Source organism: Nicotiana tabacum, chromosome 1 (assembly GCF_000715075.1).
Source record: "Nicotiana tabacum cultivar K326 chromosome 1, ASM71507v2, whole genome shotgun sequence".
NCBI lineage: Eukaryota > Viridiplantae > Streptophyta > Magnoliopsida > Solanales > Solanaceae > Nicotiana > Nicotiana tabacum.
In genome coordinates this window covers 217,933,210-218,005,298 of record NC_134080.1, presented here as the reverse complement: position 1 = coordinate 218,005,298, position 72,089 = coordinate 217,933,210, and the positions used below count along the sequence as shown (strand labels likewise).

At 39.6% G+C, this 72,089-nt stretch overlaps 1 protein-coding gene across 1 annotated transcript; it reads right to left on the bottom strand.

Annotated features, from left to right (window-relative positions):
* Positions 1–47,238: 47,238 nt before the first annotated feature.
* Positions 47,239–48,080, bottom strand: LOC142164802 (secreted RxLR effector protein 161-like). The gene is made up of 2 exons (XM_075223475.1): positions 47,640–48,080; positions 47,239–47,283 (listed from the first exon to the last, which is right to left on the bottom strand). The coding sequence occupies exons 1-2, from the start codon at positions 48,078–48,080 to the stop codon at positions 47,239–47,241; spliced, it is 486 nt and encodes a 161-aa protein (XP_075079576.1).
* Between the last annotated feature and the right edge of the window lie 24,009 nt (positions 48,081–72,089).

Here is a 72,089-nt window from a genome sequence, read left to right as displayed (position 1 = left end):
ATCCAAAAATAACCTGCCCTGAGTATCTTCTTAGCCAAGACGAAACCATTCATGTGCGGACCACAGGTCCCAGCATGCACATCCTCAAGTAGCTTAGAAGCTTCCCTTACGTCAGCACATCTTAGTAAACCCAAATCAGGAGTTCTTCTGTACAAGTTCCCTCTACTGTGGAAGAAGTGATCTAACAATCTCTGGAGCGTGCGCTTCTGAGTGTGATATGTAGGCTCCGGGTATTTTCCTTTTGATAAGTATTCTTTGATGTCATGGAACCAAGGCTTTCCATCTGCTTCTTCCTCGACATGAGCACAATATGCCGGTTGATTATGGATCCTCACCGGAATGGGATCAATGTAGTTCTTATCTGGATGTTGTATCATGGATGGCAAAGTGGTCAATATGTCAGCAAACTCATTCTGAATTCTGGGCACATGTCGGAATTCTATCTTTGTAAACCTCTTTCTCAATTCCTGCACATGGTACAGATATGGCAATATCTTGGAATTTTTGTGGCCCACTCTCCTTATACCTGGTGCATGAGCAAATCTGAATCACTGATCACCAGCAACTCCTGAACGTTCATGTCGACTGCCATGTTGAGCCCTAGTATACCGGCTTCATATTATGCCATGTTGTTGCTACAAGGAAATCTGAGTTTAGCAGATACCAGATAGTATTGACCCATTTCTGATACCAAAACCACTCTGATGCCCACTCCTTTAAAATTTGCGGCCCCATCGAAGAACATCCTCCAACCATCATATGCTTTGGTAATGTCTTCTCCTATGAATGATACTTCTTCATCAGGAAAATATGTTTTTAAGGGTTTGTAGTCTCCTCCCATCAGATTTTCAGCAAGGTGATCTACCAGTGCTTGTACCTTTATCGCCTTTTGAGTTACATAGATGATATTGAACTCACTTAGTAGTATCTACCACTTAGACAACTTCCCAGTAGACATAGGTTTCTGGAATATATACTTCAGAGGATCCATCCTGGATATGAGGTATGTAGTGTAGGCACGGAAGTAATGCCTCAATTTCTGGGTTGTCCAAGTCAAAGCACAACAAGTGTGTTCAAGTAGAGAATACCGTGCTTCATAAGGTGTGAACTTGTTACTCAAGTAGTATATGTCTTGCTCCTTTCTTCTTGTCTCGTCATGTTGTACCAAAACACATCTGAAGGCTCCATCCAATACAGATAGACAGAGTAACAAATGTTATCCTGGTTCTGGTGGGACCAGAACTGGTGGTGTGGACAGGTACTCCTTGATCTTATCAAAAGCTTTCTGACAATCCTCTGTCCAGCTTGTTTCAGCGACTTTCCTCAGCATTTTGAAGATGAGTTCACATATGACTGTAGACTATGCTATGAATCAACTGATGTAGTTGAGCCATCCTACGAAGCTCATTACGTCCTTTTTGCTCTTAGGTGGTGGTAACTCTTAAATATCTTTGACTTTAGACAGATCCAATTCTATCCCTCGATGACCGACGATGAATCCCAGTAACTTTCCTGCTGGAATCTCGAATGCACACTTTGCAGTGTTCAATTTCAAATTATACCTCCTTAGCCTGTCGAAGAACTTCCTCAAGTCTGCTATGTGATCTGCAGCCCTCTTGGATTTGATAATGACATTGTCCATATACACCTCTATTTCTTTGCGTATTATATCATGGAATATGGTTGTCATGGCTCTTATGTAAGTGGCCCCAGCGTTCTTCAAACCGAATGACATCATCTTGTAACAATATACACCCCATGGTGTAATAAAAGCTGTCTGCTCTGCATCTTTTTCATCCATCCAAATCTGGTGATAACCCGCGAAGCAATCTACAAAGGATTGGAGTTCATTCTTGGCACAGTTATCGATCATGATGTGTATACTTGGTAGCGGGATATCGTCCTTGTAACTTGCTCTATTTAAATCTCAGTAGTCAACACATACTTACCTTCCCGTCCTTCTTCAGAACTAGCATGATGTTAGCTAACCAGGTTGGATATTAAACCACCCTAAGAACTTCGGCTTTGATCTGCTTAGTAACTTCCTCCTTGATTTTCAAGTTCATGTTTGGCTTGAACTTTCTGAGTTTCTATTTTACGGGCGAACACATGGGATTAGTATACAACTTGTGAGACACTATGGAAGTGCTCAAACCAGTCATGTCATCATATAACCATACGAAAATGTCCTCATATTCTTTTAGGAAACGAATGTACTCTTCCATCTCTATTGGTGACAAGTGAATGCTGATACGGGTCTCCTTGACGGTCTCGTGTCTCCCAAATTTATTGCTTCGATCTCGTCCAGATTTGACTTAGGCTTATTCTCAAAATTTCAACTTCCCTGACAATTTCCTCGGGTATCTCATCTTCTTCCCCTGAATCACTATCCTTATGTTGCGTTGCCTCATTACATGTCATAGTCACTGGTTCATCAGGAAAAGTAATAATAATGCTGTAGAAAGAAAAGTGTAAAAATAGTAATGAATAATAAAGAGAAAATGCATTTGATTAAAATGAAAAATCATCCAGACAAGTACGGCTCGATGAATCAAGCATTTATTTTGGAAACAAGTAAATCTTAAAACAAAATTATGGGAAATCTTAAATACCTAGAATGGCTATAAAAGTAGAATCTACCTAGGGACTCTGCGGGCTCGGGATGGTGTGGCGGGCCAGTTCCTATGAACAACTCCATTCGTCTCAGTCTGAATAATGAGGCCTTCTTCCTCCTCCTCCTCAATTATGGTACCGCAATCCATGTCCCCATCCTCCAAGAACAAATTCTTCAACCCAGCTAGTGATTCTTCCTTTCCAGTCCCCCATATTATGTCAGCCTGATGAAAAGTTTGTTCCAAATGTGGCACTGGTTGCTCAACAGGATAATACGGTCCGCGCCATAGAGGCGACCAATCATTATACACTTGCCATGTATATTGGTATTCGAGCCCAAAGGTGGTACTATAGTGTTTTAGCTGTATTGGTTTGGTGATGCCTTGGAGGTTCTTTCCCAACCCTTTGTTGGGTTCATATCCGGACCATGCTAGTATGCTTTCTATTTTGTTACTCCGCTACTTATCTTTCTCGACGACATTGAACCGTTTGATGTGATGATAGGTTTCCCCTCCTAGACTTCTTCAATGTCTGATGGTCATGATGGTTTGTCTAGTGCAGATGGAATACTTCCATCTCCGTGAATGATTATCTCCTGGAGGTTCCATTCAAATTTCACGGCTTGATGTAGTGTGTAAGGCACGGCTCCAGTAGCGTGAATCCACGCTTGGCCCAACAGAAGATTATATGAGGTTGATATGTCAAGCACTTGGAATTCAATGTCGCCTCATCTGCAAGCAAAGGTTAATTTCGCTGATCGTGGCCCTCTAGGACCTATCGAAAGCCTTCACATTCATGCTTCCTACCTATATCTCATGGAAACCTTTGTCCAACCTCTTCAGAGTGTCCAATGGACAAATATTTAGGCTCGAAACTCCATCAACCAGGACCCTGGCAATGAACTTATCTTCAAATTGCACTATGATATGCAGTGCTTGATTGTGATTCAAGCTCTCAGACGGTAGCTCATCTTCGTGGAAGATAATCTTATGGCTCTCCAGTACTTGCCCAACTATGTTGGCCATTTCTCCACCAGTGTTGTTGTTGGGTACATAAGCCTCGCTCAGTACTTTCATCAAAGCGTTCTTGTATGCCTCTGAATTCTGTAATAGTGACATAGATATCTGAGCAGGGACTTTGTTCAGATGGTCAATAACAGAGTACTCCTTTGCTTGCACTTTCCTCCATAGGTCACCTGGCCCGGTCTCAATGATAGGCTGCCTAGTAGTGGCCTCTTTACCTAAACCTCCTAGGTGTTCGGGTGTATAGACTCTTCCAGTTCTAGTCATTCCTTGTGTAGTGTTAGATTCCTCTACCTTGGCCTTCCTTTTTCACCGAGCCTCGGCAACATAATCCCAGGGTATTGCTTTTGAGTTGAATGGGGGTGTGGTTGATACTATCATAGTAAAAGGTGTGACCATTTCTACTTCAAATGGAGTGGGGGTGGCTGCGGGCGGAGTCATTTCCACCTCAAATGGAACTGATGCAGTTACCTCAACCTCGATTGGTGCCTGAGTCTGAACCACAATAGGAGTAAATGTGACTGCAACCTTAAAGTCATCGCCTTTTCGAATAAGCCCGATCTTTCGGGGTCCCATTCTTCATTTGTCTCTATCACATGTATACCATCACCTCTGTGATCAGGGAGGGGATTGTTGCGGATATTAGGTGTGACTTCCTTTGCTTGTATGACCTTGTTGTCAATTAGAGTCTGGATCTTATCCTTCAATGTTCGGCACTCAACAGTGGTGTGCCCTTTCATATCGGAATGGTACGCACAGGTTTTGTTCGGATTGACCCATTGGGATGGATTTTCTAATGCCATAGCAGGAACAGGAGTGACGTAACCTGTGGCTTTCAACCTTTCATACAATTGGTCGATGGGCTCAACAATGGCATTGTACTGTTTGGGTGGCTTGCAGTCAAAGTTGGGTCTTGGTCTTGGATGATTTTGGTGAGCTGGTGGTGATTCGAAGTGGGATGGTTGGGAATTATAGGTGTGATGGACAGTGGTTGGTTGGGAATATCTGGGAGATGAAGGTTGGTATGTAGGCAGTGATGCTTGGTATATGTGCAAATGAGCTTGATATGTGGGTGGAGGTGTTTGATATGTGGGTGGAGTTGTTTGATAGGTAAGTGGAGATTTTGGGCCCTGGGCCGCCATTACTGCCCCAACATCTCTCTTCTTCGATATGCCACCGGATTGTAGTGCCTTATTCATGGCTTGCAGTGCCGCAAAATTTGTTACCATCCCACTCTTGATTCCTTCTTCGATTCTTTCCCCAAGTTTGATGATGTCAGAGAATTTATGATTTTTGATAACCATTAACCTCTCATAGTATTGTGGATCCTGTGCCCCGACGAAGAATTTATTCATCTGTTCTTCGTCCAAAGAGGGCCTGACCTTGGCTGCTTCCAACCTCTAACGAGTAGCATATTCACGAAAAGTCTCTATAGGTTTCTTTTTAAGATTCTGAATGTAGAAGACACCCGATGCATTCTCTGTGTTGAACCTGAACCGGTCCATGAAATCCGATACCATGCTTACCCAATTGGACCATTTATTGGGATTCTGGCTGATATACCAAGACAAAGCATCCCCAGTAAGGCTCCTCATAAAGAGCTTCATCCGGATCTTTTTATCTTTCCCGACCCAGACAAGCTTATCATAATAAGTCCTTAGATGAACCTTGGGATCACCCGTACCATCAAACATTTCAAACTTGGGAGGTTTGTACCCCTCTGGCAGTTTGACATCCGGTTGTATGCACAAATCTTTATAGTTCAAACCTTCTATCCCTGTTTCGTCTTCAACCCCTTGAACTCGGCTTGTTAACTTCTTGAATTCTTCGGCCATGTTTTTAATGAGCAGGTCCTTCTAGGAGGATTCCGGTGCACATGAGATTGATTGTGTAGAATGAGGTATAGTTTCCACATATATAGGGTTGCTTTGATGGGTTCCAGGAACTTGGGTATAGTAATGGTCACTGGTGGAGTTTTGTGGATCGGGAATGAGTTATGGTGTGTTTTGGGGAGTATGGTAAGTGGTGGTCGGTGGGTACTAAGTTGGTTGATGATGATGTTGCAGTGGAGTTGGTATTGGCAACGGATTGATATTTTGGGGTGGAGTTGCGTATTGATTTGGTGTGGGAGGATTTTGGTTTTGTATATTCTGAGGAGTTGCTGGGTTCTTTGTGTTTTGTTGGTGGATTTCGAGGACATTGAGGGTGGGTGACAAGTTTTTCAAGTTGCGAACCTGCTCAAGTTCTCCTTGTAATTCCAGTATCTTTTGTTCCAGTCTTAAGACTAGATCATTTGGGGTCCGGAGTACTACGACTATCTGAAGTTTTGGCATTCTCAATATTCTCCTTTCGGATTCTACTTAAGTCGTCCATCTTTGCTTTTCCTTTGCTTTTCGTGTTTCTTGGAGGAGGAGGAGGTGGAGGGCCTCTAGATCTGGTGTGATACGCTGATGAGGCCAGTATGATTGAACCAACCTAAGGGATGTGAATAATCAAAAATAAAGAAAAACAAAAAGGTAACAAGTCAATGAGGATCCTGAAATGTTTGCAGTATTTAAATTCATATTGCGGAAATATAAATTCATGTCCTACTTTGGGAACCTTGTTGTACCCTAGGTAGGCCTAGCGACAAATAAATTTGGAGAACTTTAAATGCCAATCAATGCTTCATTTCATAATATTAAAATAGGCGAATCCCAAAATGACACTAAGATAATAATAAAATAAGTCATTACTGGCACTTGGCCTTATTACATTTTAGGAAAAAGCAAATAAATCTAGCCTATTTGGTCCTAGAAGGACCTTCCCCAGATTCGATCTTCCGGACCCCATCATATAGATCCCTCAGCTCGCGCAGTCCCAGCAGTAAGTAGGCTCTGTCCAGATGTCCTCCTTCAGCTCCTTCAGCGTTCTGGCAATTTTCAACCCTCTTTATGACTTTACCCTCCAACTCCACTATTCCTCGCTCCAAATATTCCAGTTTCCTGTTGAAGGTGACTGCCATTTCCTTCCATTCTTCGATCAACCTTGCATTCCTCTCATGTATCTCCCGTTGTTCATTTTCAGAGTCGTGGACCTTTTTGCGCAACCTGTTGTATTTGACTTGAACTTCAGCTTCCTCATCTATGATTCTGTTCCCTCGACCAGCCCCTGGTGTCACCATTCCTTTCAGATTTTCTTCCAACCATGCCAGGTAGAGAGGCTCGCACCCTGCATAGTACCTGTCTGGCTCAATAGTGTTCTTTTCCACAATAATTTTGCAGTGCCACATGTGCTGAGCTTGGCACTTGTAAGGGACATCGTCATCTTGGAAGTCCGCCCTGAAATGACTCATCTAGACAACCCTTGGTACAACCTGTTTTCTACCTGCTTGCCTCATAACTCACATAGGGATATATGGGTATATCCCTCTCAACCCGATCAGCACCAAGTGCGGAGCATCCCTGGATCTGATAATAAATTCGTTTGTTGGGAACTATTAAAACATCCACTGCACTTGTTCCTCGGTCAGATTGTCGAAGAACTCTACCCATTCTTTGGCTCTTTTCGGCTGAGCAAATTTGTCTGGAATGTAAGTCATCTACTTAGGGTGATGGAAGGCAATATGGTCGTTCCAAGACCTTCGCGGAAATTCTTGGCGATAGTGACCCATTTGGAAATGCTCCAGCAACCATAACTGCAGCAACACATTACAGCCCTCGAAATGCTTGACCCCTCTTTGACAGCGCTCTAGAGCTCTTTAGATGTCGGCTATGATCATGGGGACTATGGTATATGTCTGTCCATTAATCCCTTCCATCAGAGTCTTGGCGACCATGACCAACCTAGTGTGGATTCTTCCCCTTTTCATTGGGAACACTTTCAGGCCTAGGAAGCACACAATGAATACAAACACTCTGCGGTGGATGTGACCCAGAGAAGTGAGGGAGATCTCATCATGGTAAGTACGGAAAGACTTGCTATGTCCATACCTCTCGTACATGTATTCGAAAGGTATGTAAGATTCTTTTAAGCACACTATGTTGACATTCTTCTTCAGCCCCATCATCTTCAAAAATTCCCTGCCCGTACGGTTTTCTGGTACCAATAACCCGGGACTATCCCAAGTCAATACCGCAAGCCCTCCAATTTCCTCTATAAGCGGTGTCATTTCTATGTCGCCGAAACAAAACACAGCCCTTTCACTATCCCAGAATAAAGTGGCAGCTTCGATCAATTTGTTGTTCGGCTAAATATCTAGCAAGGAAGGCAGGTTACCCAGGTACTTTCTCACATGTTTCTTGTCACTTGAGGAAAGGTCCTCCCACCAATCTAGAAGCAATGGTGGGATGTTGCTAACCATACCGAATCTGGGGACCTCGTGCCTCATTTTCTATAAAACAAAATGGTTAGACCTTACCCCCACCGGACTCGACTATATATACATTTATGATCAACATATCGGCATTTAGTTCTCCAAATTAATGCACAGAACGTGGTTATGTCCGTTGGGATTATGGAAAACCCGATGGACTTTGAATAAGGCTTATCTTAAAGAATCATTATGTGAACAACATAACTGATCCGGCTAGGTTTGACCATGATGCATGCACAATTGTAACCAGAGTAAGGTTTTTATAGGGTTTTAAACTGGTACCCTCAAGCGGGCAACTCGAGGGGGAAGGCACGGAACCGTTGACTGCACTGCTGATCGACTGGTTTTACCGCAAATAAACCTTTTCAAATTTAAGGGTAGTAAATAGGAAGAACGCAACCACTCATTAAAGCGTTGCTATAGGATTTGATACGCACGAGTGGAATATGATGCGGAGCATGATTTATGCAACAATTAATAACATGTAGTCAAGTATTTTCACGTAGGAAAAATAAATACAACATTTAAATAATTGAAAGACAATTACAAGAAAAAGAAAATAAAAAGACAATTTAGTTTCAGGGATAAAGAACCATAATTGCTTAAAAGAAAATAGGCAGTTAAATTCAAATAAGGGGAAAGGGTACGGGATAAAGCATGCTTGGACTAATTCACAAAAGATAAGTTCATTATGGTAAGAGCCTAAAGGTATCCCCAGCAGAGTCGCCATGCTGTTGCACCCCCTTTTTCCCTCCGTGGAGAGAAGTCCGGGTTTCGACATTCATGGGGGTAATAACTCATTTCCTTTTGGGAATTAGGTATTTGAAGAGTCGCCACCTAACGAATTAAAGTGCATGAGGGCACCTAGAGTAATTAAATCATGTAGCTAGTTTGCATTACCAGAGATTAGGGTAAGGGCTCGAAATGACCTCGAGGGGAAGGTGTTAGGCACCCCTCTTGGTCCACAAATGTGGGTCCCTACCGAACTTATATTTACAAATTATTCCATTAAGAAATAAAGAGTTTGAATCAAGTAAAGCACGTTGGACGTTGTATAACTCAAACGATAAGACAAAGATTTTGAACAAGTTGTGTAAAGACAAAGTTTTAAACAAAAGGAATTTTTAGGAAAGGAGGAGTCCTAGGTTAGTTAGCCTATATGATCACCCCACACAATGTTCGGTAAACACTCCTCAATGAGGGGCTACACGTGACATTAGCACGTAGTCATCATATCCCATATCTACCCTTCCCATCCCCTTAGTGGTCATTAAAGCGAGTGTTGATCAGCGATCTCTATTGTGTTATATTATCCATCCCTTTTTAATGGTCCTGGAGGAAATTTAGTACCTCTACCTATAGGTAGTTCTAGACAAACCCCTATGGTTTAAAGGTGAAAATACTAAGGCGACATGCAAGAACAATTAAGACCTTAGCACATAAGATAAAAGGGAGCAATTAGAGGCTCAAGTTTACCTCCTCAAACAATACACATAGGCAGCACGACTCAAACACAAATAAGGGCCTTTTGTTTAAACAATATCCTAAGGCATGATGTCTAAGTGAATATCAAGACACAGAAGACATGCAGTTTATTTTATAAACTCAGAAGTAATGGCCTTATCAGTTGCCTACTGATTTTTTAAAGCCTGTTAAAATCAAAACGACATTAAGTCACAGAAATAGTTTCAGAGTTACAGGATTTGGAAACGCCCTATAGGCTTGCCTACGCATGGAATAATGATAATTACGTTTATATAGTAAAAACAGAATTTTTTTTAAAACAGACTCTTGAATCCCTATAGGCATGTTGTCTAATGATAGATTAAAACAGACTCTTGTGTACTAAAATGACTTAAAATAGATATTTAACATTTTAAAAATATAGAAGATCAATTTTATGCATATAAATGTAATTATACATTAATAAGGTTAATATTGCAATTATATGCAATTTAGCTTTAAAAATACAAAATGCAATTATAAAAATGCACTAAAAATATTTTAACAATATTTTGGCATAAATATAGAATTTAAATGACTAAATCACCCTAAAAATAATTTGAGGGATAATTATTGGGGATTTTATGAGTAAAAGGGAAGGAGATAAATCAATTTAAAATCTTTAAATTATAGGAAAAATATAAAAACCTTGTGCATGCTTATATATGCATATGTATGCTATTTTGAAAGTATTTATGCATATTAAAAATATATAGGGAAAAATTAGGTATCAACACTCAAACCTAATTGTACTTTTGAATTGATTTAATAATGCAGCTTCCTACTTTTCCTACTTTAGTATTTAGTATTAGTATATTTACTATAATAATATGAATTAGGTGATAAAGTCTTTTATCTTTCAAACAAATTAATTGAAAAATATCTTAAATGGATACGATATCTAAGCTTCTCTTATTCTGACTTTTATGGTCTTTAGAAACTGTATTTGTAACGACCTGGCCGGTCGTTTCATGAATTACCACTCCGTTTTCCCCATTTTGCTTCTTTATATGTTTTTCAGCTGTATTTCATTATATCGTATTGGTTAGTTTGAGTTCGGAGTAGTTTTGAAGAGAAATGAGACACTTAGTCTCTTAAGTAGGCCTTTTAGTTGGAAAAGTCAATCAAAAATTGACTGGTAAATAAACGATCTCGGAATTTAGTTTTTATGATTCAGATAGCTTCGTGAGGTGATTTGAGACTTAGGAGCGTGATCGAAATGAGTTTTGGAGGTCCGGGCTAGATTTAGGCTTGAATTGGCGAAATTGAAATTTTGGCATTTTTCGGGTTGGTAGTGGAAATTTTGATATAGGGGTCGGAATGGAATTCTAAAAATTGGAGTAGGTCCGTTGTGTCATTTGTGACATGTATGCAAAATTTCAGGTCATTCGGATGAGGTTTGATAGACATTTTTATCGAAAGCAGAATTTGGAAGTTTTGGAATTTCTTAGGGTTGAATCCGATGATGATTTGATGTTTTGATGTTGTTTTGGGCGTTCTGAAGGTTGAAACAAGTTTGAATGATGTTATGAGATGTGTTGGCATGTTTGGATGAGGTCCCAAGTGTCTCGGGTGAGTTTCGGGTGGTTAAACGAATCAATTTCTTGTTTTGAAAGTTGTAGATTTCTTCAATTCTGTGTTGTAGAGTTTTGCTTTTCGCGTTCGCGAGAGGGTCCTCGCGTTCGCAAAGAGATGTGAAGTGAGGCAGGAGAATTGCTCTTCGCGTTCACGATGTTGGTCCCGCATTCGCGAAGGGTGAGGCTGAGTGTGCATCATGAATGCGATGTAGGTCCCGCGTTCGCGTAGAGTAATTGGAGCAGCTGGAGCCCTGTTAGTTTGTTCTTCGCGTTCTCATTGGTGTGTCGCATTCGCAAAGGTTTGGGAAGCTGAAGCTCCACATTCGCAAGATGGAAGTCGTGTTAGTGTAAGAGGATTAATTGGTCAATGGAATTTTGTGCTTCGCGAACGCGAGGCTTTGACCGCGTTCGCGAAGAAGGAAAATCACACCTGGACAGAATGTTTAAATAGCCATTTTCGGTCTATCTTCCACCATTGTTGGGCGATTTTGAAGCTTTTTGAGAAGGATTGAAGAGGGAATCGAAGGGAAACACTTGGAGGTAATAGTTTTGAACTCAATACTCGATTCTATGATGATTTGTAGCTAATTAGACATGAAATTTGTGGAATCCAAAGCATAAAATTGGGGAATTAGAGCTTGAAATTGGAGACTTTGATTTGAGGATTTGAGGGAACATTTGTGGTCAGATTTTGATGTATTTGGTATGTATGAACTCGTGAGAGTGTAAGGATTCCAGTTTTGTAATTTTTATCGAAATCTGAGACGTTGGCACGGGGGACGGGTTTTGCCAATTTCGGAATTTTTAATGTAAATTGGTTATTTTTGCTTTGGCTTTGTTCCGTTAGTGCGTATTAATGGTATGGTATTGTTTTTGACTAGATTTGGAGAATCCAGAGGCCGAGTCGAGAGGCAAAGGCATTGCAGGCTAGAGTTTGGACCGGATTGAGGTAAGTAATAATTGTAAATATTATCCTGAGGGTATGAAACCCCGGATTCCACATCATTGTGCTACTTTGAGGTGACGCACACGCTAGATGAAGGGCGTGGGATTGTGCACCGTTGGGATTTGTGACTTAGTCCGTCCCGTATAATTGTTAAGTCGCATATTTGATTGAAAACTGTTTAATATCATTGTGTTTGGGAAAGTATTACCATATTTTGGGCTGAATGCCATATTTGGGCCTCGTGCCAACTATTTTGGACCCTTAGGGGATTTTTACTACTATTCCTCTCTGTTTTGACTTCATATTTGTACTCAGTCATGCTGTATTCTACTGTTTTCATAACTCATCCGTGTTTACTCCGTCTTGATATTTTAAGTGATATTTGGGCTGAGCATCATGTTTTACTGTTGCCCGAGTGGCTTGAGAGGTTTCTGACTGAGTGAGGTCGAGGGCCTGTGTTGTGGGGATTATTATGGGATCGGGACACATGAGCGTCGCAACATGTGTACTGATTTGTGATATATGAGAGGTTGAAGGCCTGATTTGTTATGTCACGAGATGACTTGTGATAGCGCTTGGGCTGTAGGAGCCCATCCGGAGTCTGAACACCCCCAGTGAGCACAGGTACCCAATGTGAGATTTGATATTGCCCGAAGGGCTGATTATGAGTGATCATGATGTAGCCCGAGGGGCTGGTTCTGTTGATATTTTGGCCGAGGGGCGGTTGTGGTACAATTTTTGCCTGAGGGGCTGTTTACGTTTCTACCTTTTTACTCACTGTTATCATCACTTGTTTGAAACTATTGAAAGATGTTTTAAATGGTTTTACTGAACTGAGTTGTCTTTACGAGTTTTATTGCTTTACTGCATTGTTCTGGACTTATACTGTTTTGCTGTAGCGTTATGACGTGGTTTACGTGTTTTCTTACTGCTCAGCTGCCTTTACTTTTATTACTTACTGAGTTGGCGTACTCACATTACTCCCTGTACCTTGTCTGCAGATCCAGAAGTCTCGGGGCGCGATAGTGAGTACTGATCAGTCTTCCAGCAAGTCTCCGGAGTTGACTAGGTAGTTGCTTGACTTTCGCAGCCCAGCGCTTCTCCTTCCTATCTTATTCAACTTTGTATCAGCATTTTGTTTTCAGATCATGTTGTCCTTTCTTATTCCTAGACGAGTTGTAGTTGCTCATGACTAGTGACACCCCGATGTCAGGTTGTGTTATGTTTCCGCACTGTTTATTTTAACTTATATTACAAGATTTTAGCTAATTAATGGCTTTAAATGACTTATTATCAATGTCTGGTTGGTTTTGGGGTTTTTATCGGCTGGCTTAGTTTCAGGATAGGCGTCATCACGATCGGGTCCGTTTAATTGATACATTTTTCATCCTTTATAATTAGGTCATGTAATTATGAATGGTCTATGTAATTATAATATTACTATTTCATATTTATTATATTAGTTGTTTGATATTTTATTACATTTTACGTTAAAGTAATTTACAATAGAGGCAAAATAGTAATCCAATTTTGCAGGAAGAAGCTTCCTACTTTTTGTATAATATGATATTGAAAGATGCCAATCTTTTAAAACATACTAATAAACAAATAATGTCAATTTGTTTTGAAAAAAAATTGGAAGTAGCATTAGATTTGTCTGAACCCGTAACTAATATTGTAGCTTCGCCCCTGGTTGCAGCATCAAAAGACATACTAAGTTTCCTCGATTAACATTGTTAACTACTGGAGTACTTCTTCACCCGATGCATATATAGTCAAACCTCTCTATAATAGTCTCATTTGTTTCGATGTTTTCTGATTGCTATAATGAAGTGCTGTTATAGAGGACATATATTACAACATAATATAAAAATCAATTCCGAAAAATACTTGGTTTTTGTAGTGAATGATTGTTATATAAATATGTTGTTATAGAGGAGTCCGAAACCTAAATGCCAACTTTATGGACTCAAAACACGTTTTTACAGTGTTAAAAAAAAGTTATTTTTCTATATAAAATGCGGTACAATACCGCATTTTACTTTAACGGTCGTTTGGACCGTTAAGGTAAAACGTGGTATCGATAAAACACAGTATTTTTCCACGATTTATGTAAAATGTCGTATTAAACCACGTTTTACTACCAGAATGTGAAAGCTTAAATAATAGGATTTCTTTTAACCTTTATTTGTCTTTTGCCTTCTTTAACTTTCGCAACTTATATATTTTAAGACAATGTAAAGTAGTATAAATATAAATTGTTATTCTTTTATTAAAAAAATTCTTAAAAAAGAAAGTATTTGACAATGGTTTTTCTTTAAACTAGTTGATTGCTTTATATACTTTTTCACATTGTAATTTTATTTTTGAAAATTTTAGGAACGGGTGTCTAAATTTATGGGGTCAATTGTTTTTTTGGCTCTTGACAAACTTCTTTTTAGTTTTTAGATCCTATCTATTTTTTTTTACACACATGAGATTTATTTTTACATGTAAGAGATCTCTCTTTTGTACATAAGAGATCTAAAAAGGTCATTTTCTTAAATTCAAAATTATAAAGGGGCATGATGTACAAATAGCACGAATTATTGGGTCAATTGATTTTGTAACTCTTTACAAATTTATTTTTATTTTTATGACCCTAACTCTTTATTTACACATGGGAAATTTAGTTTTACACGTAAGAGATTTATCTTTTATACATAAAAGATCTAAAAAATGTTATTTTCTTACATTATAAATTGTAAAGGAACGGATTCAGACGGGCCAATTGGTTTTGTAACTCTTTACAAATTTATTTTTATTTTTATGATCCTAACTCTTTTTGTTGCATATGGGAGATTTATTTTTACAAGTAAGAGATATGTCTTTTATACATAAGAGATCTAAAAAATATTATTTTCTTACTTTATAAATTGTAAAGGAACGGATTCAGACGGATCAGTTTGTTTTGTAATTCTTTACAAATTTATTTTTAGTTTTATGACCCTAACTCTTTTTTTACATATGGGAGATTTACTTTTACGCATAATAGATCTGTCTTTTACACATAAGAGATCTAAAAATATTATTTTCTTAAATTATAAGTTGTAAGGAAGCATGATGTACAAATAACACCTGAATTTATATTGGAAATTAAATTCATTCATCTTCGTAGTATAAACTTTGTCAGTTTCTTATAGATAGAACAGAGAAAAGTATTAATTTTTCAAAAAAGAAGTTACTGTTTTATTATTGAATTAAAAAAGAAGTTAATGTGAAAAAGTATATAAAGCAATCAACTAGTTTAAAAAAAAAAACTATTGTCAAATACTTTTCTTTGTTTAAGAATTTTTTTAATAAAAGAATAACAATTTTTATTTATACTACTTTACATAGTTTTAAAATATATAAATTACGAAAGTTAAAGAAGACAAAAGAAAAATAAAGGTTAGAAGAAACCCTATTATTTAGGCTTTCACAAATGACCAAACTGAAAAATCGTTGATTCCCTCAAATTCTTACATAAATCGTGGTAAAATACCGTGTTTTACATAAAATGCGGTACAATACTGCGTTTTACCTTAACGGTCCAAACGGCCGTTAAGGTAAAATATGGTATTGTATCGCGTTTTATATAGACAAGTAACTTTTCTTTACACTGTAAAAACGTATTTTGAGTCCAAAAAATTAGTATTTAGGTTTCGAACTATGAAATCCATTTTTTTGAGAAAATGGAAACATTAGATTAATACTAAACTGGTTCCACCGTATTACAATTCATAGTGATGTCACTTAGAACATTCAGATTACCTAGACTTGCTAGCATATTACATGCACTATTAGATAAGTGCTTAACAAAAACAACACCACCAAGTTTATCTTTTTCCAATGCATAGTTAACAAAAGTGGGAGGTCTTGCAAAGCGGGTGATCTTGTTCAACTTAGATTGATGGGAAACTGCCTTTGCTAATTTGTGCGCGGCTGCATTTCCTTGACGGAAAGTGTGCCTAATCGCCAGGAGTTTTAGTTGCAACATTAACTGTTGGGTTTTAAGCATTAATATGGCTTAAAAGAGGGTGATGAGAAATGGAGGAAAATGAAATTTTTGAGTGAAATTTTAAATTTTTCCCCTTGATGAAGGAACATTGTCCCATATTGGAAGAGGAAGAGGTTTTTAATGGGTATATAAGCAATTGCTCTTCTTCTAGCTCTTAAAGAGTTGAGAAGAAGGCAAGCCTCGCGTTGTTGTCGTCGTCGCTAGGCTCGACTTCGGCTTCAGATTTGGATTTGGTCAAATGATCGATTGATTGATTAACTTTTTGGACCAAATTTGTTTGTTAATAGTAAATATTAACAGAAATGTTATTAAATATCCATTTTAATAACAAAATATTAATATTAAATTCAAGAATATTAATATTAAAATCCAACCGTTTCTATTTTTCCGTTTTCTATTTTGGTAACAGAAAATTGACTACCCTCTTCAATTTTCCCTCTTTATTGTTGAGTAAATAGCCATTTATATTATGGCATTTATGTTGTTGCCGTTTTGCACAAACAATCATTCTGAAGAGTTGCACCTCTTTAGATTTCAGCCCAACATTGGCTATAAATACAAGTCAATTCTCTTAGATTTTCGATATGATTTTCTGAGTTTCTCCTCCTTCTGCATTGTTTTAACTTCAAAGAAAGCAACAATAAGCGTGATTTGCTACCGAACTTTGTGTTCACTGAAACACTGGGGTTTGAAGTACCACTACACCGGTGTGTAAATCGTTCTACCATGGGAGGAAATAATCCATAACCATCCATAACCGTAGGTACTAAGAGAGAATTAAATTCCTTAAGAAAACATTGTGAATTCAGTGGGCTAGGATTAATTTTTGTTTCTTTATATTTTCTATTTATATGTTATTCTGTGTTTTCCAGAATTAGTTTACAAATACAAATTACTAACAAGCTTAAGGAATTTAATTTTGTATTTTGTATTTGTGTTATATTCACTGTTTTGGAGTTTAAAACCTTTGTGGTTTTTACTCCGATGGAAATTAAAATTTATGTGATTTTATTGTGTCATTTTTTTTACAGAAATGACTAATGATAACGCGAACCAGGCTGTTCCAATGGTGACTGCCAATGCATCAACAAGCCGAACACCGGCGGAGAAACCCGAAAAAATTTTCGGGTTAGATTTCAAGCTATGGCAGCAGAAGATGTTCTTCTACTTGACTACTTTAAGTCTGTAGAAGTTCATCAAGGAAGATGTTCCTGTTCTGCCTGATGAAGCTCTAGAGAATGAACGCTTTCTCGTGATTGAGGCGTGGAAACATTCTGATTTTCTGTGCAAGAATTATGTTCTTAGCGGACTGGAGGTCGATATGTATAATGTCTACAATGGCGTGGAGATGTCAAAAGAGTTGTGGACTGCTCTTGAAAAGAAATACAAAACTAAAGATGCTGGGTTGAAGAAATTCGTTGCCGCTAAGTTTTTGGACTAGAAAATGGCAGATAGCAAGTCTGTTATTACCCAAGTCCAAGAATTGCAAGTGATTATTCACGATCTCCTTGTTAAAGGTATAAATCAAATTAATACTAATGTTGAAAGTAGTAATATTAGTATTTTTACTAATAGAATTTTCATTGAAGGTCTTGTCATCAGTGAAGAATTCTAAGTAGCAGCGATGATTGAGAAGTTTCCTCCTTTGTGGAAGGACTTCAAAAACTACTTGAAACACAAACGCAAGGAGATGTCCCTTGAATATCTCATTATTCGGTTGAGAATCAAAGAGGACAACAAAGCTGCTGAAAAGAGAGGCAGTGGAAACTCAACAATTATGGGAGCAAACATTATTGAGGATAATTCTTAAAATAAGAGAAAGAGGAAGCATGCTTCTAGACCGAAAAGCAACCCAAGCAAGAAGCGGTTCAATGGAAATTACTACAACTGTGGAAAAGCTGGTGTCACGATCCAAAATCCTTCCGAAGGAGTCGTGATGACACCTAGTCTCTAAACTAGGTAAGCCTAACATTAATTGAATTAACTTGCCATTTACTAATTTCAAATTAAACAACTCTGAATAAATCACAATTTTCAAAACCGGTGGTACAAGTCATAAGCCTTTCTAAGAGTAGTTATACAAAATAAATACAACACTGGTCCAGAACGAGAAGGAATCAATGGAACGTAAATACAAACGAAGGTGACTCCGAGGCCTGCGAACGCAGTAACAGGTTACCATGAGTCTCCACCGCGACGACCCGCACAGCTACTATCGATCAATACCTGGATCTGTACACAAAAATATACAGAAGTGTAGTATGAGCACACCACGGCGGTGCCCAGTAAGTATCAAGACTAACCTCGGTGGGGTAGTGACGAGGAACAATTAAGAGACCTACTGGTCAAATAAAATGAACAAGATATGATAATAAAATATCAAGATAATGATAACGAGGTAATATCAACAGCCAGAAATCAAAAACCAATAGTAGGGACAATAAAGGGAGAACATTGGTAGTAACAAACGATAACCAAGTAAATCAACACTGATATAACATGGACACATACAAGTAAGAATGTATTCAAATAAAGAAGGCAATGCCATGTTAATAAATCACATCATGTCTAACACACAATCCCGACCATCTCAATCCTCCATTTCTCATATCATAATCTCAACTTCCGAACCTTCAGCACACATGGCACCTTGTGTCCACATATTTTCCATCTCACTTTTAACAGCAGAATCCACATGCTATACAATACATATATCATTACAAATGCATTAAAGATGTTTAAAAAGTCTCATTTACATAATATAAAGTAAATTACAATTTCTAAACTAATTAGGAAAATCAGCGAGAAAAGGTGAAGTTGTTTTTAGAAATCATTTGAGTAAATTTCACGACAATTTTTCACTCTCGGGAGTCGTGATGACGCCTACTAGAGAAAGCTAGGCAAGCCGACCATTTGAACAAATTACCTTTTTCCCATTTAATTCTTTAACAAATGTGAATCAACATTCTATAAAGAGAGGAAATTTAAAACAAGCGAAATAAAAAATAAACCATTTAAATAATTCTAACATGATTTTTCACACAAAAACTACCCAAGGATGGTGTCACAACTCCACAGACGGTCTAAGAATTTTACAAACAAGGTCCGAAAAAATAAATGCAACACTGTTTCTGAATTACATGAGTGAAACAGGAAGAAAAGATAGAGGGAGACGCCAGGGCCTGCGGACGCCTACAGAACTACTTTGGAACTCCGTATGGACTAAAGGAAGCCACCCAAGCTAAGGCCCAAAAGCTACTGCTGCTCCGGGATCTGTACACAGCGCAGAGTGTAGTATCAGGACAACTGACCCCATGTGCTGGTAAGTGCCTAGCCTAACCTCGGCGAAGTAATGACGAGGCTAGGACAAGACTACCAAATAAACCTGTGCAGTTAAATCATATACAACGGTAAAATAAAGGCATAAATTTACAGTTAAGGATAGGAGGGGGAAACATGCTGCGGGGAACATCAAGTAACAACAGAAAACCAATGCTGTGGGGGAATATCTTTTGCCAATAGTAACTCAGGAGAAAAACATAAAGAACAATTTAAAATTCGCAGCAGAAGGAATAAGGAAACAGAAAAAATCAATATCCACTTTTATCCTTTATTGTTGTGACGCGCAACCCGATCCAAATCATAAGTCACTGTTGCGGCGCGCAACCCGATCCAAATATAATATTGTTGCGGCATGCAACCTGATCCAAATATAATATTGTTGCAGCGTGCAACCCGATCCAAATATAATATTATTGCTGCGTGCAACCCGATCCCAATATACAATTCAACACCAATCACAAAAGAGTCCCAGCAAGGGAGAAATAAGGAAACAACAATATCCCCGCAAAGTAATCGACAGTAAGAAGTAAATACGTCCTGGAAAGGGAATCAGCTATAACCAAACTTGTTCCAACTTTTAACTTTACAAAGAAACCTCATCTAGAACCGATACTCAACCATAAGCAATTTCCACGAGAATAGTCATAATTCTTTCCTAACACAGAGAATCAACAACTTAGGCATTTGTAGTACTTATTAAGAACACAACGATTTCAATTTAAGACTCACGGGCATGCTTGACAACGACGTATAAATACTCGTCACCATGCCTATACGTCGTACTCAACAAATAACACATAACAAATAGGACTCGACTCCTAATCCCTCAAGTTAAGGTTAGACCAAACACTTACCTCAAACTTCCACGACCAACTCAAGCCTCAAACACCGCTTTTCCTTTAAAATTCACCTCCAAATAACTCGTATCTAGTCCAAATTGATTTAACATCAATAAATGCTAAAGAATTCATACCCAACACTTAATTATAGGTTTTCTATCATTTTTCCCAAAAAGTCAAAAATTGACCCCATGCTCGCTTGGTCAAAACTCGAGGTTTGGACCAAAACCCGATCATTCATTCGTCCACGAGCCCGAATATAAAATTAGTTTCGCAATCCGACCCCAAAACGAGGTCTAAATCCCAATTAATCAAAAAGCCCTAACTCTACCCAAATTTCCTAATTTCTACCATAAAAACCTAGATTTTAGGATGAAAATTGATGAAATGCATTGGGAAATCGAAAGAAAAAGGTTTAGAATCATATACCAATATTTTTGGGGAAGAAATTGTTCTTTGAAAATTGCCTGAATGCTTATAAATTTTTAAAATATGAAGTAAATGGGTTATGCTCGGTTTGGTTCCGTTTTAAAAATAACTGGGCAGGCTTTCATCGTGTTCGCGATAGGCCTATCGCGTTTGCGATAGGCCTGCCGTGTTCGCAATGGGTTAGGCCCAGATGGCCATCACATGCGCGTTCAAGGGCTCACATTTGTGGTGCTTCAGCTCCTCGATCCTTCGCGTTCGGGGTCAGGTGGCCGCGTTCGCGTAGAGTAAAATCCCTCCCCCTACCCAGGCCTAAAGGCCTTCGCGTTCGCGATATCAGGTCCGCATTTGCGAAAGGAAAATTCCTTCAGCCTGACTTACCCTTCGCGTTCGCGAGAGTCCTTCCGCGAACGCGAAGAACAAAACTCCAAAACACCAGAAACTGAAAACCTGCAACTTTTTCTAATTTTAAAACCTTCCGAAACCTATCCGAAACTCACCCGAGCCCTCGGGGCTCCAAACCAAAATGCATACTAACTCAAAAACATCATATGAACTTATCCGTGTGTTCAAATCACCAAAATAACATCTTAAACAACGAATTTAGCATAGAAATCTAAGAAAATCTTCAAAACTTTCAAAGTATCAATTTTCACAACCACGGATCCGAATCACCTCAAACGACTTCCGTTTCTTACCAAATTTTACAGGCTCGACTTAAATCACATATAAGACCTGTACCGAGCTTTGGAACCAAAATACGGGCCCGATACCATCAACTTCCAAACATTTTTCATTTCTAAAAACTCATATATATTCCAAAAAATAATTTTCCTTAAAAAAATTCATTTCTCGGCTTGGGACCTCGGAATTCGATTTTGGGCATACGCCCAAGTCCCATAGTTTCCTACAGACCCTCCGGGACCGTCAAATCACGAGTCCGGGTTCGTTTACCCAAAATATTGACCGAAGTCAACTTAAATTCATTTTAAAGGCAAATTTTATCCTTTTTCACAGATTTTCACATAATGGCTTTCCGGCTATGCGCCCGGACCGCACACGCAAATCGAGGTGATGTAGAGAGAGGTTTTTTAAGTCCTCAAAACACAGAATTTATTTCTAAAATAACTGATGACCTTTTGGGTCATCATATTCTCCACCTTTAAAACAACCGTTCATCCTCGAACGAACATAAGAAGGAAGTACCTGAGTCGAGGAAAAGATGGGGATAACGTCTATGCATATCGGACTCGGACTCCAAGGTTAATGCCTCAGCAGGCTGACCTCTCCACTGAACACGAACAAAAGGGAAACTCTTCGATCTCAACTAACGAACCTGCCAGTCTAGGATAGCTACCAGCTCCTCCTCATATGACAAGTCCTTGTCCAACTGGAAAGTGCTGAAGTCTAATATGTGGAATGGATCGCCGTGATACTTCCGAAGTATGGACACATGAAACACTGGATGCACGACTGATAAACTTGGCGGCAACGTATGTCTATAAGCCACCTCTCCCACTCGATCAAGAATCTCAAATGGGCCAATAAACCTAGGGCTAAGCTTGCCCTTATTTCCAAATCTCATCAAGCCGTTCATAGGCGATACCTTAAGCAATACCCGCTCACCGACCATGAATGCCAAATCACGAATCTTACGGTCGGCATAACTCTTTTTCCTGGATTGAGCTGTACGAAGCCTATCCTGAATAATCCTGACCTTGTCCAAGGCATGCTGTACTAGATCCGTACCCAACAACCGAGCCTCTCCTGGCTCAAACCATCCAACCGATGACCAACACTGCCTACCATACAAAGCCTTATAAGGAGCCATTTGGATACTCAACTGGTAGTTGTTGTTGTAGGCAAACTCTGCTAAAGGCAAAAACTGATCCCACAAGCCTCCAAAGTCAATGACTCAAGCTCGTAGCATATCCTCCAAAATCTAAATAGTCCGCTCGGACTGCCCGTCTGTCTGAGGATGAAACACTGTGCTCAACCCAACCCATGTACCCAACTCTCGTTGAACTACTCTCTAGAAATGTGAGGTAAACTGCGTACCTCGATCCGAAATGATAGACACGGGCACACCATGAAGATGAACAATCTCCCAGATATAGATCTCAGCTAACCTCTTGGAAGAATAGGAAACTGCCATAAGAATTAAATGTGTTGACTTGGTCAGCCTATCAATAGTAACCCACACTGCATCGAACTTCCGCTGACTCCATGGGAGTCCAATAACGAAGTCCATAGTGATACACTCCCACTTCCACTCAGGAATCTCAATCTTCTGGAACAAACCACCGGACCTCTAATGCTCGTACTTAACCTGCTGACAATTCAAACATCGAGCCACATGTGCAACAATGTCCTTCTTCATTCTCCTTCACCAATAATGCAGCCGCAAATCCTGATACATCTTAGCTGCGCCTGGATGAATAGAGTACCGGGAACTATGGGCCTCCTCTAAAATCAACTCTCGGAGTCCATCCACATTAGGCACATAAACTCGACCCTGCAATCTCAAAACTCCATCATCTCCTAAGGTAACCTGCTTGGCACCTCCGTGCTACACCGTGTCTCTAAGGACACACAAATGAGGATCATCATACTACCAATCTCGGATATGCTACAATAAAGAAGAACGAGCGACTGTGGAAGCTAACACATGGCTGGGCTTAGAAACATCCACTCACAAACTGATTGGCCAAAGTCTGAACATCCAAAGCAAGCGGTCTCTCACCGACCGGAATATAAGCAAAACTGCCCATACTGACTGACTTCCTACTCAAAACATCGGCCACCACATTGGCCTTTCCTGGATGATATAATTATCATAGTCTTTCAACAGCTCTAACCACCTCCTGTGCCTCAAATTTAGCTCCTTCTGCTTGAACAAGAACTGCAGACTCTTGTGATCCGTGAACACCTCACATGCCACGACATATAGATAATGCCTCTAAATCATCAACGCGTGAACAATGGCTGCTAACTCCAAATCATAGACTGGATAGTTCTTCTCATGAATCTTCAACTGCCGTGAAGCATAGGCAATGACCTTGCCATCCTGCATCAATACCGCACCGAGCCCAATACGAGATGCATCATAATAAACTGTATATGGCCCTGAACCTGTGGGCAAAACCAACATTGGTGTCGTAGTCAAAGCTGTCTTGAGCTTTTGAAAGCTCTCCTTACACTCGTCTGACCACTTGAACTGGGCACCCTTTTGGGTCAACCTAGTCATCGGGGCTGCAATAGACGAAAACCCCTCCACAAACCGGCGATAGTAGCCAGCCAAACCCAAGAAACCTAGTTCTTGAATGCCTCTACCTTTTTCGGATCAACCTGAATACCCTCTGCTGATACAACATGAACCAGGAATGCAATTGAACTCAACTAGAACTCACACTTCAAAAACTTGGCATATAACTAACTGTCCCTCAAAGTCTGAAGAACCACTCTAAGATGCTGCTCGTGCTCCTCCCGGCTGCGGGAATAGATCAAAATATCATCAATGAAGACTATTACGAATGAATCCAAGTAAGGCCTGAATACTCGATTCATCAAATCCATAAAAGCTACTGGGGCATTTTTCAACCCGAATGACATCACCAAGAACTCATAATTTCCGTACTGAGTGCGGAAAGCTGTCTTAGGGACATTGGATGCCCTAATCCTCAACTAATGGTAGCCAGATCTCAAGTCAATCTTTGAAAATACCTTGGCACCCTAAAGCTGATCAAACAAATTATCAATTCTCGGCAATGGATACTTATTCTTGATTGTAACCTTGTTCAACTACCGGTAATCTATACACATTCACATCGATCCGTCCTTCTTCTTAAAAAACAACACTGGTGCACCCCAAGGTAAGACACTAGGTCTAATGAAACCTTATTCAAGCAAGTCTTGCAACTGCTCTTTCAACTCAGGCGGGGCCATATGATACAACAGAATAGAAATGAGCTGAGTTCTTAGAGCCAAATCAATGCAGAAGTCAATATCCCTGTCGGGTGGCATACCCGGCAAGTCAGAAGGAAATACCTCAGGAAACTTACGAACAACATGCAAAGAATCAATAGAAGGAACCTCGGCACTAGAATCACGAACATATGCCAAATAGGCCAGACACCCCTTCTCGACCATACGCCGAGCCTTCATATTAACACTACGGGTAAAATGACCAGGAGTACCTCTCCACTCTAAACGAGGTAAACCCAGCAAGGCTAATGTCACAGTCTTGGCATGATAGTCCAAGATAAAATGGTAAGGTGATAACCAGTCCATCCCCAATATGACATCAAAATCAACCATGTCCAGAAGTAACAAATCTACACGAGTCTCAAGGCCCCCAATCACAACTATACAAGAACAATGGACTTGATCTACCATAATATAATCACCTACCTGTGTAGACACATATACATGAGCACTCAAAGAATCACTAGGCATGATCAAATACGGTGCAAAATAAGACGACATATAGGAGTATGTAGACCCTAGATCAAATAGAACTGAAGCATCTCTACTACAAACCAAAACAGTACCTGCGATAACTACATCGGAAGCCTCGGCCTCAGGCCTTCCTGGAAGAGTATAACATCGGGGCTGAGCCCCTCCACCTTGAACTACATTTCTAGGACAGCCTGCTGCTGGCTGGCCTCCACCTCTAGCTGTCTGACCTCCACCTATAATACCTCTACCTCCACCTCTAGCACCTCTACCCCCACCCCTAGCTGGCGGAGCAGGCGGTTGTGATGACTCGGCCGATCGTCTTAAGAATTAATGCCCCGATACCCTATTAACTACTTTCCCAAGTTTATTTCTGCTATTTTAATTTGTCGGGATGTTCGGTTTTGAGTTTCGGAGAGTTTTGGGACACTTAGTCCCTAAATGAGAGCTTAAGTTTTGGAAAGTTGACCGTAGTTGAAACAGTGTGAAGATGGACTCGAAACGAAAATCTGATGGTTCCGTTAGCTCCGTTGGAAGATTTCAGGCTTAGGGGCATGTTCGGATTGTGTTTTGGAGGTCTGTAGCTAATTTAGGCTTGAAATGCCGAAAGGTTGAATTTTGAAGTTTCCGGTTCGATAGTGAGATTTTGATCTAAGGGTCAGAATGGAATTCCAGAAGTTGGAGTAGCTCTGTTGTGTTGAATGTGACATGTGTGCAAAATTTCAGGTCATTCGAACGAGGTTTGATAGAATTTTTGATTGAAATCGTATTTTTATAGTTTTTGGAATTCTTATACTTGAATCCAATGAAAAATAGGTGTTTGATGTTGTTTTGAGCGTTCCAAAGGTTGGAACAAGTTTAAATGATATTTTAGGATTGGTTGGCATGCTTGGTTGAGGTCCCTAGAGGCCTCGGGGTGATTTCGGATGGTTAACAGAAAGATTTTTGGATTTTAAAGTTTGCAGCTTCAGCTGTTATCTGTCATAATCGCACCTGCAGTTTGGGACCCGTAGGTGCGGTGTCGCAAAAGCGGCTCAGAGGTCGCAGAAGTGGAAATGAGGAAGGGGGCCTGGAACCGCAATTGCATGACCGCAGATGCAAAATTTGAGGTTGCAGGTGCGAGATTGGGTTTTTAACTGAGAACCGCAGAAGCGGTATCGCAGATGCGATTATGTGACTGCAGATGCGGAAACAGCTATGCAGAAATATGAAATTTCAAGGGTTTAGTTTCAAAAGTTTAAAATTCGATTTGGAACTCGAGAGAGGGCGATTTTAAGAGGAAATTGAAGAGGAGATCATTGGGTAACGATTCTTTAACCCTTTCTAGTTATATTCTATCAATCTATAGTTAGTTTCATCTTTTAAATACGGATTGGAGATGAAAATGGGAGAAAAGTTGGAAGAAAGTTCTTAGACCTAGAATTTAATTATTGGTTGGGAATTTGACCTTAGATTTGGATAATTTTGGTATGCATGAACTCGTAAGAGTATGAGGATTATGAAAACATAAATTTTACCCGATTCCGAGACATGGGGCCGAGGGGCATTTTGGATATTTTACCTATTTTCGCTTATTAACTTAGAATTTCTTTGTAGAATCAGTTACTTGAAGTATTATTTACATTATGCAATTGAGTTGAATAGATTTGGGTCATTTAGAGTCGAGTACTCGTGGCAAGAGCGTGGTTTCAAATTAATTTTTGAGCCGGTTCGAGGTAAGTGGCTTGTCTAACCATGTGTGGGGGACCTTCCCCTTATGATTGGTATATTTGGTAATTGAAATGCCTTGTACTTGAGGCAACGAGTGCGTACTTGTGCTAATTGTTGGAAATCCGATTTTCTTTAAGTAATTACTACTCCCTCCGCTCCAATTTTTGTGAACCTGTTTGACTGGGCACGGAGTTTAAGAAAAAAATGAAGACTTTTGGAATTTGTGGCCCTAAACAAGTCCAAATGGGCCCTAGAGTATTTGTGTGGTTATAAAAGCTTCTCATTAAGGGTAGAGTTGTAACTTTATATAAATTGTTACCAAATTTAGAAAGGGTTCATTCTTTTTGGAACGGACCAAAAAGGAAATAGGTTCACATAAACTGGAACAAAGGGAGTAGTATGTTTCCTTTCATGTTTCTATTACTTGCACTATTAAGCCTGTTGTTAGCTTAGGAAAGCATGTCTAAGTGACTTAACTGCTTTTCTTGCTCAAACCGCCTTACTTGAATTCTGTGTAGCATGCTAGGCTAGAATCACTTGTTGCCTTGATATGAAATTTTGCTATTTCTATATATTTTCCTGTTGCTGTTGTGTGTTTATTTTGGGACTACGGATGTGGGATTCCGGTAGCTCCCCCCCTTGTCTGTATATTTTGGGACTATGGATGTGGAATTCTGGTAGATCCCCCTGCACAATTAGATGGAACTACAAGAATGCACCCGGTATATTCCCCAGTACTAGGTATTTACATTTGGGACTACGGAACGGGATTCCGGTAGATCCCCGCGCACTATGAGTTGGACCACGGGACGGGATCCCGGGAGATCTATTGGATATGTACATATGGGACTAAAGGACGGTATCCTGAGAGATCCCCGACTGTTATTATTGGTGCTGAGCTGTATTTCTTTTCTGTGTTTACCTTCTTCTGTATAGTTGTTGTTGTCCTGTACATCCTGTGTTATTTTACTACTGTACTTATTTATACAGTTTTGTTCTATACTGTTGATCTTTATATTTTATTTAACCTCAGTAGGACCTGACCTTCCTCGTCACTACCCAACCGAGGTTAGGCTTGACACTTACTGAGTACTGTGGTGTACTCATGCCCCTTCTGCGCATGTTTTTCATGTGCAGATCCAGGTACTGCAACTCAGTCCTATCACCTGTGAGGCCAGGTGACTGCTCTAGAGACTTCGAGGTACATCTTCCACGTCCGCAGACCGAGGAGTCTCTTTCTATTCTAGATTTTAAACATTTCCCTTTTGTATTTCTTTCCCTTGTTAGATATTCTGGAGTTAGACATTGTAGATATCCAAAGGCTTGTGGTTCCGTGAGTTTTCGGGTTTTGGGATAGTGTACTTGGTTATGAGAAATGTAGTGTTGTGTCTGCCGAGTAACTTTTTAACATTGTTTTTATCACTCTTCATTCTATTTTAATTTGTTTATATTTTGCATTTTGGTTATCTTCCGCAATTTAGGCTTACTTAGTTGTAGAGGACTATGTGCCATCATGATGGTTCACGGAAGGCAAACCTGGTTCGTGACATTGGTGGAACACCTGGCGCCTGAACTATAACACGAGAACCCTTCCGCTGGGACTAAATACCCACCAATCTCGGACAAGCCCTCCGGATGTGACCATACTCACCGCACTCAAAGCATCCACCTGAATGTTGTGGCTGAGGAAACTAAGACTGACCCTGACAACCTGAATGACCACCCCAAAAACTCTGGAGCAGCGGTGTACTGGTAGGAGCTAGTGGTGCACTATATGGCTGCTGATTAGAATACTGCATATGAGAACCACGACCACGTGAAGCGCCGTGAGAAACCTGAAGTACTGACTGAAAAGGCCTAGGCGGATGGCCTCCACCATACGAATCCCTGCCTCCAGATGAGGCACCACTAAATCTGCCTGAATGACGAAGCCTCTTGTCAGACCCCTGACAACCCCCCTGTCATAGAACCATCTCAACTCTCCTGGCCACATTGGCCGCCTCCTAAAAAGAAATCTCACTCCTCATTTCCTTATCCATCTGAAGTCGAATAGGCTGAATGATTCCTTCAATGAACCTCCTCATCCTCTCTCTCTCGGTGGGAAATATGATAAGATCATGACGGGCCAAGTCGATGAATCTGGTCTCGTATTGAGTGACAGTCATAGAACCCTTCTAGGGTGCTTAAACTGCCTCCGATAGATCTCTCTCTGAGTGATAGGGAGAAACTTCTCCAGAAATAGCTGAGTAAACTGCTCCTAAGTCAAAGCTGGTGATCTGGCTGGTCTAGTGATGATGTCCAAATCCACTACTAAAAATTAAATGGACTTGGTCGCATGCAATATAATTTACACAATTATAAGTCGGGGTCGAATCCCACAGAGAATAATATGTAGGCGATTAAGAATGTAAGAGAATTATCACTTGTTATGTAATGCCAAACACTTAGATTTTGGTTGAAAAAGTATCTATACCTAAATGTGGAAATATAAACTAACCTAGAAAGCAAGTAAAATGATCAATGACTACAAGTATGGATGCATCGGGAATTACACTCAAGTAACGATCCAATGTATTTCACGATTTTACAAATATGAGCGAGTTTATGTTAATTAGCCACGCGTAATAATTCTTAATTAGCTTATTCCGAAGACTAACAATACTTCCTAATTGAATTATCCCTAAAACAATTAAGAGATTAAGCACACCCAGAATGGCTAAAAGTAGTTCAATCCTATCCCTAGGTAGAATCTATAAAATGAGGGTTAAAACCTCAAGTTCTTGTTAATTAATCTTTCCCAACCCCAAATTATCTTTTCCAAAATTAATTTGGAGTTAATGAGCGAGTCCTAGGGCTAGCTAATCCATTTGGAAACATTAAAGAACAAGAATAATTAAAGTAGTAATAACTCACTTCATAAAAGGATAAAAATCATTCAATACATATGAACAACAAGGTATTTAATCCACACTTTAAATATGAAGACTTCCATAAACTAGATTCAAGTGTTGGAAATAAATAGTACACACTTAAATATTCAATACAAAGCAAGGAAATGAAGAAATAAACATAAATGGGTAAGAAATCCTTAACCACAAGCTTGAAATATTTAAAACCCAAGTGTGTGTGCAAACCCTAGCTTCCAAAACTTGTTCTCTCTAGTCTCTTGGAACTAAAAATAAGCCAAAGATCTCCAAAATATCTGCTAGGTCGAGTATTTGTGGGTTTGGAAATGAGAACATGTGGAATGCCTAAATTGCCCAGGTCTAATGCCCGTTGACCGCACCTGCGGATGAATTCTCGCAGATGCGGATACCTTATCGCAGAAGCGGGAAGTTGAAGGATGTCTGATACCATAGATGCGGGCTCCCAAAGCGTAGATGCGCTACCACAGAAGCAGAAAATTACTTGCAGATGCGATTCCTAGCAAAAAGCCCAGCTCCGCAGATGCGTTTCCACTCCCGCATATGCGGGGTTGCTTCTGTGACCACTCTTCCGCAGATGCGGAATCACAGGAGAGTTTTGCATTGTTTTCACCCTTTTTGCTCAATTCCACTTCAATTCAATTCAAATCACTTCATAGTATCATTTACTTTAAAAATCTAACAATACACACCATAAACAACCTTATATTATAGTTAAAGGAAATAAAAGCTAAAGAAAAGAGACTAGAATGAGTGGTAAGATCACCACTTATCATCTAGCCAAACAATAATCTCTCCACCAAGTCTTGGCGGATCCAGACAAGCGGAAAGTAGCAAAGTCGACCCCATTGATCTCCACTATCCCCATATTCCTTAGAATCTCATGACAACTGTCTAGATAATCTTGGGGATCCTCCGAAGATGCACTGCAGAAAGTAGTAGTGAAGAGCTTGGTGAACCTTTCCAATCTCCACAAAGCAGCGGCAGACATAGCTGCTCCATCACCGGCCTAAGCTACCACACCCGGCTGAACTGCTCCAACTGGCTGAGCTGCTGGAGTTTGAAACTGGGGAGCCATTTGCTCCAGGGTGCGAGTAGCAGGAGTCTGGGCTCCTCCTCTAGCCTGAGAGACAGCTGGTGCTACAGGAAGCAAGCCTGCCTGGGTCACACTCTCCATAAGGCCCACTAGATGGACCAAAGCATGCTGGAGTACTGGGGTAGCAATGAACCCCTCTAAGACCTGAGCTGGGCCCACCAGAACTTTCTGAGCCGGAACCTCATCATCAAACTCAACCTGAGGCTTCGCCGCTGGTGCTGATGCTCTGGGCTGAGCTCTGCCCTTACCTCGGCCTCTAGCACAGCCTCGGCCTCACCCACTACCCCTCGTGCGAGCTGCTGCTGGGGGTTCGAGCTGCTGATCGGTGGATGAGGAAGCGCGTGTTCTCGCCATCTGCAAAAGAACAGAGTATAAATTCAATTAGCATTGAGAAACCAAACCGCACAAGATGAAAGAATAGATGTGAAACTTTTCCTAACTCCGCAGCCTCTTGGGGATAAATACATACGTCTGTGTACCGATCCCTTAGACTCTACTAAGGTTGTTTGTGAATTGTGAGACCCATGTAACCTAAAGCTCTAATACCAACTTGTCACGACCCATATTTCCTACCCTCGGAAGTCGTGATGGCGCCTTCTAGAAAAGGTAGGCAAGCTGACCATTTGAACATATTACCTTTTTCCCATTTTAATTCTTTAACAAATGTGAATCAACAGTCTATAAACAGCAAAAATTTAAAACAAGCGGAAGAAATAATTAAACCATTTAAATAATTCCAATATGATTTCTTAAATAAAAACTACCCAATGTTGGTGTCACAACTCCACAGACGATCTAAGAATTCTACAAACAAGGTCCGAAAAAATAAATGCAACACTGCTTCTGAATTACATGAGTGACGTTCATAGGATATCATGACATTGTATTTCGTATTTTATATGGTTATAAATAAAACTAGCCCTAGGCGTCTGCCTAGCAGATTGAAAAAAAAATAAAAAATTACATGAGTGAAACAGGAAGAAACGATAGAGGGAGATGCCAGGGTCTGCGGACGCCTGCAGGACTACCTTGGATCTCCGTATGGACTGAAGGCAGCCACCCAAGCTAAGGCCCAAAAGCTGCTGCTGCTCCGGGATCTGCACACAGTGCAGAGTGTAGTATCAACACAACCGACCCCATATGCTAGTAAGTGCCTAGTCTAACCCCGGTGAAGTAGTGACGATGCTAGGACAAGACTACCAACTAAACCTGTGCAGTTTAAGCATATATATATATATATAGCAAGTAATAATAAAGGAAACTATCAGTTAAAGATGGGAAGGGGACATGCTGTGGGGGAATATCTTTTGCCAACAGTAACTCAGGAGGAAAACATAAAGAACAATTTAAAATTTGTAGCAGAAGGAATAAGGAAACATAACAAATTAATATCCACTTTTATCCTTTATTGTTGCGGCGCGCAACCTGATCCAAATCATATGTCACTGTTGCGGCGTGCAACCCGATCCAAATATAATATTGTTGCGACGTGCAACCCGATCCCTATATACAATTCAACGCCAATCACAAAAGGTCCCAGCAAGGGAGTAATAAGAAAACAACAATATCTCGATAAAGGAATCAACAGTAAGAAGTAAATACGTCCCGACAAGGGAATTAGCTATAACCAAACTTGTTCCAACATTTAACTTTAGAAAGAAACCTCATCTAGAACCGATACTCAACCATAAGCAATTTCCACGGGAATAGTCATAATTCTTTCCCAACATAGAGAATTAACAACTTAGGCATTTGTAGTACTTATTAAGAACACAACGATTTCAATTTAAGACTCACGGGCATGCTTGACAATGAAGTATAGATACTCGTCACCATGCCTATACGTCGTACTCAAAAAATAACACATAACAAATAGGACTCGACTCCTAATCTCTCAAGCTAAGGTTAGACCAAACACTTAACTCAAACTTCCACGACCAACTCAAGCCTCAAACACTGCTTTTCCTCTAAAATTTGCCTCCAAATAACTCGTATCTAGTCCAAATTGATTTAACAACATCAATAAATGCTAAAGAATTCATACCCAATGCTTAATTATAGGTTTCCTATCATTTTTCCCAAAAAATCAAAAATTGACCCCGGGCCCGCTTGGTCAAAACTCGAGGTTCGGACCAAAACTCGATCGCCCATTCACCCACGAGCTTAAATATGCAATTAGTTTCAGAATCCGACCCCAAAACGAGGTCTAAATCCCAATTAATCAAAAGCCCTAACTCTACCCAAATATCCTAATTTCTACCATGAAAAACCTAGATTTTAGGATGAAAATTGATGAAATGCAATGGGAAATCAAAAGAAAAAGGTTTAGCATCACCAATGTTTTGGGGGAGAAATTGTTCTTTGAAAATCGCCTCAATGCTTCCAAATTTCGAAAATATGAAGCAAATGGGTTCTGCCTGGTTCTGGTTCTGTTTAAAAAATAACTGGGCAAGCATTCATCGCGTTTGCGATAGGCCTGTCACGTTTGCGATGGGTCAGGCCCAGATGGCTATTGCGTTCGCGTTCAAGGGCTCGCGTTCGCATTCAAGGGCTCACGTTCGAGGAGCTTCAACTCCTCGAGCCTTCGCGTTCGCGGTCAGGTGGCTGCGTTCACGTAGAGTAAAATCCCTCTTCCCCTGCCCAGGCCCAAAGGCTTTCGCGTTCGCGATATCAGGTCCGCGTTCGCGAAAGGAATCACATCCAAAGCTTCTCGTTCGCGACCTGTTTCTCACGTTCGTGTAGAAGGAAAATTCCTTCAGCCTGACTTACCCTTCGCGTTCAAAAACATAATATGAACTTATTTGTGCGATCAAATCGCCAAAATAACATCTTAAACAACGAATTTAGCATAGAAATCTAAGAAAAATCTCAAAACTTTCAAAGTATCAATTTTCACAACTACGGATCTGAATCACATCAAACAACTTCCGTTTCTTACCAAATTTTACAGGCTCGACTTAAATCACATATAAGACCTTTACCGGGCTCCGAAACTAAAATATGGGCCCGATACCATCAGCTTCCAAACATTTTTCATTTCTAAAAACTCATATATATTTTAGAAAATAATTTTCCTTAAAAAAACTCATTTCTCGGTCTTGGGACCTTGAATTTCAATTCCGGGCATACGCCCAAGTCCCATATTTTCCTACGGACCCTCCGGGACCGTCAAATCATGGGTGCAGGTCAGTTTACCCAAAATATTGACCGAAGTCAATATAAATTCATTTTAAAGGAAAATTTTATTATTTTTCACAGATTTTCACATAATGGCTTTCCGGCTATGCGCCCAGACTGCACACGCAAATCGAAGTGATGCAGAGAGAGGTTTTTTAGGCCTCGAAACACTTAATTTATTTCTAAAACAACCGATGACATTTTGGGTCATCACAGTAAAGAAAGTACCCCTTTCAATTTATATACAACATCGAAAGAATTATTACCTTTAACATGGGAATTAATAATTTAAAAGTTAGTAGAAATTCCTTTTTAAGTAAAATACAACCTCAGATATTTGCGATATGAAGTTAATAGCATCTCGCGATAGAAAGAAGTATTTCATAACTTTTATTGATGATAATACTCGATATTGCTATGTTTACTTACTTAATAGTAAAGGTAAAGTAATAGACGCATTCAAGCAATACAAAAATGAAGTTAAAATGCAACTTAACGAGAAAATCAAAATGATAAGAAGTGATAGGAGTGGTGAATATAAATATCCTTTTGAACAAATATGTTTAGAATATGGAATTATTCATCAAACAACGGCCCCTTACATGCCCCAATCTAATGGGATTGCAGAAAGAAGGAATCGTTTATTAAAGGAGATGATGAACGCATTATTGATAAGTTCTGGTTTGCCACAGAACTTGTGGGGGGAAGCCATTCTTTCGGCTAACCAAATACTAAATCGAGTACCCCATAGCAAAATACAATCTATTCCATATGAAAAATAAAAAGAAAAGAAGCTCAACTTGAATTATTTTAAAGTGTGGGGGTATTTGTCAAAAGTGGAAGTTCCTAAACCCAAAAGGGCGAAAATAGGACCGAAAACTGTTGATTGTGTTTTCATAGGATATGTGACCAATAGTAAATTATATCGATTTCTAGTTCATAAATCAGAAAATCCCGACATTCATAATAATAAGGTTATAGAATCAGATAATGTTGAGTTCTTTGAAAATATATATCCGTATAAAAAGGAATGTGAGACGATTGGTGAAGGATCTAAATGACCTCGGGAAGAAACAAAAGAAAGTACATTAAGTCAGGAGGATCCAAGACGTAGTAAAGGTCAAAGAATGTCTACTTCATTTGGACCAGATTTTGTGATTCTTGTTGGAAAACGAGCATTGAACATTTAAAGAAGCTATGTCTTCTTCGGAAACATTATTTTGGAAAGAGGTAGTCAATAGTGAAATAGAATCCATATTGAACAACCATACATGGGAATTGGTTGATCTTCCTCCTGGAAATAAACCTTCGGGGTTCTAAATAGATATTTAAGAGGAAAATGAAAGATGATGGCACTATTAATAAATTTAAGGCAAGACTTGTAGTCAAAGGGTATAGACAACGAGAAGGTCTTGACTACTTTGATACATACTCTCTAGTTACAAGAATTACATCCATACGGATGTTAGTAGCATTAGCTGCAGTGTATGGTTTTGAAATTCATCAAATGGACATGAAGACGACCTTCTTGAATGGAGATTTGGATGAAGAAATCTACATGGAACAACCTGAAGGGTTTGTGGTTCAAGGTAAGGAAAAGAAAGTCTGTAGACTTATTTAGTCCTTTCACGGACTAAAACAAGCACCCAAACAACGGCATGCAAAATTTGACCAAATAATATTGTCAAATGGTTTTAAAATAAACGAATGGGATAAATGTGTATACATTAAAAATATTCCAAATCACATAGTCCTTGTTTGCTTATATGTGGATGATATGCTAATAATGAGTAATGACATTGACAACATAAATGCGACTAAGCGTATGCTAACTGGCAAGTTTGATAACAAAGACTTGGGAGTTGCTAATTTAATTCTGGGAACTAAGATCCATAAGACTTCTTAAGGTCTGGCATTGTCACAGTCTCATTATATTAAGACAGCACTTGAAAAATTCAAGACTTGGGCTTTAAAGTTGCAAAGACTCCAATTGTCGCGAATCTTGTATTAGCAAAGAACAAAGGCCAAAGCATATCACAATTGGATTATGCTCGCATGTTGGGATGCTTAATGTACATCGTGAATTATACACGACCAGATATAGCTTGTTCTATAAGTAAATTGAGTCGATACACGAGCAATCCAGGTCAATCTCATTGGATGGTAATGAAACGAGTTTTGGGATATTTAGAATATACCCAAGACTTTGCTTTGCACTACAGTAAATATCCTGCAGCCATTGAGGGATACTGTGATGCAAATTGTATCACCGGATCAACTGATTCCAAGTCCACAAGTGGATATGTATTCACTATTGGTGGGGGAGCGGTATCTTGGAAGTCGTCCAAACAAACTTGTATTGCCCGCTCTGCAATGGAGGCTGAATTCATAGCCTCAGATAAAGCTGGTGAAGAAGCTGAATGGCTCTCAAATTTCTTGGAAGACATTCCAATTTGGCCCAAACTGTTAGCACCAATATGCATACATTGCGATAGTCAAGCGGCAATTGGAAGGGCTGGGAGCATTATGTATAACGACAAATCTCGTCATATACGACGAAGATATACAACCATAAGACAATTACTCTCTAGAGGAATTATCACGATTGACTATGTAAAGTCAAGTGATAATGTGTCGGATCCACTTACAAAAGCCCTAACTAGAGAGGTAGTTGAGAAATCATCAAGGGGAATGAGATTATGGCCGAGAACAAGTCATAGTGGCGACAACTCTACCTAGAAGACTGGAGATCCCAAGATCTAGGTCCAAGGAGATCAAACAAAGTCATTAATGACGGTTCAACATTGTCAATTAAACTTTTGGTCCATTCTCGTGATGAGACAATGTTCAGTGCCACGGATAAATCATTAAGGCTTTTTAATATTTTCTAAATTTGATATGTGGTATATCAAATAGTGTACCTACGGGATGAAACGTTTATGAATCACCTATGTAAGTGTGAAATGTTAGCCGCTTCAAGGAGAATTTTGCAAGGCCAGTTCTCTATGCACTTATGAAACCACGCGGTGTTCATGGCTGAAACGAACACAACAATGAGAACCAAAGACAGTTAAGGGTTGGTTATGTGACTTATGGTTGTCTACACCAAAGGCGGTGTTCATGGCTGAAACGAACACAACAATGAGAACCAAAGAAAGTTTAAAGGGAAACCTACTTATCCAGATGCAATTAATCCTTGCTTGTGAATCACACAGTTTTTCATGCATATTTCCATGATATAGCCATTCCCCATTCATGTGGGGGATTGTTGGGTTTTAAGCATTAATATGGCTTAAAAGAAGATGAATGGGAAATGGAGGGAAATGAAATTTTTGAGTGAAATATTAAGTTTCCCTCCTAGATGAAGGAACATTGTTCCATATTTGAAGAGGAAGAGGTTTTTAATGGGTATATAAGCAATTATTCTTCTTCTAACTCTTAAAGAGTTGAGAAGAAGGCAAGCCTCGCGCTGTCGTCGTCGCTCGCTCGGCTCGGCTTCGGCTTCGGCTTCGGATTTGGATTTGGATTTGGATTTGGTCAAATGATCGATTGATTGATTAAATTTTTGGACCAAATTTATTTTTTAATAGTAAATATTAACAAAAATATTATTAAATAATCATTTAAATAATAAAATATTAATATTAAGATCCAACAATTTCCATTTTTCCGTTTTCTGTTTTGGTAACAGAAAATTAATTACCCTCTTCAATTTTTCCTCTTTATTGTTGAGTAAATAACCATTTATGTTATGACATTTATGGTGTGGCCGTTTTGCATAAACAGCCATTTGGAAGAGTTGCACCTCTTCAGATTTCAGCTCAACATTGGCTATAAATACAAGTCCATTCTCTCAGATTTTACATATGATTTTCTGAGTTTCTCCTCCTCCTTCTGCATTGTTTTAACTTCAAAGAAAGCAACAATAATTTTGATTTGCTACAGAACTTTGTGTTCGCTGAAACACTGGGTTTGAAGTACCACTACACCAGTGTATAATTTTTTCTATCCTGGGAGGAAACAATCCATAACTTTGGGTACTAGGAGGGGATTAAATTCCTTAAGGAAACACTGTGAATTCAGTGGGCTCGAATTAATTTTCGTTTCTTTACATTTTCTATTTATATGTTATTCACTGTTTTCCAGAATTAGTTTACAAATACAGATTACTAACATTAACAACTTGCAGTCATAAATAATATCGTTAAGTACTTCATTACCTTCTTTTATTAATTTAATCACCTCTGTTGAGTCTGTTTCAATCTCTACCGGTTGTTGTTGCATTTTCAAAGCAATTTGGAGGCCTTGTTTCAGCGCTAAAAATTCTGTCTGAAGTGGAGATGCCGTATATGTGCAGTTTGTAAACCCACAATCCAGGCACCTCTGGTGTTTCTGATGAGGCCACCTAAACCTGCTTGAAGGTTTTCCTCCTTGAAGGAACCATCCACATTTAATTTATGATAACTATTTGGTGGCTTATGCCATTTGACATAAATAGTACAATTCTTGGTAATATTATAGTCAGAATAAGATACTCTTATTTAGGTTTAAGGGAAGTTCAATTATGAAGATATTCTTTGTTGTAGCTGAATCAATGGTTACAGTAAAATTGCACCAGAATGAGATACCTAGCTATTAACGATGAGTTTAAATTTTGTTTATACCAGCAAGTCCAATGCGTCAACCAAAAATAAGAGTAATAATCTATTGTAATCGATTAAATTTTTAACATTTTTTACGGCGTCGGTGTATAAAAACGTAAATCCATTAACAAACAGAAGAGAATAATAGCATCATGAAATAGAAATCACCGAATGCGCTCTCATTTTACAATAGGTATAGCAATTAAAATTACATACTCTGCCGTAAGCATCTCATGATATTAGTACAATTTACTCCACTAGAAAAGATAAACCAAGAAAAATAGAGACAACCACGATTTGTTGTTTACGAGTTCAGAATTTATCATCAAATTCATACCTCATCTTGGTTATTGAGTTCGCAATTAAATATATATTTAATGGATCTTCTAATATAAATACAAAATCTAGTAAAGCTACTACCCGTGCGTTACACTCTAGCTCGGCCCCTGAAGCAAATTAAAAGTCCATCAAAGCAATAGACATAGAAAATATAGTGATTAGAATCGAAGACCATTAAGTCCTAGAGTCATCCATCCATAAATAATCCAGGTGCACGCATGTTCACACAACCTATCCTACAAGCATCCATCCATCAATAATCCAAGACTCAATCTGAACATGAGTACACAAAACTCAACCGCCGTCTCTGTCACGACCCAAATCTATTTAAAAGTCGTGATGGCGTCGTATACTACTGTCAGACAAGTCAACACTAAATAGTTAATTAAATTCTCATTTTAATATTTTTGAAATTATAAATATTCTTCAATTTAACTAGTAAAAGATGAACTTTACAAAATAAATAATAATGTTTTCCACTTTCAATACTGAATATCCCATAATCATCCCAAAACCTGGTATCACAAGTGCATGAGCATTTACTAGGAAATGAAATAAAATAAACTACAACATCTGTCGGAATAAAAATTTGGACATGAGAGAAAAATACAAAGACTCTGAAGGATACTCTGATGGTTGCGGATCGTAACATGGAATACATCTCACGTAAGTCCCCGCATCAACCACCTTGTTGCGCCCACAAGGTCACTGAACATACATGTGCACAGTACAACAAAATGTACGGCAAGCGTATTATGAGTACGAAAACAACGCGTACCTAGTAAGTATCCAGTCTAACCTCGAAGAAATAGTAACGAGGGGTCGACTTTGACACTTATTAGCGGTCCAATAATATCAGGTACAATAAAGAGGTAAATAAATGTGAGGCAGAGTAAATAAATGAATTAAATAAGCATAAATATATGAGATACAAATTCCCTTCTTTACAATGAACTCAAGCTTCCCAATTGAAATTCCCTCCTTAACCGGAGCACACATAAGGGTGTAGTGGACCTCATCAAGTAGATTATCATAAATACAAATCCGAAAATATCACGGATACACCGACTGCTTGCCAAATATTACGCACGATTCCATGAAGATATGATATAGGAAATTCCATGGAGTACGGTCCGGTCCAACATAAAATTAAACTGTGTACTGCCGAGGGCCGAACGGCACGAACCATAGATGTATCTATTAACCTGTCGAGGCGAACGACCCGCTCCCATGAGAGTGTATTATATAGATCCTGCTGAGGCAAACGGCCCGATCCTATACGAGTGAAATACATAATCCTGCCGAGGCGAATGACCCGATCCTATAAGAGTAGTGGAAATTTACCCCGCTCGCGAAATATAATTGCGACGCGGTTATACATAGATTTCTTAAGTGATTATAGTATTCCTCAATTCTTTTCAAAATATGAAGTTCAAAGGAAAACTTTTAAGTTCCCAATTTTTCCTCAAGTTCAACTCCTTTCAAAATATTTAATAAACAAACTCAATCTCGCTTCTTCTCAAGGAAAGCAATAAACATAAATCAACAACAATATCAATGAGGCATGATGTAAGCCTAAAATTACCCGGACAAAGGCATAACTAGTAGCTACGTACGCACTCTCATCATCTCGTGCGTACGTAGCCCCTACAAATAGAAGCACACAATAATTTAGTTCACCTATGAGGGTTAATTCCGTCTTACGAGGTTAGAAAGGACACTTACATCGCTCCAAAGTTCCATAGCCGGCTCCTAAGCTTTTCCAACAATTCAAACAGATGCCTAACGCTCCATAAACTAGTCAATAATTGTGCAAACCCATAAACATATACTCAAATACTCATTAAAATCCTATTAACAACAATTCTCAACTCCGCTTGAAAAGTCGATAAAATCACTCTTGGGCCCACGTGCCTGGATTCCGAAAATTTTCAAAGATAAACTTTACCCATAACCCCGCGAACTCAAATATATGATTTATTCTTCAATTCTATACCCAATTTCGTGGTAAAAAATTCACAAATACCAAATCTTAGGTTTTCTACCAAAACCCAACAATTTCTACTAATTTTCATGTTTAAATCCTTATACAAACCATGTATTTAACTTATAATAAGTGGGAATCACTTATATTGACATAGATGATGAAAATCTCCCTTCCAAGAGCTCCAAAATTGCCCAACCAATTGAAAAATGGAGGAAAAATGGCCAAATCCCGTCTTTAAAACAATCTGCCCAGGCCAGCCCTTCTTCACATTCGCGATCAAAGCCTCGCGTTCACGAAAGCTGCAGATACCACTACTTAGCGTTCGCGAAGGCCAAACTACTCCAGGTTCCCACTCTGATTTCTTCTTCGCGTTCGCGACCCTTGTGTCGTGTTCACATAAGCTTCATTAGGCAACACTCCATGTTCGCGTTTGAGAAGGCCAAAAAACCAGCTGCCTCAAATTCCTCTTCACAAACGCGGGACACCCTACGCGTTCGCGATGAAGGAAACCAGATACCAGCAGCAGCAGTTCAAAATAGCCCAAAATGATCAGGAACAATCTTGAAACACACCTGAGGTCCCCGAGATCCCGTCCAATCACACAAACCAGTCCCACAGCTAGACGTGCTATAGGCCTCAAATCACATCAAACAACATCAATATCGTGAATCACAGTCCACTTCTGATCAAACTTCTCAATAACTTTCAAATTTCTAACTTTCGCCAAATGACCCCGAAATGACCTACGGACCTTCGAATCCACTTCCGGACGCACTCCCAATACCAGAACCACCATATGAAGCTATTCCCAAACTTAAAATCCCAAACGGACATTGATAACATAAAATACACCTCCACCCCAATTTCATGAAACTCTTCCAAAATGCTAACTTCCACAATAGGCGCCGAAATGCTCCAGGTCATCCAAAACCCGATCCGAATATATGCCCAAGTCCGAAATCATCATACAAACCTGTTATAACCTTCAAATCCCGATTCCGAGGTTGTTTACTCAAAAATTCAATCTTAGTCAATTCTTCCAACTTAAAGCTTCAGAAATGAGAATTCTCTTTCCAAATCAACTCTGAACTTCCGAAATTCCAGTTCCGACCACACGTGCAAGTCATAATACCTGAAGTGAAGCTGCTCAAGGCCTCAAACCTCCGAATGGCACACTACAGCTCAAAATGATCGGTCGAGTCGCTACATTCTCTCCCATTTAAATATACGTTCGTCCTCGAACGTGCTAAGAACTGTGCTGGATTTGTCTGAAATCACTATGTACACCTCGTGCACCTACCCGTGCTACCACAACTCAGTTGAGCACATTTTCTCGAACAAATCTGAAGATTCTCCCTTTTTACTTAGCCAAATAAGTCTTAGAGCCAAATATCAACACCCAAAATTCTCTATCAGGCCTGTTTCCAACATACAAACATCGTATCTATCACCACACGATATACCAAAACATGATTGTATGCCTTTGCTGAATTAACACCATGAACCGCATATTTCGCATGACCATAATAACATCCTCTGATAATAATAGCCGACATTCCATGAATCTGATGCTCACACACAGGTCATGACTCATATAAATCCTATTCCAAATCTTGAAATACCTCCACGACAAAAGCGATGTGTAGAAATTCATGACCAATTACTGAGTCAATAATTCATTGAGTTCTTTCTTGTGACAAGAACCATTGCCTCATTATGAACAAAATAACTATATTTGCTCTTTATTATACTTCATATAAATTCGATCGCACTGATCCCAGGTATAATAATCTCGTCTCACCTAGTACAAGCTGCTCAGGCAATAAGCCACCTCAGACATTGCTAAAAGTCTCATATGATGCCACAATGTGCCAACAAGCTACAAACTCGAACGTGATACATAAGGAGAACGAACTCTGGAAAGAACCACTCGACCTACATAACTAATTGAACAACTGAAAGGATGTCATGAACCTCCCTCATAAAATGGGAAACAAAGAATGCAAGAATAGATATAGGGGACTGTACTCAAAATCACACTGTTGCGGCGTGCAACCCGATCCACACATAATACCATATAAGGAAAGACTTTACTGAGCTAAAATGCTCATGAATATGAAATACCCGAATATCGACCACAAGCACGTTAAGTTCATAATACAAATATTAGGGAGATAGATAGTCGTACGCCATAATACTCAAACACGACTAAGGTGCAATATATGATCTGTATCTCAAGAGTCATCCTACTCACATAACACCATCGCTACATGGAACCTCAACACATATGCAATTAATCATGCCATCTCACAACCCACACGACACAATAGAGTATTACATGAAATAGCCAATGATGAAATAATATCCAACGTTTGAATACTCCTCTGTTAGTTTGTACGAGTCTACCAAATAGTAGAGTACCTTGTCCTCTACGAGATTCTGCTTAGAATGTTATTAAACTGTAAGTAAAAGAGATACGAGATTTTTACGTGGAAAAATCCCACACAAGGGGACCAAAAACCATGACCTACACCAGTAGGCTTTCAACTTCACTAACTTGTAAAAACCTATTACAAGCCACTTTGTAATGACTCCATTACAAAGAATTCAATGCAACTAACTTGTGGTACTTTTACCACAAGCCACTTTGTGACTCCCTAGTTACAAAGACTTTTACTAACTTGTGATGCTCTCACTACAAGACACTTTGTCACTCTACAGTTACAAAGGCTTTTGCTTTTGACTAAACCTAGTCACAACATAAACTCAAGGAGTTTACGGATTTTACAAGAGGATTCCTAGTCAGCGCTTCTAGCTAAGCAATTTAGGAGATACAATAAGTACAATCACAAAGTTACAACTCAACTAAGTACAACAACATGCTAACTTTAGGAACTGGTATGTAGTTGCGTTCAACTTTGTTCTTCAAGCTCGTGAGGATTGATTTCTCTCTTTTTGCAAAAGGCTTGAATGATAAACTGAAATATTCAAGTAATGTTTCAATATAAACTCATGTTGGTACACCTTGATTGCATCACTTAAATGATGTGAGCACTTTAGTTGGTCAAGAAGTGAGTGGGCACTGGAAATAGTGCAGTGCGGCAGAAACAGTGTAGTCAGTCACTTCATTTCTAGCTGTTTCCAACTGACTTTGTACTGCTATGAGGGAACCACAAGGGTAGTAGGTCCTTGTTTAGTTTCATGGCTCCTGAAGCTGTAGCAGTTCACATTTAGCTGGAATCTATTAAATGCAGTGTAGTCCAAGTGAGTCAGGTTCCCTATCTGGTCCTTAACATTAAGTTTGTTAGATCATCAAAACATAAGGCAAAGATATTGAAAACCTATCAATTTCCCCCTTTTTGATGATGAAAAACTTAACATTGATAACGAGGATTTAGAGCTAAAAGAACCAGATTAAGTAATAGGAGAACACAAGTTCCCCCAAACTCTATGCCCTTTCGTACACATATTCCCCCATATGTTCCCCCTGACTTTATGGTCATATTCTACTATTATTTTCCCCCTTTTGGCATCATTAAAAAGACAAAAACAGAAGAGCAACACAAAAAAGTCCAGCCAAGCTAACTCATGCCACATATGTGCACATAAATATGATAGAGAATAGAAACAAAGAAGTAAAGCACTGATATAATAAAAAAGGATAGAATTTATATTGATAAAACTTTAATATGACTTTGCTTAAAAAGCAAGAGGCAACATTGTACCGTTAAAACGAGAGCAGTAGTGTTTCATCCCAACCACATAAAAAAAGAAAACAAAACATCTGCCAAAACAACAAAAAAAACTAAAGAACATTTCCAGATCTGGTCACTAAAGGGATACTTAGGGGGAACTAGGAGTGGAAGGCTTGGAGGCTGCAAAAAGTGTTTAGAGAACAAGGTCTATTCGGGCATTGGCCGACTTTTGATCATTAAGCAGTTCTTCTTTCAGGTTCTCTACTTGTGCCCTGAGATCAACATTCTCCTTTGCCAAACGAGCTACCTCATCATTTGATGCCAGAACCCCTTGGGCTTGCTGACCTTCCAGGATAGCATTCCTAGCCTTCAACCGAAGAATTTCCTCAATTGCACTATTCTGAGCATTAATTAGTTGTGAGACGGTTGATGTACTTCCTACTCCCCTATTCTTTCCAGGCACTCACATTCTTCCAATGTAGTGTGTGAGAAAGTCTGCTTCTTAGTCCCCACCTTGCCTTGCCCCAATGGAACCTTAAAGAAATTAAACACTCTTGTAAGAAAAAACCCATAGGGAAGGCCATGATTGCCATCTTTGAAGGTGGCTACCTTTTGCATGTGCTCAATCATAATAGCAGACAAGTTTACAGGGTTAAAACTATCCAGTTGCTCCATCAAGAACATGTTAAACTTAGAGGTCATGGACCTCCTCTCAGCTCGAGGCAATAGAACTTTGTTGATCAATTCAAAAAGTAGCTGATAGACAGGGAGTAACGCGTTCTTATGGATCTGGTCCCCCTTCTAGTTTGCATTGTCCTTTACCACGACATTTATGAAGTTAAACTGACAAACATCCTTTACACTGGACACATCGGTTGTAGGAACTTTAAGAATTTTACTAAGTAGCTTTACATCAAACACTATATCCACTCCATTCACCAAAGCACAGATGTGGTCGGTCTCAATGGGAAAAAGGCTAGCAAAGAAGCTTTGCACCTCATTCTCATAAGCGTTAGGGCCATCTATTTGAAATAGATGCCCCATCGTTAAAACTCAACCATTTCAAGAATTTGTCGCATGCCAGCCATCTCAGAGATTGTGGGGTCAACACGACCCAACAGAACCTTTTGGTGCCTCAGGCGTTCTGAGCCAAGACTGACTTCACTCTTTAACCTCTTCACAGAACCAGGTTCCTGAACAATTTCAGACTTGCATTTTCCTAACTTCTTACCACTTAATTTTCCTTTTCTCTTGGATTTGACTAGCACATACTCATGAGACATCGAGAAATCACTCAGAACCTCCTTCAATTTGGAGCTAGAAGGTGACCGCTTTTCTATTGAAGTAGGCTTTATCTTTTTCTGAGACCGTCTAACCAGAGAACCATGTTCATATAGTGTTTCTTCTTCCACCTCTACTACAGGGATCGCCTCATTACTTACGGGTACACTGTCTTTCACCAACTTTCTCCCTTTCTTCTTACTACTTTTTCTGCTCTTTTGAAGGGCAGAATTGTAGGACATCTTAGCTTGAAGCCTGGTAGTAGGTCGTTTGGTTTCAGACTCAGGAGTGCACACAACCCTCCTCTTAACTATGAACGCATCAAGAGCCAAGTTATCTAGGTCCCCCTCATCACTGGACCTCATTTCAGGTTCTTGCACTTCCAAGGGCACAACAACGAATGCAGGAACAGAACTATCCTGGGAATGAGAGCCCTGACCTGGGTCCTCCGGAAAGGGATCAGGTTCATCATGTAAGGGCCCAGTAGTATCTGCTAGTGCATCGCCTTCAACAGTTACAATGGACCCTTCGTCCCCCATACCATGTACCTCATTTTTCTAAGAGATAATCTCATGCAGTACACCATCAGCAGACACCAAAAAGACGGTTAAAACATTCTCTTCCTCAATTGGTACTACTGCTACCACAGAATCGGTAGCAACGATGGCGGAACTCTCTGTGACCTCAGAGTTTTGACCTTGTTCTCCACTTGGTCATTGACTAGTGGGAACATCAGAAGATGGAAAGGACAGAGCAACAATTTTAGGGGTTTCTGAAATAGAGAGAGACTGGAAATCTGGGTGATGTACGATTTTAGCGGGAAGATAAGAGCGGGTAAGGAAGGGTCAGTAGGAGCGGAAGTTTCCATAGGTTTATCAGTAGTAGGTACGATTGAGGCAGGGAGGTCGTAGTTTGTCTCAGCCATTGGAAAAATGGTGGGAAGATGCTTTTGGGAAATTCTAATAGAGGACTTATGGTTAGGGAGAACAGAAAAGGGTTTTTATAAGGAGAGGATAATTATAAAGAGAGAGGAATAGGCATCGGTCCTGAAACGGCGGTTGGGCGCGGAGAAGTGCAACGTTTCAAAGGGAGATGGAACAATTTTAAGTGAAGAGACGTGACAATAGGATCTAAAAAGTTGAATGACATGGCAGTTATGTTTTGTACCCTTTTTAAGACGTATATTAAAGGATGCACAGAACTAATAACCTTTGGTACAAGAACCAGGTTCTTAACCTTTTATTTGAAAGAATCAATCCTCTTTTATCATTCATGCACTGCATCTACGACTTCTATACTCATCATGCGTGTTTATCTGCAACAGTATTAAAGTGAGTTAGACATGGCCAGAAAACACTTTTAGCCAGTTATTTCTTGAAGGTGATTTTCATAGCCAGATAAAGAGGAATCAGGTTCTCAATTGGGATTTAAAAGTCCCAACTTCACTTTGTTTCTTTCAAATTGTTCCCTACTTAATGCCTTGGTGAAAAAGTCTACAATTTGGTCTTTTGTGCTGTAGAACTTCATACATATCAGCCCTTTCTCCATATTGTCCCTCAGAAAGTGATGCCTCACATCAATATGCTTTGTCCTTTTATGTTGAACTGGATTATTGGCCATGTTGAGTGCACTGGTGTTGTCACATAGAAGGGGCACACTCTCAGTGAGTACCCCAAAGTCCTCCAATTGTTGCTTAATCCATAAAAGTTGAGCACATTTGGATGTTGCGGCTACATATTTTGCTTCAGCTGTTGAAAAAGCCACTGAATTTTTCTTCCTTGTACCCCAAGAGATAAGACATGAACCTAGGAAGTGAGCCATTCCAGAAGTTCTTTTCCTTTCCACAAGATAACCTGCATAGTCTGCATCAGCATAACCAATGAGATTAAAACTATCACCTGAGGGATAATATAGAACCAGGTCCTGTGTTCCTTTGAAATATCTCAGTATTCTTTTGGTAGCCTTAAAATGAGATTCCTTGGGATTTAATTGAAACCTTACACATAGACCCACATTAAAGACAATATCAGGTCTGCTGGCAGTGAGATAGAGGAGAGACCCAATAATGCCTCTATACATGGTTTGCTTCATAGGACATCCAGTTTCATCCATGTCCAGTCGAGTGGCAGTAGAAATATGTTTATCACCTTTAATGCTTCCATGTCAAACCTCTTCAAGAGCTCCCTGATGTATTTTTGCTGATAAATGGATATAACCTTTGGGGACTATTTTACTTGAAGACCTAAGAAGAAGTTCAGTTCCCCCATCATGCTCATTTCAAATTCACTTCCCATGAGTTTTGCAAATTCTTCACACAGAGAATCAGTTGTTGCCCTAAAAATGATATCATCAACGTAGACCGGAACAATGAGCAGGTTCCTTCCCTGTTTCTTTAAGAACAAAATGTTGTCAATTTTTCCTCTTTTAAAGCCATTTTCCAAGAGGAAGTTTGACAGCCTTTCATACCAGGCTCGAGGAGCCTGCTTCAGCCCGTACGATGTTGTGTCTAGTTTAAAAACATATTCAGGGTGTTCATGACATTCAAACCCTGTAGGTTGCTTCACATAGACTTCTTCCTTAAGAAGTCCATTCAAAAATGCACTTTTAACATCCATTTGGAACAAGGTGAATTCCTTATGAGATGCAAAAGTGATTAGAATTCTAATAGCTTCCATGCGAGCGACACGAGCAAACATTTCATCATAGTCAATCCGTTCCTCCTGATTGTAGCCTTGAACAACTAGCCTGGACTTGTTCCTTGTAGTAATTCCATGTTCATCAAGCTTGTTTCTGAATACCCACCTGGTTCCTATAATAGTTCGATCTGAGGGTCTGGGTACCAGGTGCCAAACATTATTCCTTTCAAACTAATGTAACTCATCTTGCATGGTTGTAATCCAATCTGCATCTTTCAAGGCTTCCTTGACATTCTTGGATTCTATCTAGGAGAGAAAAGCTGAGAAGGAAAGTGAATTTTTGGCTCTTGACCTGGTTTGTACTCTGGAATCTAAAGGAGTAATAATGTTGTCCATCGGATGAGAGCTTTGGTGTCTCCAGTTAGAAGTCTAAGGTTTATTTTGAGAGGATGTGGGTGCGTTTGGCTGGTTTTCCTGCGTTCTTCTCTCAGGTGCTAGTGGATTTCCCTGAACTGCATCAACCACTCTTTCTTCAGCTTCAGTGGTTGTGATTGAAGTACTTGGTTCCATTGGAGATGAGGCAGTATTATCTTCACTTAGCTCTTTTACTTGACTCATCATATCTGCCTTTCTGTTTGTCATGTCAATGACTTTACCATGGACTAGTAAGGGTTCTTCATCTTGATCTTCTTCAGCACTCTTCTCACAAGATGGATAAGACTCATCAAAAATAACATGAACACTTTCCTCAACACGTTGAGTCCGCTTATTATATATCTTGTAAGCCTTTCTTTGAGAAGAGTAGCCCAGAAATATTCCTTCATCACTCTTGGCATTGAATTTACCAAGCTGATCCTTTCCATTGTTGAGAACATAGCATTTCCACCCAAATGTTCTTAGGTGAGTCAGCTTGGGTTTCCTTCCATTTAACAATTCATAGGGGGTTTTGTTCAGAAGTGATCTGATCATGCACATGTTCACCAAGTAGCAGGCAGTGTTGACAACTTTATCCCAGAAGTTCTTTGCAATTCCACTGTCGATTAGCATTGTTCTTGACATCTCTTCCAGATTTCTGTTCTTCCTTTCTACTACTCTATTTTGCTGGGGAGTTCTGGGAGCTGAGAAGTTGTGAGTGATGTCATTTCCATTGCAGAACTCATCAAATTTGACATTGTCAAATTCTGTCCCATGATCTGATCTAATGCATGCGACTCTAGACTCCATCTTCACCTGGATTTTCTTCATGAAAACCACAAACACCTCAACGGTTTCATCTATAGTTCTGAGAAACAGAGTCCATGCGAATATGGAGTAGTCATCCACTATCACAAAAAAGTATCTTTTTCCTCCTTTACTTTGCACTCTTATAGGGCCACATAGATCTATATGCAGAAGCTCTAGTAGCTTTGAGGTGCTCATATCTCTTTTAGACTTAAAGTAGGACTTCACATGTTTTCCTCTAGCACAGGCATCACAGACCTTTTGCATCTTGAATTTTGACATAGGTAGACCATGGACCAGGTCCTTCTGAATTAGTTTGTTCAGAAGAGAAAAACCTGTGTGGCCCAGTCTTCTGTGCCATAGTTCAGCATCATCATTAACAGCTTTCAGACAACTCAGATCACCACTTTGTAAGGACACGAAATCGGCAACATAGATGTTCTTGTATCTTTTGGCCACAAGTACCACTTCACCAGTTACTAGATCAGTGACTGTACATATTTTGGACAAGAATTCCATATTGTTTCCTTTATCACAGATTTGAGAGACACTCAAGAGATTGTACTTAAGGCCATTGACATAATACACGTTTTCAATAGAATGAGTGAGTGACTTCCCGACATTTCCAACTCCAAGAATGTACCCCTTTTTCCCATTGCCAAAGGATACGTTCCCTCCTTGCAGGGCTTTTAGTGAAAGAAAGTCCATGGTGTTCCCAGTCATGTGCTTTGAACACCCACTATCCATGAACCATTGTTGACCGCTTCCTTTCATTGTTCCCTGCACAAGGAGATTAAGAGTTAATTTTAGGAACCCAAGAGAGTTTGGGTCCGTTATAGTAGGTAAAAGGATGAATAAGAGCTCTCTTTGTCCATGCAGGTAATGTGCATTTTTTGTGAGTGGAACCTGGTCCCTCTTTTGTAGTCATCTTTTCAGCAAACACGTTGTTTTTATGAATAGATTGATCCCTGGCCAGGCAATTTTCTTTGAAGTGCCCATTGTTACCACATTAGGTACATGTCCAGTTACCAGGGACAGTGACGTACTTGCTGTGAGGGGTGTAATGAGTTTTCTCCCTTTGGAACCCTATTCCCTGCCTGTTTCCACCATTATTAGTGTGCATGGCAGTGATAGATTCTGAGGACCAGGTCCACTTTATGAATTTTTCAAGATCATTTTTTACTCTTTCCAGATCAGTTTGGAGGTTCTTGTTTTTTTTCAATTTTAGCACACATCCTAGTTCTCACAACTTTCAACTCAGTTTCAAGCCTAATGAGTTCCACTCTAGCTATCTCTTTTCCTTTTCCAGAATTTTTAGGTTTTGACTTAGTCCCTGGTCTCTATATTAATTCCCTTAGGTCTGCAATTATTGCCATGAAATCACTTCTTTTTTCTATGAATTGTTTAATAATTTCCTTATGGTCAATGACTACAGCCACTAAGTCATCTCTAGTTTGTTCAGCTTCTCCTGGTTCTATGGTCAAGGACCCCTTATCCTCCACAAGACTATGATAGACATCAATCAATACATTGGCTAAAGACATGAGTTTCTTAGGAGAGTAGGATTTCAGATTTCTCTGAACATCCCCGAAATTTACCTCCTTGTTGTCATCGTCTTCATCATCATCTGATTGGGCCATCAAAGCAAAGATTGAGTCATATCCATTTTCCTCACCTCCAACTGCCATCATGGAACTATCACTAGCATCAGTTTTATCTTCAGACTCACCAAAGGAATCTCCCCATGCTGCAAGAGCATATTTTATCACATTGTCAGCAAATCTTTTTCTTTTGAAGTTCTTGAAAGGAACTGGGTTCCTCTTAACTACTTTTTCAGAGTTGTTCTTGGAGAATTCTTGCTTCAAAAGAGGATAGTCTCTGATGAAGTGTCCAGTCTTTCCACACTTATGACAGAGATCATAGTTTTTTAGTTTGCTAGAGCTGCCCCTTTTTAGTATTTCACCATTTCTTCTAACCATCTTCTGAAACCTTTTGGTCAAGTAAGCTATGTCAATGTCTTCATCACTTGAGTCATTGCTATCAGCTTTGAGTACCAGATTCTTTTCTTTCTTTGGTTCTCTTCTTTCACTGTCTATCTTTTTTATCATCTCGTAGGTCTTCAGATTTCCAATAAGCTCTTCTGTGGTCAGCTCTTGCAAATCCTTTGATTAAGAAATATCATTCACCTTGCTTTCCAATGGGCTAGGTAGAATACTGAGGATTTTCCTCACTAGCTTGTTTCTAGGATTCGTTTCGCCAAGTGAGTGTAACTCATTTATGATGGAAGTGAATCTTGTGTGCATATCTTGAATAGATTCATCGTCATTCATCCTGAAGAGTTCATACTCGGTAGTAAGCATATCGATCTTAGACTGCTTTACTTGGGTAGTTCCCTCATGAGCTGTTTGCAAAGCTTCCCATATCTCCTTGAAAGTGTTGCAGGTAGAGATTCTATTGTATTCTTCAGGTCCTATTCCATATACTAGAATCTTTTTGGCACGAAAATTCTTCTCCGCAAATTTCTTGTCTATGTCAGTGTATTCTTTACTGTTTTTTGCCATTGAAAATGGAAGTTCTTCCATTACCTTTGTTGGAATATAAGGGCCATCGCATATGATATCCCATAACTCAGAATCATCAGCCATCATGAAATCATGCATTCTTGTTTTCCACCACCCATAGTATTGTCCATTGAACCTGGGTGGTTGGTATGTAGATGGACCTTCTTAAAAATTTGGTGGAGCAGCCATAAGGATCCTTCCTAGGTGTTAGCCTGATTGGAGGAACCCGCTCTGATACCAATTGTTAGTTTGTATGAGTCCACCAAATAGTAGAGTACCTAGTCCTCTACGAGATTCTACTGAGAATGCTATTAAACTGTAAGTAAATGAGACACGGGATTTTTACGTGGAAAAATCCCACACAAGAGGACCAAAAACCACGACCTACACCAGTAAGCTTTCAACTTCACTAACTTGTAAAAACCACAAGCCATTTTGTAATGACTCCATTACAAAGAATTCAATTCAACTAACTTGTGGTACTTTTACCACAAGCCACCTTGTGACTCCCTAGTTACAAAGACTTTTACTAACTTGTGATTCTCTCACCACAAGCCACTTTGTCACTCTACAGTTACAAAGACACTAAACCTAGTCACAACATAAACTCAAGGAGTTTACGGATTTTACAAGAGAGTTCCTAATCAACGCTTCTAGCTAAGCAATTTAGGAGATACAATAAGTACAATCACAAATTTACAACTCAACTAAGGACAACAACATGCTAACTTTAGGAACTGATCCGTAGTTGCGTTCAACTTTGTTCTTCAAGCTCGTGAGGATTGATTTCTTTATTTTTGCAAAAGGCTTGAATGAGAAACTGAAACATTCAAGTAATGTTTCAATATAAACTCATGTTGGTACACCTTGATCACATCACTTGAAATGATGTGAGCACTTTAGTTGGTCAAAAAGTGAGTGGGCGCTGGAAACCGTGCAGTGCGGCAGAAACAGTGAAGGCAGTCACTTCATTTCCAGTTGTGTCCAACTGACTTTGTGCTGCTATGAGGGAACCATAAGGTTAGCATGTCCTTGTTTAGTTTCCTAGCTCCTGAAGTTGTAGTAGTTCACATTTAGTTGGAATCCGTTAAATGCAGTGTAGTCCAAATGAGTCAGGTTCTGTATCTGGTCCTTGACATTAAGTTTGTTAGATCATCAAAACACAAGGCAAAGATATTGAAAACCTATCATCCTCCATAAGGAGCACTATGCCGAAGTGAACACATCTGGCCTGATATAGAGCCCACATTCATATTTCAAATCCATCCATGGACCTCAAGCCGATTCTGATCCTACCGCATTGGGACAATAACCTTTCGAGGATACACAACAACCCTTCTTCCCATGACACACAAGAACAGCTGTCGATTCAGAATAAACTTCCACAATCCACAACCAAACGAACCGAGCGCCCTTCAGGCATAAATTCTCACATGAACGATAGCACCGCAATCTCCATACTTGGTTTGAATCCTTCACTTAATCAAGTGAATACATGTTATACTAATACAATCTTCCCCTGGGATAGGATCCCATGACCTTATGCGTTGGTTAACAAGTCTGCACCTCCATACCATCGGCCATACTAATGTTGTAAAGTGAATCAAAGATCCGCAAATCATTACACGAAGCCTCTGATGCATGACACCAATCTCAAGTGATACTGAAGACAATACCCGTTCACTCTAATCATGTGAATACCTTTTCCGTGTTTGTCCGAGATGGTGACATTCTTGTCAACACCCAACTGCAACCTTGATCCTCAACTTCCAAATCTCATGCTACTTGATGCACTTAATCATTCCAATGCGCAAGAGTACAAGAATTACATCATAACTCCTCAACTAGTAATAGGGTAAACACTTCATCATATAGAAACCTTTACTCAACTCATTTCAAGAGAACCATGAAAACACGTGATTGAATTCTCATATCCGCAGAAAATACCGATCTCTAGTAGTAGGCTAAACTACCATAACTCTTCCGAGATACATCTACACATAAAATGCCATAATACTTGAATGCCTCCAAATAAAATCAATTACGGTGGTTATCAAGCCTCGCACGTACCACCACAAAGAACATGTGTAACTCATCACGCTGGAGGAACTAATCATTGCCACCATCATGTTAATCCAAACATTGCTAACCGATCCAACTTCTTCTAATTTACTCTAGACTTGCCTTAGGAATAATAATAGCTTCATCCAAAACCTCGCGAACCCAAATCCGCACTCATCCTAAGTGACCTTATATCACGAGGCCATGGTGTCTCAAATCTCACGAACCATCTCATACCCTCCTTGCGCGCATATTCACATCCTCAACTGGTACACCCATTCTGAAAATTTCTCTACGAATGTGAAGTCATTTTCCCTCATTCATCCAAATGCTACACTGCAAGCCGAAGATAACATAGAACACTTCAAGCCCCTTTTTCATAATCCACTATAAATGCTCGATTCTTAACCATACTGCTGGCATGAAATCCTTAGGCACCGCATTTTAACTTTTGAATTCACTAGGACCGCTGCTGAGAGTCACCCACTCTGACTTGGTCCCGAATATAATTAACTGCAAGGATCTATTAGCACATAAGTCGATAAGGCCCAATATTGCACACATTCCTCAATCCTTTGCTCAAATCACTGTTGATGTTTCCTTTCCCTTAGTCGTAATAACCCACTAATACACCAATGACCAGAAACCTCACAAGTAGATAACTATGCAATCCAATCGTAGGAAGCGTGCCTCTCCCACTTAGCTCGAAGCTACCATTGCCTAACTCTGGAAACCACCAAGGTTCATTCTTCCTCTCTGACATGACCTCGCACCATCGACCTGCCAAATTCCTCGAAACCTTCCAATGATACTGCATCGAGCACAATCACTACGAATAAACCATCTCGGGTCTGTGCCCATTCACCATCTGTACAAACCTGCTCATTCCCCATTGACATTAACTAAAGGTGCGACGACACATTCGAAACCAAAGTCATGTTGTATCCTTCTTCATATCAAGCAACTCATTCCTGTCGTATCCAATATCCCTCGTATAATAGCTGATATTCCAATTAAGTCCGTAGACCTAATCATTGTCCACCATGAATCCCAAATCTCTTTACACTTTTCTCAATGCGTATTCATCCTATCACAGAACCCATATGCTACTCCTCCGCTCTCCCACTTTGGTCAAATAGATCCTTTAAGCAACTACTCGACTCATGCTTCTCACACATGGCCTTCTAGAAGTTTAGCTACCCAAGACACCTCCCATATGTCCTTCCTTATTATTCGCTGCTTAGTTGTTTCCTAAATTAAAATCTATCTCTGTAGTACTTGAACCAATAGATTTCTACTAACTTTAGACCTTCCGAAGATCATCTTTCTTGAGCCGTCAATATTAGAAATATCCATCTGATTCCGAAATTGCTACACTCCATTATCTCTTACACCCGCTTCTCCTATAACATTTCACGATACCCTGCCCCGAAGGTAAATTGATGAAGACCATAACACTGGCAAACTTAATATATTCAAACAAGGTCAATGACACCTTAGTACAAATGAGAATTTCACCACGCTCGAAAATACCAAGTCTTGTTGCTCTAACAACCCAAACCTGAACATTCATAACTATTGTGATCCATAAGTAAGCACCCTACAGTTGTGCCAACATTACACAGTAACAACGCACGAATCATCATAACAATCAGTGCCCAACTTCAACACTATAGGAATTACTGATATTGAGCTGAAATGACAGAACAACCTTTCGCAAGGCGATGACAATAGCCCGATCAATTGCGCAGGGAGAAACATCCTGCACCACATCCGTAGTACCATTACAATTCCTCGATTTCCAATTGATAGCAAGTGCTTCACGTCACATAAGATTGAATAGGAAGGAAATAAGGGCATAAGTCTCAAAGGAATTAAATCGCATGATAAGGAATCAAGAAAGGAAGTTCTCCTAATAGGCTCATAGCCTCTTGAAGATAAGTATAGACATCTCTATACCGATCCACAAGACTCTACTAGACTTGCTCATGACTCATAAGACCTAAGCAAACCTTGTGCTCTAATACCATGTTGTCACGACCCAAAATCCATTTAAAGGTCGAGATGGCACCGGACACCACTGTCAGGCAAGCCAACACTAAATAGTTAATTAAATTCTCATTTTAATATTTTTGAAATCATAAATTTTCTTCAATTTAACTAGTAAAAGATGAACTTTACAGAATAAATAATAATGTTCTCCACTTTCAATACTGAATATCCCATAATCATCCCAGAACTCGGTGTCACAAGTGCATGAGCATTTACTAGGAAATAAAATAAAATGCAGTAACTGTCCGGAATACAAAGTGGACAAAAATGGAAATATAGTACAATACTCTGAAAGAGACTCTGCTGGCTACGGGTTATCTCGATAAATGTAGCTCATCTAAGCCTCCATATCAACCATGCCGCTATGCCACTAAGGCACTAGCCACACATGAACCTATGCAAAAAAAATGCACAGCAAGTGTAATATGAGTACGAAAATAATGCGTACCCAGTAAGTATCCATTCCAACCTCGAAGAAGTAGTGACGAGAGGTCGACTTTGACACTTACTAGTGGTCCAATAATATCAGGTACAGTAAAGAGGTAACTAAATGTGAGGTTGATTAAATAAATTAATTAAATAAGCATAAATATACGAGATACAAATTCCCCTCTTTACAATGAACTCCAGCTTCCCAATTGAAATTCCCTCCTTAACTGGAGCACACATTAGGGTGTAGTGGACCTCATCAAGTAGATTATCATAAATTCAAATCCAAAAATCTCACGGATACACCGACTGCTTGCCAAATATTACGCACAATTCCATGAGGATATGATATATGAAATGCCATGGCATACGGACCGATCCAACATAAAATTAAATTGTGCACTGTCGACGGTCGAATGACATGAACCATAGATGCATCTATTAACCTGCCGAGGCAAACAGCCCACTCCCATGAGAGTGTTGTACATAGATCCTGCCGAGGCGAGTGACCCGATCCTATACGACTGAAATACATAATCCTGCCGAGGCGAACGACCCGATCCCATAAGAGTAGTAGGAATTCACCCCGCTCGCGGAATATAATTGTGACGCGGTTACACATAGATTTCTTAAGTTATTATAGTATTCCTCAATTCTTTTCAAAATACGATGTTTAAAGAAAAACTTTTATTTTCCCAATTTTTCCTCAATTTTAACTCCTTTCAGAAAATTTAATAAGCAAACTCAATCTCGCTTCTTCTCAAGGCAAGCAATAAACATAAATTAATAGCAATATCAACAAGGCATGATGTAAGCCTAAAACTACCCGGATATAGGCATATCTAGTAGCTACGTACGAACTCTTGTCACCTCGTGCGTACGTAGCCCCCACAAATAGAATCACACAATAATTTAGTTCACTTATGGGGGTTAATTCCCTCTAACAAGGCTAAAAATGAGACTTACCTCACTCCGAAGTTCCATAGCCCGCTCCCAAGCCTTTCCAACAATTCAAACGGATGCCCAACACTCCAAAGATAGTCAATAATTGTGCAAACCCATAAATATATACTCAAATACTCATTAAAATCCTATTTACAACAATTCCAAACTCCGGTTGAAAAGTCGATAAAATCACCAACAGGCCCACGTGCCCGAATTCCGAAAATTTTTGAAGATAAACTTTACCCATAACCCCACGAACTCAAATATATGATTTATTCTCAATTCCATGCCCAATTTCGTGGTCAAAATCCAAAAATATCAAATTCTAGGAATTCTACCAAAACCCCACAATTTCTACTAATTTCCATGTTAAATCCATATACAAACCATGTATTTAACTTATAATAAGCGGGAATCACTTATCTTGACATAGATGATGAAAATCTCCCTTTCAAGAGCTCCAAATCGCCCAACCAAATGGAAAATGGAGGAAAAATGGCTAAATCTCGTCTTTAAAACAATCTACCCAGGCCAGGCCTTTCTTCCCGTCAAAGTCTCGCGTTCGCGAAGACTGCAAATACCACTACTTCGCGTTCTCGGTTGTAGCTCCGCATTTGCAAAGGTTAAACTACTCCAGGCTCCCACTCTGCTTTCTTATTCGCTTTCGCGACCCTTGAGTCGCGTTCTCATAAGCTTCCGTAGGCAACCCTCCGCGTTCGCGACCTATGCCTCGCATTTGCAAAGGCCAAAAACCCAGCTGCCTCAACAGTCTAAAACCATCGGAAATGATTCGGAACTATCCCGAAACATACTCAAGGCCCTTGGGACCCCGTCCAATCACACAAGCCAGTCCCACAACATAACACGACCCAACTTGAGGCCTCAAATCACATCAAACAACATCAATATCATGAATCACACCCCAGTTCAAGCTTAATGAACTTTAGAACTTCAAACTTCTACATTCGATGCCAAAACCTACAAATCACGTCCGATTGACCTCAAATTTTATGCACAAGTCTTATTCGACATTACGGACCTACTCCAACTTTCGGAATCAGAATCCAACCCCAATATCAAAAGTGCACTTCCAGTCAAACTTCTAAAAACCCTTCAAGTTTATAACTTTTACCAAATAACCCCGAAATGACCTACGGACCTTTGAATCCACTTTTGGATACGCTCCCAATACCAAAATCACCATACGAAGCTATTCTCAGACTCAGAATCCCAAATGGACATCAATAAAATAAAATACACCTCCACCCCAAATTCATGAAACTCTTCCAAAATACTAACTTCCACAATAGGCGTCGAAACATTGTCGGGTCATCTAAAACCTGATCAGAATATATGCCCAAGTCCAAAATCATCATACAAACCTGTTGGAACCTTCAAATCCAAATTCTGAGGTCGTTTACTCAAAAATTCAATCTTAGTCAATTCTTCCAACTTAAAGCTTCTGAAATGAGAATTCTTATTCCAAATCAACTCTGAACTTCAGAAATTCCAGTTCCGACCACAAGTCATAATACCTGAAGTGAAGTTGTTCAAGGCCTCAAAGCACCGAACGATGCATTAGAGTTCAAAATGACCGGTCGGATCGTTACAATATCCCTCCAAATCTCCTTCAGCCAATATGCAAACTAGCTCATCATCATTCAGTCAACATGCAAACTAGCTCGTCATCACTCAGTTCATGCAATCCCATTAATATAGTGTTTCTCTTCAAGCTTTCAAATGTGATAAACCCTATACTTACATTGATAGGTTATATGTGTATCCCTGTTATGTTAAGATGATCTAACAAACTTACTGTTAAGAACCAGATAAGGAACCTGATACACATCTCAAGAACTTAAGATCAACAAGTCTGCAGTTGGGACACGGTTCAACACTTTAGAGTCAAAGGAACAACAGAGGGAATAGATAGCTGCCAGTTTTTGTGGTGACTGTACAAGTCATATATTCATAGTTGTAAAGTTGCTGCCTGCACACGCTACAGTATAAAAATAGTGCAATAGCCAACTTTATGGGGAATGCCCTTAACCTAGGTTGCTTGCATCATTTAATGTCACAACTGAATTAGAAATATCATGCAAGGTAAAAATAAATCACTTGCACATTCAAAAAACTCATCAACTATTCTCTCAAGTTTGTGTCAATCTTGCAAGTGATTCTCAGCGGCATCAAAAACGAAGAACAACATAACTCAAGACTTGTTCCATATATTGAAGTTATTACATGTCCTTAGTTGTATTGTACCTTTGTTAAAACACTCTACTTGTAATTCTTACTTAGCTTAGTTCGAAGCATTGTGTCTTGTGTTTGTGTCTTGGCTAGTCGAGGTGCAAAGTCTTTGTAATAGAGTTATTACAAAGTTTCTTGTAGTAGAGAGTTACAAGTTAGTAAGGGACTAAGAGGTTAATTCCTAGGTTTAAAGTCTTTGTAATAGAGTTATTACCAAATGGCTTGTAATAGAGTGTTATAAGTTAGTGAGGGATTAAGAGGTTACTTCCTAGGTTTCAATAGGTTGCAATATAAAGTTGCTCAGTAGTGAAGTTAAAATCCTACAAGGGTAGGTCATTGTTTTTGATCTCGTGAGCTAGGAGTTTTTCACGTAAAAATCCATTGTACCATTTACTTATTGCAGTGTGTGTGTGTTCTGTAGGAACTAATAGAGAACCTGGTTCTTTGTAGAGTTTTGTGGACCTTTAAATTCTATCAATTAGTATCAGAGCAGGTTCTTTCTATCAGGTTAACACCTAGAAAGGATCCTCATGGTTGCTCCACCAAACTTCGAAGAAGGCCAGTCTACCTATAGATCACCTAGGTTCAATGGACAATACTACGGTTGGTGGAAGACAAGGATGCATGACATCATCATGGATAAAGATTCAGAGCACTAGGAAGTTATCTGCAATGGACCTTTCGTTCCTACAAAGACCATTAGAGATCCCGTAGTGACAGTTCCTAAAACTAGAAGGAGTATAATGATACTGATCGCAAGGCTATTGAAAAGAACTTTCGAGCTAAGAAAATTCTCGTATATGGGATTGGACCATATGAGTACAATAAGATTTTAGCATGTCAATTAGCTAAGGAGATCTGGGAAGCTTTCCAAACAGCTCATGAAGGGACAACACATGTAAAGAAGTCCAAGATTGATATGCTGACCACAGAGTATCAGCTTTTCATAATGAAGGACGATGAATCCATTTAGGATATGCACACTCGCTTCACATCTATCATCAATGAGCTTTACTCATTAGAAAAGATCATCCCTAGGAACAAACTCATCAGGAAGATACTTAGTATATTACGTGGTTCCTAGGAAAGCAAGGTAAATGCTATCACAGAAGCAAAAGATTTGTAGAAGCTGCCATGGACGAACTTGTTGGCAATTTAAAGACTTATTAAATGAAGAAGAAGAAGGAAAATGAGAGAAGAGATAAGCAAAGGTAGAAGAATGTAGTCCCCAAGACAGACAGCAATGACTCAGGTGGTGAGGATACTGATATGGCCTACCTGACAAAAAGGTTTTAGAAAATGGCTCGCAGAAATACAGGCATTCCAAAAAGAGGCAGCTCCAGCAAGCCAAAAGGTTATGACCTATGTCATAAGTGCAGCAAGCCAGGACACTTCATCAAGGATTGCCCTCTTCTCAAGCAAGATCAATACAAACACAACACTGAAAAAGTAGCAAACAGGAACCAGGTTCCTAACAAAAGATTCAAAAGAAAAGACACTGCTGACAACGTTGTGAAACAGAATCTTGCTACATGGGAAGACTCTTCCAGCGAATTCGAAGAAGATGATGGGCAAGGTGACAATTCAATGATGGCAGTAGAAAGTGAAGCAGGTGATTATGATTCCATCTTTGCTCTAATGGCTAAATTAGAAAATAACGATAAAGATGAGATAAACCTTCTTGCTAATGTTTTAATTGATGTATATCACAATCTCATCAGTGATAAAAATATGGTAATCACGGAACTAGGAGAAACAGAACATGAGAGAGATAATCTAGTGGTGGTTATAGATGGTCTAAAATAGACCATTGAGAGCTTAAAAGGGGAAATGACATCTTGACTGAGAGAATTGCAAACATAGAGCATGATAGAGATGACCTATTAGTAATAGTTGTAGACCTAAAGGAAACAAATAAGGAACTAAGAAGGGAAAATAGGCTTGTGAACACTCAAAAGGGAAAGGAAGTCGCAAGTGAGGCACACCTTAGGCTTGAAACTGAGCTAAAATCAGTGAAATATAGTATGTGTGATGAGCTTGAGAAAAACAGACAACTTCAGGTGGATCTAGGCAGAGTGAAGAGTGACTTAGAAAAATCGCTTAAGTGGACCTGGTCCTCTGATGCAATCACTACTATGTATACGAACGATGGGGCAAACATGCAGGGAATCGGGTTCCAAAGGAAAAAGATTCATTGTAACCCTCATAGCAAGTACGTTACTGTACCTGATAACGGGCGATGCACTTACTGTGGCCAATCTCAACAGAAAAATAAAGTTTTTATTGAAAAAGTAACTACTGCTAGGGAACCTGGTCGCTCATATAAAAAACGTTTATATGTCTTCTTGAGCCAAAATAGCCCTCATTCACCCCTTTCCACATTACAAGGGACCTAAACTTATTTAGGTTCCTAAGTCTAACCCTTGATTTTCTTGTGCAGGGAATAGTGAAAGGGAGCAGTCAACAATAGTACATGGATAACGACTGCTCGAAGCATATGATTGGAAGTACAAATAATTTTTTTTCACTGAAGGACCTGCAGGAAGGGAGTGTATACTGTGGAAATGGCAAGAAGGGATACATTCTAGGAGTTGGAAGGATCGAGAAGTCTTTTTCCCACTCTATTGAAAATGTGTACTACGTGAAGGGGTTGAAGTATAGCTTGCTGAGTATTTTCCAAATCTGTGACAAGGGTAACAAAGTGGAATTTGTATCTAAAATATGCACAGTCACAAATCTTGTGACTGGTAAAGTGATGTTAGTAGCCAAAAGATACAAAAACATGTATGTTGCTAACTTTGAGTCCTTGCAAAATGGGGATTTTAGCTGTCTGATTGTTGTTGATGATAATGTCGAGCTATGGCACAGAAGGCTGGGTCATGCAAGTTTCACGCTACTGAACAAATTGGTCAAGAAGGACCTAGTTCGTGGTCTACCCAAGTCAAGATTCAGGGATCACGTGGTGTGTGATGCATGTGTAAAAGGAAAGCCAGGCAGATCCTCTTTCAAGCCCAAAAAGGAAGTTAGTATCTTAAGGCCACTTGATCTCCTCCATATTGATCTATGTGGACCTATGAAGGTGACCAGTAGAGGTGAAAAGAGATACATATTTTTATCATTATGGATGACTACTCTAGATTTACATGGACCTTTCTCCTCAAAACTAAAGACGGGACTCCAGCCGACATAGAGGAACTTGGTCCCTCAATCACAATATCTGAAGTAGTAAACAGAGTTGTAGATGTTGTACATGTAATTCCAGCTGCTGAGGTGAGGAACAGGACACATGGATCAAATTCAGAAGAACCTGGATCCTCTCTTAATAAGATTCAAGTGTCCAACTAGAAACACAAGAGCTCACACCCTCTTCAAAACATAATCACTCCTCTTGATTCAGGAATTCAAACAGGATCAAAGACGAGAAGAGCTCTGTCAATTTGAGAGGAATAGTGTGTGGAACCTGGTTCCATGACCTGCTGACAGAACTGTTATCGGAACCAGGTGGATATTCAGAAACAAACTTGATGTGTTTGGAAGCACATTTTTAAACTCGACAAGGCTTTGTATGAGTTAAAGCAGGCTCCCCATGCTTGGTATGAAAGATTGTCAAAATTCCTTTTAGAAAATTGCTTTACAAGAGGGAAAATTGAGAACACTCTTTTTATGAAGAAACATGGAAGGAACCTGCTCATTGTGTAGATCTATGTTGATGACATCATCTTTGGAGCAACAGTTGACTCTCTATGTGAAGAATTTGCAAAACTCATGGGAAATGAGTTAGAAATGAGTATGATGTGGGAACTGAATTTCTTCTTAAATTTACAAGTGAAGCAAACTCCCAAGGGAACAATGATAAGATAATAGAAGTACATCAAGAAGCTGCTAAAGAGATTTGACATGGAGACATCAAAAATCATTGACACTGTCATCGCCACAGCTACTCGTCTAGACACGGATGAACCGATTCCCCTATAAATCAGACCATGTATAGAGGTATCATAGGGTCATTTCTATAGCAGACCAATTATTGTTTTTAATGTGGGTATTTGTGCTGGGTTTCAATCCAATCCAAAGGAATCTCATCTGAAGCTGCCAAGAGAATCCTAAGATATCTCAAAGGGATGCGGGACCTGGTTCTCTACTATCCCTCAGGAGATAACCTTGACTTAATAGGGTATGTTGATGCTGACTATGTTAGGTATCTGGTGGATAGGAAAAGCACTTCTGGCATAGCACTTTTTCTGGGTTCATGTCTGATTTCATGGGGTACAAGAAACAAAACTCAGTGGACTTCTCTACCGCAGAAGCTGAATATGTGGTTGTTGCATCTTGTTAGGCTCAACTATTACGGATTAAACAACAGCTGGAAGATTTTGGTCTGTTCTTTGAGTGTGTGCCCTTACTATGTGACAATACTAGTGCACTCAACATGGCCAAGAATCCAGTTCAACATAATAGAACAAAGCATATTGATGTACAACATCACTTTCTCAAAGACAATATTGAGAAAGGGCACATATGCATGAAGTTCTGCAGTACAAAAGATCAAATTGCAGATATATTTACCAAAGCCCTGAGCAAAGAGCATTTTGAAAGAATCGCTTGGCACTGGGGTTGATAAAACCCATCTGAGAACTTGGTTCCTCGATGATTGGCTATGAAATAAATGTACAGGTAAAATAGCTAAAAAGTATTTTCTAGCAAAGTCTAACTCATCTCTATACCACTATAGGTAGACACACATGACGATTACAGAGAAAACAAATAGCTAATGTATTGCACATTAGTCAAACGATGAGGCTTACATTTGCAAAATCTGTCAGGAAACCTGGTTCCTTTAACACAGGTTAGTAGTTCCTTTGTACTCTCATGCACAATTTTTAAACAGCTGAAATGGTGCCACGTCATTAAATTATCAATTTCTGTCTTTCCTGCTTTTTGAACCCAAGCGCCTCACATTTATGCCCATTCCTAACTGCTACCTCACCCCTATTAAATAACTCCTCTCACAGTCACTCTCATAATTGTTCCCATCAAAAAATCCAAATTTCCTCTTTTCATTCTTCTAACCAAACACTCTCTTCTTCCAACATGTTTGATAATCAAGAAACCTAGAATACTCCAAGCGTTGTCCCCGCTGTGTCTTCATCTATTGAAGCACCAATGATAGATCCCACACTCCCCACTCCGAAAAGTCCAAACCCTAACCCAGAGTCATAACCACCCTCTGCTTCCTCTCCAACCTAGTCGAGTACAGGTTCTCATTGGAGTCGCAAAACTTCAACTCCCAAGAAATTTTTGGTTGCGATCTCTCCTTCTGCCTCACCAAAAAAATGGTCGAAGAAAGTACAGTGGAGGAGGTAGAAAATCAAAAAGTTTCTAGCCAACCAGTGGAGGAAAGATTTGAGAAAGGATAGGGTGGGTTCATACCAGTGATGAATCAACAGTGACAGCCCCAGGCATTGTTTTTACAGTTGCTGAGGGAACTCTAGTTGGAGGTTATGAGGTTGTGTCTAAGTCTATGAGGGGAAGAAAATGGTTCAGAGGTCGAGGGTAAGAAACTGGTGCATGTCGAAACTTTGGCACCTGACAATACTACTGGGGAACCAATTGAGGGACCTGATCCCTCCACCCAAGAGGAGCCCTCTTCTTTCACTTGGGATAAAAACTCGTGTTCTCCACAAGAACCCTAGGTCAGTACTGATCCTGCTCCCTTTCTCATTTCTATGTTGAGCAATTAACATTGTGGTTCCTGAGATGCGATCTTTGTCTAAGGAGGAGAATGAGGATAGTGAAAAAGAAGAAGATTATAATAATGTGGCTCTGGTGAGCTTTATTAGTGCTAGGAGTAGAAAGGAACCTCCCCAGGGGTTAACTTCTAAAAGACCCATCACGAGGTTGCAAAAGAAGGAAGAAATTGAGTCTGTCTTAAGGAAAAGTAAAAAGGAAAAGAAAAAGAGGAGATTGGTGAAAGATGGAAAGGTTGTCAATGAGAAGGTAGTGGCTCCTGCACTAGTCGTGAATGTGGATGATTGAGGTAGAACAGGAACCTGGTCCCTTGGTTCGTAAGTCCTCAAAGAAACTTATTGTTCCAAAGTCCAAGAGGGATTCTTCTGTGGGTGAAAAAGAGTTGAGGAAGGTTGAGGGTGAAAATATGGTGATAAAGAGGATGAAAAAATGGTTGAGGAGTCCTGTGAAAAAGTGGTTGAGGAGTCTGCTAAGAAGATCTCCAAGAAATATACAGAGAAAGGCAAGAGTGTAATACATTCAGTGAAAAGGAAGGACGATGCCAGTGAGGAACATGGTTCCTCCAAGAAGACCAAGGTTGGTGATACCCAGGATGCTGACAAGGAATATTGAAAAGCAAAAAGGTATTGTGGGGTCGTACATAAGGAAGATGAAGGCAAGGAATTCCATTCTCGAAGGTCAGCTTAGTCAGGTTTAGGACGCACCTAGTTCCAGTAGCTCTCAAAAAATAGAGGTTGCCCATCTGACAAGAGAAAATCCTAACCTTAGGAAACAGGTTGAGGACCTTAAGGAGAGACTGCTCAACGAGTAGGTGTCAGCCAATGCTTGAATGGACATCCTTCTTCGAACCCTTGCCTCCACATCTGTGCCTTTCCCTTCTAGTGCTCCCTAAACAGTGTCCCTTTCCCAAGTGTCAAGTTCTTAAGTGCATGTCCTCTGTTTTAGTTCTGATGATGTTTATGACTGGTACTTTTGTTTTCGCTATTTTTATTTTGTGAATGTGTTTGAAAACAATGGAACTACTCCCTGCTTAAAATCCATATAATAATGAAAGCTTTCTCCTTTTATTGTGTATGCATTGCTCTTATGTTCTGTTTTTAGTCATGGTTGTGTGCACACATGTGGAATGAGTTAACTAAGTTGGACTTCTTTTTGCTTAATGCTTGTTGTTGATCTTTTTATGATGCTAAAAGGAGGGAAAATAATTGAGGGGGAACAAGGTGGGGAATAGATTTAGGAGGAATAAAGGAAATGCGAATACCATTCTGGTTATTAGGGGAAACTTGAATTATAAGTTTGTCATAATTAAAGTGGTGAAATTGATAGGTTATATGTGATTGATGATCTAACAAACTTACTGTTAAGAACCAGATAAGGAACATGATACACATCCTCAAGAACTTAAGATCAACAAGTCTGCAATTGGGACACGGTTTAACACTTCAGAATCAAAGGAACAATAGAGGGAATAGATAGCTACCAGTTACCATGGTGACTGTACAAGTCAATTTTTCACAGCTGTAAAGTTGCTACCTATACATGCTACAGTGCAAAAATAGTGTAGCAGTCAACTTTATAGGGAATGCCCTTTACCTAGTTTGCTTACATTATTTAAGTGATGTCACAAATGAATTATAAACATCAAGCAAGGTAAAAATAAATCACTTGCACATTCAAAGAATTCATCAAGCATTCTCTCAAGTTTGTGTCAATCTTGCAAGTAATTCTTAAGGGCATCAAGAACAAATAATAGCATAACCAGGACCAGTTCCATGTATTGGAGTTATTACATGTCCTTAGTTGTATTGTACCTTTGTTAAAACACTCTACTTGTAATTCCTACATAGCTTAGTTAAAAGCATTGTGTAGGAAATATTTGTAAATCATAAACCCTTGTGTTTGTATCTTGGTTAGAGTTAGTCGAGTTGAAAAGTCTTTGTAATAGGTTTATTACAAAGTGGCTTGTAATAGAGAGTTACAAGTTACTGAGAGATTAAGAGGTTAATTCCTAGGTTTAAAGTCTTTGTAATAGAGTTATTACAAAGTGGCTTATAATAGAGTGTTATAAGTTTGTAAGGGATTAAGAGGTTAATTCCTAGGTTACAATAGGTTGTAATCTAAAGTTGCTCGGTAGTGAAGTTGAAATCCTACAAGGGTAGGTCGTGTTTTTTATCCTGTGAGCTGGGAATTTTTCACGTAAAACTCCATTGTGCCATTTACTTACTGTAGTGTGCGTGTGTTCTGTTATACATCCATTAGCAAACAGAAACCATTGCATAATTCCATCATAAACCTTTCACCCCCAATGTTTCAATCATTGAGGGAAAGTAATATTCAAAACAAAAGGGTCCTCACGATGAACAACAGTCGCCATGCATATGAGAAAGCTGAATTCGCCTCGGTAATTTTTCCTGTTGAGATTTCATATAATAAAATAATTAAAAGTTTTTTCTATCAAAAAACCTAACCTTTTAAATAAGTCGATAGTACAAATGAAGATTGTTTTAGAGTATGTGGAAATAAACAAATGGACCTTGAGTCTAACTCAACCCCTTAAGCTAGCTCAAGATGTGAGGATTGAGCAAGACTAAAGGATCTCATCCCTACCGATATGGGATATCCAACACCCCCCCTCCGCACGCCCAATTGGAGCGTAGATAATATTATATGGGGTCTTGATATATGGTAAATCAAGTATTGGGATGAGACTTCTTTAATACCAAGATAACGAAATGGACATTCGTAGTAACTCAAAATCAAAAGCTATCTTAAGATGTAAGAATTGCTCATGGCCATATAAGGAGACCAAAGGACCCCATCCCAACCGATGTGGAATATTATCCAACATAAAGATTGATAACTAGGGATTATGATGCATTTTACACTCCTTACATGCGTTTTGATTTAAAATGTGTACAAAATAGTCTCAAAGGCTTTCATGTTATACTTATTTGCAGGGTTTGGTAAAAAAGGTGAAAATTCATCAAAACCAGCTCAAAAAAGAGTGAAACATGCACAAGTACCAAGAACAAGTCCAAGCATAGTGCAACAGGTCCAATGCGACCGCACTCCATTCTGTGCGTTCCGTAGTGAGGAAGTTCAGAGAGGTGCTCATTTCGGGCACTCAAGCAATATGGCCGCAAAGCATTTTGTGCAAACCGCATTGGCTTTATTGTGGCCGCACTCGATATTGTGCGGTCCGCAAAGCTGAAGTTCAGAGAGTTGCTAATTTGGGGAATCATTGCCAATGCGGTCCGTGATCCTTTTTGTGCGGACCGCAATAGAAGACACCATGGCCACGGTGCATTTTGTGCGGACCACGGTGGCCAAGTTCAGAGAGCAGAAGTTTTAAGCCAAGAGCCTCAGTGCGGCCGCACTCAATTTTGTGCGGACCGTACTACCCCCGCCGGGGTATTTTTGTCCAAAAAATTTGGCCTAGTATAAATAGTTTCTTTTCCCATTTTTAGGTTATTAGTTGTAGTCTAACGCAGAGCTGCATTCATGAACAGTGTTCCTTATCCATTTTGAGTAATTTTACAATAGTTTTACCATTGAATCATCAAATTTTAGCTTGTAATTAAATATTATGGGTTTTTCTTCATCTATTTCTTTATTTTCTTCTATTATCATGAGTAGCTAGACCCATTAGCTAGGGTTGTGGCTCAACCCTAGTGTGGGTATTTGATGGGTCTTCTGTTTTAGGGCTTGAATATCTATGGGTGTTTGATATTTGGACTAATTTATGGTTTCAATGTTGAATTAGTGGTTGCTAAAACTAATTTGTGCCTATTTGACTTGGGCTTTTCTTGAGAAAGAGAGCCTAAGTCTAGGAAAATTAGTCCAACAAGGAATTGGGGCGGATTCAAGAGATTGATAGTCCCAATTAAAGGGTTAAACCTAGAAATAGTAATACCCGACTTGAACCTCAATTGTTTGCACAAATTATCATACCCAATTGGTATTGATAAAGTCAATTAGGGCAAAATCACTCAAACTACCGAGAGGTATAGAGTGAGTAGTATCGTGCAATGGTTATATCGTAAGCCCCAACATGACAACCTAGTGTTATACTCTAGAACCCGTCAAGTGTCCACCTAGGAGAAAGTCACTTCCCTAGTGCCTTTTAACTATTTAGACAACCTTCAAGTATCTTGATCTTAGCTTAATTTAGCATCTTATTAGTATAAATTTAGAAGTAATATCAAAACCAACTATGATTAGAAGTGCAATTAAGAGCAATTACGCATCTCCAATTTAGATAGAAACTCAAATCCCATTTCTTGCTCCCTGTGGAAATCGATCCCAACCTTCTCGGGTAAAATCTTCTTTGACCACTCTCACTACTTTGTAGTGGTGCAGGGTTGGGGTCGATCACTTTTTGGTGACGTTGCCGGGGAGCTAACAGTTTTGGCTATCTATCTAAATAGTTTTGTGTATTGTTGTTCTTTCCTTCTGTGTTACTAATTTGTGTGTGTCACAACTTCAGGTATAAAATTGCAGCAAACCACCCACCTCTTGGAGATCTTCCGCTAGGGGAGGAGGTAGATGACAATATTGATGATGAGGTTCCTATTGTACCTCAAGAACAAAGGAGAGGCCGCCAGGACAATGATAATATTCCATACCCTCCCCCGCCACCTCCAAGAGTGGCTCCTCGAGTGCTTCCCTACCAAGGATATGCGAGTGCAATTGTCCCACCCCGGATCCAAGCGGGCAATTTTCAAATTACTAATGTGATGCTGACATTGCTAGAGAAGTGTGGGTATTTCATGGGTGCTGCCAATCAAAATGCTTACAAACATCTCAAGGGTTTCGTGGATACCTGTTGGGGGAGCAAGCAAACTAATGTGTCTGAGGATGTACTTCGGTTGAGACTCTTCTCTTTCTTACTTAGAGGGAAGGCATTGGATTGGCTTGAGCGACTTCCTAACCATTCCATCACTACTTGGGATGAGTTGGTAGATAAGTTCATCGCAAAGTTTTTCTCACCAGGGCATATGGCAGCATTGAGAGATGAGATCTTAGCTTTCAAGCAGGAGCCTATCGAACCATTACATAAGATTTGGGAGCGATATAGGACCATGGTAAAGGAATGTCCCAACAATGATATGATTGAGGCAATGATCCAACAGACCTTCTACGGGGCATTAACACAACAAACCAGTACATAGTGAACCAACTTGTTGGGGGTAACTTCTTGAGGTTGTCTTATTATGAGGCTTGTGACATTCTTGACGAAATGGCTGACACGTCCTCCGCTTGGAAAAGTAGAGCCAATGTGCCACAGGGTGACCCCACGGTCACTCACTTGCACAAAGAGCTACATGACCATGGGCAGGCTATAGCAAAGCTGACAACTACAATGAACCAGCTAGCAAAGGCACATTACAACAGGTTCAAAATCTGCACCAAGTAAATGCTATGGAGGGTGTCAACATGCTAGTGAACAAAAGAAGACAAAGAGGTCAACAGAACCAGGGGAGTTCAGATCAATTTGACAATGATTGTGGTGCATTCCAAGATGATGGTTATGAAAGGCAGAATGAAGAGGTGCAATACGTGAACAATTATCAAGGCCAAAGGGGAAATTCTTCCAACCAATAACAATGGAGATCCCAAGGCAATTGGGGCAATCAACAATAACAAGGCAAGGGTAATTGGGGGAACAACAACCAAAATTCCAATTGGGGCAATCAGAATAATAATCAGAGCAATCAGGGTAATTGGAATGGCAACAACAACAACTGGGGTAGTAACAACAATCAGGAAGGTTGGAACAATGGCAATTAAGGAAATCGGGGGCAAGGCTTTCAAAGGCCCCCAATGTACCAACAACCGAACAATTCACCCCCATTTCCATCCCAAGGTCCTAGTTCTTCCAACAACGAAATGGGGAGAATTGAAATGATGTTTGAAGAGATGATGAAAAAGAATGCGGACTTTGATACTCAGTTGTCTTCCCACAATACTTCAATAAGAAACTTGGAGGTTCAATTAGGCCAAACTCACAATCCTTAAACACTCACCCTAAGGGAGCACTACCAAGTGATACAGTAGTTAACCCGAAGGGTGAGAACAATCATGTGATGGTGGTGACTACGGGAAGTGGAAGAGGCGGTGATGTGAATGCCTTCAAGCAAAAATCAGTTTTGAGTGATATGAAATTCCTTTGGTGGTTGAAAATGTGGTTGATAAGAACGTGAATGAAGAAGTGAGGA

What these genes read in the sequence shown, in the direction of transcription:
- LOC142164802 (XM_075223475.1), bottom strand. Translation starts at nt 48,080, where the DNA reads ATGGATGAAACTGGATGTCCTATGAAGCAAACCATGTATAGAGGCATT. An exon ending in AACAATTGGAGGACTTTGGG is followed by an intron (nt 47,284 to 47,639) that starts GTACTCACTGAG and finishes ATACTGTTGCAG; the next exon opens with ATAAACACGCATGATGAGTA.